Genomic DNA, 60015 nt, shown 5'->3' with positions numbered 1-60015 from the left:
CACAATTTACATCAATGTTTGCTTTACTATAAATTTCTCACTACAATGTTGTTACATAAAGATAAGAAGTGGCATGATTTTCCATGAGAACAAATGACACAGAATTTAACAACTATAGGTGACCATATAGCCTCAGTCATAATGAGCAAAACCTTTTCCGTATATAGTCAGATATGATCAGATATATAAAAGGCCCTATTATGCCCTTTATAGAATAAGGGTGATCTATGAAAACAAAAGAATGTGTTTAATGAAATCGTATTCTATAGTGAAGATAGATCTAATTCTACATCTAAAGTTGGAATTTTATAAGTGGTCAATTTACACTGAATTTAGTAAATGTAACCTATATTCCACACCAAATGAATATGACAGTTACATTTGTACTTCTGATTGTTCGATGGTTTCACAAATAAGTGTACATCATGAAAACTACCGTCCAACAGAAGATCATTAGAAAGTAATACTAAGAAGATAGTCGGAAGAAATCAAAGGATAATTCAAACTCTAAAACAAACTGAAAATAAAAAACGAAAAGCGACCAAGCTCCACCAATTTTTTGGGTTCAATGTAATTAGGATGCTAGCTTACTCATACATTTTTGATAATAGTCATAAAGATAATTGCAATTCTTAAATTTATTAGAAAGAAAAAGAAACTACGTAAATGACATATCAAAATGTGCTGCTCTCATTATTATCTGAGTCATTCCAGTCGAAGTCCAATAAGTCAAATAAAGGGTATATATATCAAAGCAAGAGTCAAAACTGGTCGACATGTAGGCGCTTAGTCAGCATAGCCAAAGCGGATCTGTGATTGAAATTTTTGATAAAAATCATAAAATATATTTATTGATATTTACACAAATTAAAATCTGTTATTGTATTCAATAAAAGATATCCTTGTAGCGCATTGCACGGAAGCGATAAAAATCAATTTTCAAATACATGATGTAAACTTTTGAGAAAGACCTTAATCACTTTGATCACCCTAGCAAGGAGTCTTTAATTATTTTTGATACACATGAAAGTCTTCCCTTTGGTCCTTTTCGTCGCCATGCTTTTCATGGTTTTGATACGGATGGTTGGTAGTTAGTGTTACTCCGCCTCTGGCAGGTACACGATCGTTAATTGGTTGGGCGGTGTCATCTGATGTGTACCTGGCCAAAATAATTGAGACATCACGATAAACATAGTAATTTGTAAGCCGTCAAGGTGATGATGTATCAATAAGGAGCTGAAAAAAAGTCATAAATATTGTAAATAAAATATGACATGCACATTAAATTTCATGAATTAAATGCCGACAAAAGAAGTAAATTTCAAATAAAAGACGTTCAAATGTACTATGTGTGAAAACCAATAAAACGAAGTATAAAGAATTCACAACTGTTTACAAAAAAAATATCAAATTGTACGTAGTATTTGTGAATAACGATATTGTATCTATAAGTGCAATTAATGTACAAACAATCTGCATTTTGTGGTTGTGTGCAGTCTCTTTAAAAACCTTAGATCAAACTGTATTGGGACTATTATGATAATATTATAATAGTCCCAGCTAGAATAATAGTCCCAGAACCGTAAACAAAAAAATATTTTAAAAACACATGACAAAATATGGTCTTAAACTCAACAACTCAGGAGTAGGTTCATGTAAAAAAGTTTAATGGAGTAATGCTATCAATGGTTGCTTTCTTCACATAACACCAAAAGACACTAAATGATAATAGAGCATTAATTTCAAAAGCAAAAGCGACAAAAATTTTGTGCAAGGAATCAGCATTTCTAACCGGTGTCCCGATCACACAGTATGTAGATACATTGGACATTTCTATATTCCAGGTTATGACAAACTTGAAAGGTTTTGAAAGCTCAACGAATTAAGTAATTCTTCTTACATGACATATTTGTTGATTTACTATTAGCATATAACAATATTTTATTTTATGACAAAATATTTATCAATATTTATTATTTGTGAAATTTGCAATAATAATCTGTCATTTCCTATCTAGTCGCCAACAAAATACACATAATTACTATAATCAAATTACTTTAGCGCGCTGACAAGATTCTTCTGCTTTCTTTGTGTCAATTATAGACAGAAGATGGCACAATTTTGTATCACCACTTCTCCCAAACCAGTAATTATGCACCATGGAATCCTTATAGTTTTCAAAATTGAATTATCCGGTTTAGTAAAAACAAGAGAGGTCATCATCTTGACGAGAAATCGACATTTGACGGTGTGATAATGACAAGCCTGGTCCGTCTTCTTATTCACTTATCGTATTGTCACTTCGGATTTCTCGGGTCTTAATGGAGTCTTCACACCGATCTCTTAACTTTAAATAATTCAAAAGGACAGTCAAGGAAGTGTTACAAAAACGTTCACAAGATTTACAGATTTTACAGAAACCTATGATTTATATCGATATAAAAGCTGATCTACAAAATCTTGTGGTAGCTTACAAGACTCTTCAGAATTTAACTTTAGGGCTATTTCTGTATGCTAGTATATGTGTACATGTATAAACATTTAACAGATATATACATTTTGTTATCAATAGATTGTTAATTGAGTGGTTGAGGTAGCAAGTAACTGTTTTGTAAGAAACATATAACAGTAAAAAAGTATTCAGATCACTGGACCAATGAGTCTTTAAGCTAATGAAAATGTTTTCGTTATTCAGTAAAGAAGTACATCTAGTACTCTCTCACAATACTATATATGTACACTTTTGGACCTGTAACCACTTTGAACGCTTTGAATCATGTCAAACTTTTAGTATGTGTGTTCCTTTAGATTTACGAAGATAGGCTCATCTGACGCAAACACATTATATAGGCTCATCTGACGTAAACACATTATAAAGTGTTATTTTCATTTTTGATGTATAAATAAATACAACAAAACGACCCAATTCAAAGGACCTCTGCAGGTTGATGTAGGGTTTTAGATCTCTTCTGGTCAATTTAGGGTCTTCTAGAATGGTAAATACTTAATTATCTTAGATTGTGACCATTGTCTAGGAGAAACACTGTTAATGCAATGTTGGTTTTACTCCAATCACTTAAAAGTTTTAATTTAAGAAAAGTCTCGAACGGCAAAGTTACATTTCAAATGAGATAAAATCAATTATGTATTGGGAATACTAGTTTGATTAAGTCACAGGATGTCCTAAACAGAGTAAATGAAGCCAAGTTCCTTAGATTTAATCACCTTTCTCGGAGCAACGCATTCTATTACTCTAAACCATCAAATTAAACGAACAGACCTGGTCGTGCTGTCACCAACTAAATGACTCGGAAAAAACTTTCACTTGTAATCAAACATATTTTTCCGATGTTGGATGTTCAACCACAACGTATTTTCTTTAGAAAGTTAATAAAACAATGTTCTAAAGTTAGAGCTAAGGTGAAACGATGTGTTTAACAGCGAATAAACACCACTCAGTCATAAAAATTGGGAGATGATGCGTACTAGATTGGAGCCCCCGAGGCAGAAATCATCCTGCACAAATTAAATTTTGACAATCGTTTTAATCTTTTAACGGTCTTGCAAAGTCTCGCGTGGCTATTGAAATAAGGACATTTTCCTGAGACATATGTCTAAACATTTGGGTTATTATACAAATTCTGATGTTTTCATTTCATCTGAATCTCTTAATGTGATGCTGATAGTCCCAATCCACTTGACTGTGATCTGATTTGGTACTTAAGAAAGGACATTAAGCGTTCTTTAATTTGTGTTAAACAAAAAACCCACGTATTTATCATCTTTAAAAAATGTTTCATTTTCAAACTTTTAATTGATGCAGATCATTAAGTTTTGATTAAGACCCTGATCGCATGAGAACATTTCTATAAACCAAGCAGATATAATCTGTCTGTTCGCCTTATGCTGAGGTGTTAATCGTAAATAGTCGTTTTCAATTCAAACGCATTTTATATCCGATTTTAATATTGATAAAAGATTAAAATGATTTTAAAAATTAGCCAATTACTTCAGTTTTAATCATTTAACATTACTTTAAGGTATCTATATCTTTATAGTATCAAACATACCGCAATGAGTCACCATAAGAGTATGAAAAGGTTAATGCAAAATCAAAGGCAAAACATAACGGCAAACTCGAATACTAAGTAAATGACTCTGGTCTTTTATTTGTACATACCAACTCACAAATATTAAATCTATGTATTTTGAGACACTTTTTAAAAAATCCCGTCCCTCCAGTTAATCATGAACGAACATAAAGGGGGTGAAATGAAGTTTTGTCAACTTTTTATTACGCAGAAATTTTAGACTACAGTGTTCTTCAAAGTTATACAAGTAAGTGTTTTGCTGATTTTTTGCATTTATACAGTGCGATGAGACCTTAATGAGATTTAAAACCATTTTTAATAAAGCCAAAACAGACATCTTTAGGTCAATATAAGTATCAAAGTTTATACTTTTTATCATCCTCAATATCACCAATAAAAGACTGTCAAAGATCTGCAATCAAAATCAAATTTCCCTAATAAATTAAATGCACCAAGATATGTGTTCTTTTACTATTTTGTCTTGATAGACTGCTTATTGTTGAAATTTGTTACGACGACCTGCAGTTGTTAACATCTTTGCCCTTTGGTCGTTATATACAGTTGTTCATTGGAGATGCCAAGTCTTATTATTATTTTGATTTTATTTCAAACAGATAGGAGAGCTGTTTCGTTTTCACCGCAAGTTTCATGTAAATTTCTGTAGTTCATCAACTGAACTCGACTTTGGTAACTAAATCAAAAGCATTATACATTGCTATTATTTTCTCTCTCTCTCTTCTTTCAATTTTATAACTAAATGTTTTATAGCAATTGCTGTAGATTGTTTTTCCTTTAGATATTTATGGCGCCGGTGTATAAAAATCTATTTGGAACCACAATAATGACCACTTTAAGATTGTATATGTCGCATGCATGATTTTACTATCAATAAGTAAAGTACTCTTAGCTCGCTTTCATTAACTGCATGATATACGGTATTATTCAGATTGAGTACATGGAAAATGGACTATGTTTTGTTATCTGAAAGGAACTTATTGCTTTTGCTGGATTGAGTATTCTGAATGAATTTGAGGAGTACCCACCAACGTTCTTAACTCCGCCGCAAATATTAGTTTTTCGCCTGTTGCTGATACTATATATTTTATATTTGTTAATTAAGGTGTTGAAGATTGCTCTGCAGTCGCATCTGCAGTCATTTGTTCTGATGAACGACTGTTGAGAGCTTGTCCTATAGTTTGAGCGCTTGTCCATGTCTGAAGAAATAACCTTGACATCTATACTTATATTTCTGTATTTATGTGAGACAAATCTTTTATCTACCAAAGGTTCTAAAAGACAAAGAAAAAATAGCTTGTCAAATTTCATTTAATCACTAAGTTTCAATGTTTTACTTTAATCGTACTTCATCTTATATATCTCCATGTATGAACTTATAAAATTGATGCAGAGACAGGAAGATCTGCCTTATATCTTTTGAAATTATGTGCTTGTGCACTGCTATGCTCTATGACAAACGCTATGATTTCGGTTTTCATATTGTCAACTTTCTGGTCTTTAGTAGTAACATCTATTTTACCCCCTGTCAATGGCTTGTTCGCATTACGATGGTTTCACTATACAAGAGGTATAATTTTAGCTAAAAAAAACTACTCGACCGAAATGCGAAATGTGACCGAAACACTTCTCTCATATTATCTTAACCAATAACGCTCAAATCCACATTTTTTCCATCGTAATAACTTTGTAAATGATATCTTAAATTAATTTCACGAAATGTTTTTATGCATTGTAGCTTTCAATCTATTTATCTTAATACACTACTCCTTTCTGTCAAACAGCTGATTTTATTTTTAATTTTTATTGGTAAAACCTTTAGTATATTATACTGGTTTTATCAGAATTGTTTGTCATTTATTTTTGATAGATTGCATCATTTTATATAAATTTGTTACCCAATATTTTGATGTGGTGACCGTGTTTAAATAATGGTTTCCACATTCAGTTTACTTCTAAAAATCTTATGTTGTCTCTTTCACTTCAAAGTTCTAGATTTTGCTTTGTCACACTTTTACAAGTTTTAACCTTTCACATACAGACAAACTAAAATACGTTCTATTTCTATTAAGCAAAGTATCTATTTTATTGTTGTGTTCCTCAAACCTTGGTTTATATATTTTCAGCTTTATTAAGTATCAAGTATGTTTTCTAAATTGACTGTTTGTGGTTTTAACTGACAAACATAATTAAGATGTTCTCATAAAATAACGTCTTCTTTAGAAATAATCTAATTTCGAGAGCTTTATTAAATTTAAATATTGTCATAAATTTAACAAATGGGTACATTAATCTTAATGATCAATATGAGAAATGATGAGGTATTGCTGATATGAAACAGATGACAATATCGGAGACACATGCGCTCTGGTACAACTTCATTTTATCATTTCACAAAAAAAACTTATACATTATCACAGAATACAAAATGAAATATAATTTTCGTGCAAAGTGAATTAAAAACATTTGCTCATCGTAAAAGTACCATTAAATTAAGAATTGAAATGTTTACAATCAGTTGTGTAAAATTTGTGATATCCATCTCCTTTTAGAGCCAATTATTTTGTGTTTCCAAAACACCTTTTTATTTTAGCGTCATATGATGTATCCTGGAACAGGATCGATAACCTACATTTTTTATTGTTGATTTCTAAAGCAAATGTTTCAAATCCTAATTATTTTGATATTGAAAATATTTTAAGTTTTGATTATTTTTATAGATAATGTTGACTTCATTTGGGGAAGTCTCTTTCAAAAATGTCTAATCAGAAATAATGTATAAGTATATACATAATAACCAAATAAAACATTACGTATAATATTTGTCATGTTTTCACAATAACAAGCCACACTGAACTTTCATTAAAGAGGACATAACGGAGAGATCGTAAAACAAACAAACTGATTTTAGATATGTCTGCATGTCCAAACCAAGAGAATTAGATGATCAGTGGTTGTCTTTTTCTTTTTTCTTCCGATGCTATATACTGTTCCAAATTTAAGTTATTTTACTTTTGAATTAGTTTACCTCTTTTTCATATTCTTTCTCCCTTGGCTTTTTGGTTAAACCCAACCCTTAATGCTGGCAGTTTTTTGCTAATTGCATGGTAAAGAAGAAATGTGCGTTTTACGCTTTAGATATTGCCATGTCTGTCATATTTGTTTTTCATAAACTGGATTGTTAAAAAAATATGTCTTTAGTTTTCTCAATTGAAACGTTTTATATTTTTCATGTCGGGCCTTTTATAGCCGACTATACGGTATGGGGTTTTCTCATTGTTGAAAGCCGTACGGTTGCCTATAATTGTTTAAACCCACTTCATTTTAAGTTTCGCGTAGAGTTGCCTCATTCGCAATTATACCACATCTCCTTGTTTTATTAGGACACTTCTTAAAACTTATTCACATCTATTTTGATAATGAATACAATATGCTTCAGAGTCTGCATACTAGTATACTAATTATTGTTTGGTCAGACAATTCCTAGAGATATTTCCTTATTTTATTATGAACCGAACTCACTGATTAATTTTATAAAAAAGATAAATGTTTTAACCTGAGCGACGGTCAACCAGTTAAGTCAAACAGCTTTTGATGACAGCATTACACCATTCGACATATAAAGCGGAAATTATTTTGTGGAAATAGATGTAAAGACCTAACAGGAACAGGATTGGGATCTTAGACACATGAGTAAATGCTACGTTGATCTTAGACACATGAGTAAATGCTACGTTGATCTTAGACACACGAGTAAATGCTACGTTGATCTTAGACACATGAGTAAATGCTACGTTCTATGTTTGTTTGTTTATTTGCTCTGTCCTTTCTTTGTAATAAGAAGTAATAACAAATGTGTATTACTAACTTTTCTAGTGATGCCTTATGAAATATAAAGGTATTACTTGGTAAATTTTTGTGATTGTTCAGTTATTTTACTACCCATTTTGTTGATAGATACTGTAGATTCTTATTCCATAATTTCTATTCATTTATGCTGTACTGATGATTCTCTTTTCAACGTGTTGGTATGAGTATATACATGTGTATTTATATGTTTATTTCAGAAATAACCTTATTCTTTTATTTGAAAGTTGATTTCGTCTGTCATTTGAGAGCATTTTATTTTTATAATCATAATACATAAACATATAGTATGAAATTCAAAACAGTGTAGCTGTGGCCATTGATTGACACATTAAAATCATTCATTGACTGGGACAATTTAGGTGAACGTTTGTATGTAACGACCAATGCTCACTATGTACTTTTTAAAGACACTTAAACTATGGGTTCACCAAAGGTTCTCAACACCTAAATAAAGTAATTCGAAAAATTAATCAGAAATAACACGATATTTTGGTTTATATCAATTATATAAATCAAAACACAAAGGTTATTCCTGATTAATTTTTCGAATTATTTTATAATTAAAGGCGTTAAGAAACCTTTGTTGACCCCACAGTTTAAATGTCTATCGTAGGTACGTCATGAACAGTGGTTGTTACAGACAAACGTTCACGTAAATTGTCCCAGTCAATGGATGATTTTGATGGGTCAATCAATGGCCACAGCTACACTGTTTTGAATTTCATACTATTCCATTTTTGTTGTCCATATTCTAGTATAATAATCTTATTTTACGTCTAATTTTACGTAAATCTTACAACCATATTTTGATACATTTCATCAACATGTTTTAACAGATCATATCTCTTTCCATTACTGGAAAAGATCGTTTCGATACGTGTATTTAATGGATAGAATCTTACATCTCTATTTGGATGCGTGCAGTATTGTAGGGTATAACGCCATCATCTATAAAGTTTTACTACCAAAGCATGTTAAAGTAAAGTTTGATAAGTTTGCTTGAAAGTTTGTTGAGATGTATGTTAATTCATTTCAATTAACATTTACAAATTGATTATTAATTCTATCCAATGCAATCCTAGTATAACCTTCATAACCAGACAAACTCCTCCTAATCTTTGTTTGCAAAAAGTCATATTATTTACAAACTTTTCTCTTGTACTAGAGATCTAATTTTGCATCAATGCTGTTTTTAGAATCTGATTCAGAAACAGAAAGAAGGTAGTGTTTTCAGGGCGCACCATACGTGTGAGGAGTACCCTATTTAAACGACAAAGTATGGGAGACAAAACTAATAAAGCATTTCTAAAACGATCACAAAACATCAAATGTTTCGAAATAGTACTGTTAGAAATGTCTATGGTCAGCTGTAGTTGCAATCCTTTTTGTACAATTAGATACTAGGTATCATTTACCACAAGTTCAGTAATGAAATTTGGTATCATAAAATACAGCGAGTATACTGAAGTACTTTTTGCTCTTAAAATTCGTAATAAATTTGGCTTTTCAATTTAATGATTCGAGCGCCACTGAAGTTAGGGGTTGTGTACAAAGGTTCGAATAGCATGCTAAATTATAAGCCTGGTTTTCTCGATTATTTCTGTAGATGAGGTGCGTCGGGACAGACAGTCTACTTAGTATCAGAAGAAAGATACATGCAGTGATGATAATTTGAAGGTACGACACCTTGCAAAAATGGCAACTCAAAACTCCTTCAAATAACATTTTTATTTCGATATTGAACTTATTTAGTTTTCCTAGTCATATGTATTTCAAAATTCAAAGTAGCACCACTTTATAAAATAATCTTTGAGCAAATTTTATATTTTGTAAAAGAAGAATCGAGAAGCGTCATTATACATGTTTATTAGCGAACTTAACATTTAAAAGATGTTTTAATTTTAATCCAGCACAACAATAAATGAACCAACTGTTTGCAAATCTCTCCCAGAGTTAGGTAGTAACTCTAGCTCTGCATATAATTAGAAGACCTTCTTCGTTAGGTTTATATATAAGAGTTGAAATACAATAAAGAAAGCTTAGTGTGAATGGTGTGGGGGTGATGTCTAGTTGCATGGAGATGATGTATTTTATGTAGTTTATTTTTGTTCTTCAAAATATTGTGTGTGCGTTGGTGTTAGCGGAGATTTCATTGGAAGACTAAAACCAAAGTGTAGAACAATATTGTCCTTTGCGATGAATCCTGGGCTTTATAACATAAAATGTACTTTTTTTATTTGATTTTATTTCTTTGCAATCTTTTCTTTTTTGCCTTTCATTACAACCACTTAATTTATAATTTATTTGCTTGATAATGTTTTTAAGAATGTACGGTAGACAGCAATGAGAAAGTAATTACATTTAATATTAATCTATCATTTGTATATGGATTTTCCATTAAATAAGAGTCAAAATATTCATAGCTATTTATTATTATAAAAACATATAATAAACTGTACCAATGTCATTTGCATAGATATATTATTTCATGCTGAAGCTTTATGGATCCACGATTATCACTTCTGATAGTTATGCAGAAAGCAAAATGTCATTGATGCGATCTTCAGTTTTTTTTATCTGTAAATATAAAACATATACACGTAAGAACATCAATAAATCATGAATATATAACTGGTATAAACAGTTTTTTTCTATACTTTAATCATTTCCCATTTAATCTTAATCAGTGAAATAACACGGTTCACAAAGAAAAGTTCAATAAAATCAGTACATAAAAAGCACTTAACTCTTGATACCGGTATAACAGGCAAAACAACTATAGCAGGACATATGGAATAGTATCGTATAAAAAAGATCGTGCAGTTACATTATACCAATATCAAGCTTACAAGGATTTTGAAATTTTAAAAGTATCTGTAGATTTTTGCATAATATATGAAGATGTCGAGTATACGGTAAAAGAACATGTTTTATCAAACTACGAATGTTGGAAATTCCCAAGCCATCGAAAACTGCTATAAGCACAACAAGCCAGACAAAGTTGTGACTAAAAAAAAAGGGAATACTCTTTTGTCATTTCAAACGTCTTCCAGTCGTCGTATTTTTGATATATGTCAAACAAGTTAACTGTACTATGTATGTTGACTATTTGCCTACCGTTGGATATCAGATGTCTAAATTTGTACGACTGTTCTTTAAAAGTTTCATTTTTGTCATTTTAGATCTATTTTACCACCAAAGCATTATAACTAAATCCCTGAAACTCACCTTCCTATAGTACCAATTACTTCCACCATTTTGCCATATAATCATAACCAACAAGAAGTATCAATCTAAAAACGTAAAACAAAATTGCATTTTTGTGTGTCCATCTTTACTGACCTATTTTCTCTCTCTTTTTTTTTTTTAAATTAAAGCATGTTTTGAGTATGCTTTTCAAATCTCACTTATATATTTTACTTCATGAAAATTGATACATGTATAACTAAGGGCTAAAAATGTTAAAAATGAAAAAAAATATAAAATAAGAGAGATGAGACTAAACACAGTTAGATCCTAGCTTGTTAGTATAAAATAAAACCTACCGAAGTTCCCTCCTACAGCTCTGTCTTTGAATCCATCCTACCGCCCAGTAGGTACATTCAAGGCACACAAACTCATTGACTTAATGGACTAGACGACATTCTGGATTCGATGCTATATTCCCGGCCATATGGACTGGACGACATTCTGGACTCGTGGTTATAGTCAGAATCAGAAAACTGAGTATTACTGTCATAATCAGGATGGTTCCACACATATCCGTCACTGTATCCGGTTCCATTAGGATGAAATGAGGAGGAATTGTCAGATTCCATATTGTCAAAAGAATTCATCTGAAAACCGGAAACAGCATAACAATCAACAGCTGATGGCATATGCCGTTCAATATTTATCAATAATAACTAATGCATACCTGTATTTGTATTGTTTTAATGTGCAAAATACTAGTAATAAGAGCATATTTTGTACTGAGGTGAATTTCGATTCAATAATGAACAAGTAACATTTATTCAATAACGATTGCATTCAATATCATATGTTTCTGTTAATGCAGGGTATTGCAAATCACAATTGCCTTTGATTTAAACCTTTGCGTTGATTGAAAGTTTCCTTAATATCATTCTATATATTGTGATTGTCTGTCCTATTGATAAAACCATTTTGATATTCATTAGTGAAATTATATCCACATTTAACAAAAATTGAAAATGAACTTAAGCTTCTAGCTGATTTTTCAGTTATTTAATGAGGTCTTTTAGTTCTAAGAATTACATATTAGCAAAATTATATGTATCTAAACAATATGCCTCGATTTGGTAAGAACACATATTACACTTACGAGTTGTTGAAGAGGAGCCTCATCCATCTGATTTTTGATTCTGTAGGTATTGAATGGTTGCCATTTCTGTTGATAACTCTGCACTTCTATTGGGTTCATTGGTATATGATTTTCATGTTTGACCGGACTTGACGCCACCATTGGTATTCCTTGTAATGGTCCACAAAATCTGGCATTCTAAAAACAGAACGAATCAACTGTCAATCTACAAGCGATGTAAATCAGATGTAGATTCTCGAAAATTAAAGATGTCAATATAATTAAAAAAAAAAATGTTATATAACATTCCCCCTTTCTTTACTGTACAATTACCTTTTTCTAAATTGAAAGATATTTGAAACCTTCCCATTTCAAATGGTTCTTCTATGAAAATGGCATAAAAAACAAATAAAACTTTTTTTAAGAAGGTCGAAAAAAAGTTCTACATGTACTTTGTTTAAAGGAACCAGACTTTACCAAAGACACCAATTTTGACATTATCGAAAGACTGGACGTTTTACTCGACAACATAAATGTATAGGAAAAAGGAGATGTGGTTTGATAACCACTGTTATAAGTACCGCTATCCATAAAGACCAAAGGCTAAATAAATATTCAGTTTTATAGTTTTCCGTGTCAATAGAGTGTTGGTATGCCAATCAATATTAGAGTGCACAACAGAAAAGAAATAAAAACATTCAGCAAACTGTTTTATTAACTCTTATTAACTTGACTTTCACCATAGTTGCGAGTACATACAAATACATCCCTGTGATGGCGGTATTTGTTTTGCTCATTGTTGGAGGCCGTACGGTGACCTAATAGTTGTAACTTCTATGTGATTTCTCTAGTGAAGAGTTGAATCATGCTATATTTTCATATTTTTATATTCATATCACATATGCTTCAAAACTCAAGAGGGTCTATGTTTATCTTTTTTTCGACTAAAATGAGGTCTACGATTCATGGTCAAGGTTAAACTGTTTCAACAGGTTTATAAAGAAGAACAACTGAAATAATTCATTTGCAAGTTTTATGAACCGAATCGTGATATTGACCCAGTGAAGACTTGTCTACTCTGCCATGTGGAGCCCTCATATCCACTTTTTTTCAGAACCCATTATTAACAGTTTTGTCATTAACCAAGAGCTACATATGCAAATTATATGACTTCAGATCTACAGCACCCTTTCGACACATCTGAACTCATTTCCTTACTATTCACTTCAAGCCCATATTTGTTTATCAGTGCTTAAACTTTTTTTTGGTTTGTGTATCTCTGTTCTTTTTATTTGCTTAATATTATATAACTGTCAGTGTGTGCAATTCTAACATGAGTGTGTGCACATCTAATTTGAATGTATGTTTGTTTTGTTGAAATTCAATCACATTATCCACGTGTGGGTCCTATAGATCAATAATTTTCTTAACCAAACCAAACAAAATTTTGTACCTTTTCTTGTTGTTGCTGCTGTTGTTGTTGTTGTTGTTTGGACAGAATGCTTCGTTTGTTGTCCTTACAACGTTTGTTTTGGAACCAAACTCTGATCACACGAGGACTCAAATTTGTCATTTCAACAAGTTGTTCCTTCATTAAAGCATCTGGCCGTGGGTTGGCATTATACCAGGTGCATAAAGTGTGAAGCTGTTTTTCATTGAGTACAGTTCGTCCACGTGTTGGCTTTTGATCTGATTTTCGTCGAGATTCACCATTTTTACTTTTCTCTTTATTTCCTGTGAATTATATAAATCCATGAGTTATCAGTGTATATTTATTACCTTATTATTACCGATAAAACTTACCCATTTATGTAATAAAACTCAGACAAAGCTTCGTTTTCTCAGACTTCTAGCGTTTTCTATATTTTATTACTTAATTATTCAAAATAGTCACTTCTTCCTTCAAGTGTATCTTACCAACTTTAACATGCTTAATCTAGAAAAGTTTTTTCTCTCACAGTCAAAAATATAAATAACAAAAAATGGGTAGAAATTTATTCTACTTTAGTAAATTTTAATCCACATTTTCAAAAGTAAATTAAGATTATACACATTATATTTGTAACAATGAATTAATAGAAATTAAGATGCATTTTAATGCAGATTGTTATTTTATAGCTTTTCATCAATCGAACTAAATGTCCTTGGAGATGTCACCTTTGATCATTTTTATAGGATTCCACTATTTAATTGTTTTAATTATTTACAAAAATTGTTACATTCACCCATAAACACTCATTAAAAACAAAATATGCATGAAACAGAATTTTAGATTTGATTTTATTTATCATATTAATAGCTATGTTCCACTTAAATCTGTAATTTTATAAAAACTGTCGGCGTTTACTGGAGTGAAAACAAATAAGCATTATTGATTATCATTTTCATTGATTTCTGTTTCGAATTCTGTACAGTGATATCAACAACTCTAACATTTAAACAGGAGGAGATAAACATCAAAAACTCATTATTGGGATTTTACCATTGATTTTAATTGTCATTTTGCTAGCGTTAAAAAGACAAATTACTTCTCATATTTGTTGAATTATAAATATTAAAAAAAAACAAATAAAACTGATAGTTTCATCATGATTTATACAAAATTCCCCATGGTTCCCGATTCTAAATAGAATATTATGTTTGTTAATATAACAACAAATTCTCAATTTTAATATAAATGGAAAATAAAGTTTAAAAAAGTCTAAAATATAAATTTCATGTGAAGTAAGAAATCTGTTGCATAATATTTATACCGAATTTACTTTGATGCATCGAAGACGGAAATATAAAAAATATATTTCTCATTAACTTTCCTTGTAACCGAATATATCATTAAAACGAAAGTATAAAAAGTTTTACAGCAAAGTACAAAAAATTAAAACTTTAATATTTGTAACTAATTAAACGGTTAAAAAATCATGTAACAAATTTCAAATTATTTGAACTAATGATCATAAATAACGCGTTTTTATACAATATACAACGGTGAAGCAATGAACGTCAAAATATTACTGGCGTTCAAGTCTATAAATGTCCCTGTCATGTTCGTACAGTAATCTGACATTCATATTTGTCGCGTTTAAATTGTTTTACTTGTTGTTATTTAAATATTTAGATAATTATGCACTTTTTCCCAAGTCTATTTGATTTACTTGTACCTTTATTTTTATGAACACCGTTTTCTCTTTTTTCCTTCACATTTTCACTGGTTTTCACTGTGTGTTCCTCCGCTTCTAATTTGATATCTTCCACTTCTAACGCCGTATTCATATCAATATCACTAACTTCATGGTCTTCTTTGCAAAACAATTCGTTGTCTTTGAGGGCAAACTCATCCCCAGGAATAAGCTGTCGACGACAAGCAACACAGTGAAAACAGTCTATATGATACAGATTATCCTTGGCTCTCATAACGAAGTCATTTCTACTACAAGCTTTGTTGCATTTAGAACATTTGGCACCAAATAACCTAAATATAAATTTTGTTTATGTTATTGTTTATTTAATGCTTTACACAATAATTTCCTCAAAGACATAGTCTTAAGATATAGCTTCATGAATATGTAGTTTGTTCAATGCTTTATCATACATTATTATAGTTAAATGAAAAGTATATTAAATTTATTCTCAAACATTATTTTATTTATACATTTTAAGCATCATTTATACTATAATTGATAATAATAAAATAAACCAATAAAATTCATAATTCCGGGACTATAAAATTAAATGGTTTTAATTGAAATAAAATCTTGGGTATTTTTTATTCAGTCATTATTTCTACACCAAATATTAAATATTTATAAAATTACTTGCCTTGCGTAGTCTTTACGACAGTATGTCTTCCCATCTCTCACAAAACACGTACAAGTTTCATCCAAATACTGACTACAATCCACACATTTTAGACAAGATGCATGCCACTCTAAATCCGGTGCCACTTTCAAGATAAACTGGTCATGAATTTGGGAGCCGCAACCAACACAGATTGAAATTTTCCTATTTGCTAAAATGTAAAAATGAAAAATAAATATTTTTATTTTTTGTTTAGCGCATTTCAGTATATATTTCATCTTACTTGTATGTATCCAATATTATAAAAAAATTGGTATATCAAACTTACTGTTGCCGATAGATTGTGGCTGTTGTGCTGCTGCATCCGCTGTCATTTTGAATACTTAAAATGAAAAGTATTTTAATTACTTGTTTTGTAAATAAATAGACAAAACAACCTTTAAAACGAGAAAATAACGCCTTATCTATGATATATCGGTTTGAATGATTACCACAAGAAATCCTACTTTGTCATCTCTGTTTTGATTGGCTCCTGTACTAGTTGCAATCAGTATACACAACTGGTCTATTTGACAAGGGGCGTATCAGTATTTCTGTTGATGTAAAGGAGAAGCGTAGCTTTTAATGAAGACTAAGAAAGACAACCTCGTTTAAACTTTATAACTATTTCGGTTACTTTCTTGTCTCATTATATCTTTCTATGCTAAGTTACCATTTGTCTATGAATGCTTAGTTTTGTATGCAACTGAAGTATCATATTATTAAATATTCTAAAGAATAAAAAAATAAAATGAAAAAAATGCTCTATAAATATTTAGAGCGATCCAAGCGGTTTATGGGATTTACCTTCATAAGAAACGCACAAATAAAAAAATAAAGTCAATGACGTATGAATACAAAAATTAATAAAAGGGACTAAAAAGAATAAAAGAGTTCGGTAGCTTATTGCATCAAAGATCATTGAAACCTTCTCATAACAAATGTTTCTTCTATAAAAATGGTATAAATGCAGAAAACCCTTTTTTCAAAGGTAGAAAGAAAGTTCTACTTTGTTTAAAGGAACCAGACTTTACCAAAGACTCCAATTTAGACATTATTGAAAGACTGGACGTTTTACTCGACAACATAAATGTATAGGAATAGGAGATGTGGTTTGATAACTACTGTTATAAGTACCGCGATCCATAAAGACCAAAGGCTAAATATATATTCAGTTTTATAGTTTTCCGTGTCAATAGAGTGTTGGTATGCCAATCAATATTAGAGTGCACAACAGAAAAGAAATAAAAACATTCAGCAAACTGTTTTATTAACTCTTATTAACTTGACTTTCACCATAGTTGCCAGTACATACAAATACATCACTGTGATGGCGGTATTTGTTTTACTCATTGTTGGAGGCCGTACGGTGACCTAATAGTTGTAACTTCTATTTGATTTCTCTAGTGGAGAGTTGAATCTATAAATATTTAGAGCGATCCAAGCGGTTTATGGGATTTACCTTCATAAGAAACTCACAAATAAAAAAAAATAAAGTAAATGACGTATGAATACAAAAATTAATAAAAGGGACTAAAAAGAATAAAAGAGTTCGGTAGCTTATTGCATCAAAGTCAATGTTACACGAAGGAGTGTGATCCTTAGCGCCTGAATTTTTTTTAAATTCGTGTAAGGAAGATTTACACTTATAAAAGAAGTCAAAGAACACTTTCTTAATTGTGTTAATTGCTATAACTTCATGGCAAGTGTGTTGTGCATAATCTAACAACCCACAGAGTGCAATGTTCCATATATTGAAACATCTCGATAAAGAGCTTTATAACTCTCATTTCCCCATTTTAAAATTAAAATACAACAAAAGGTACATTTTGTTGATTATGCATAGGAAATATATCAAATGATTAATTTCAGCTTGCTATATGCTATTCTGTTATGGGAATGTTGTATTTCAAAGTTTTATGTTTTGACCAGTGGATGTGAAGTAAACACCAATGAATGATCAATCTGATAATTGTGCATATTTTTTTCGTCTGAAAAACAGGGCTATATAGTGAACAAAGGGGTTGAATCAAGAATGCCTTTTCAAATACAGTAAATTATGAAGATGGAATCTGTGAGGGTGTATTGTTATTTATAAAGATTTTTTAAAAAGGTTTTAGTAGTATTCTAACTGAGTTCGGAAATTTGTTGTATATGCGTAAGAACATATACAAATATTTAATAACGACTTCAAATTGATCCACAAAAAACTCCGACTGCAACAAATACCGTCTCCTCCAAAAACAAAATAGACGGTAGACCATATATTTTCATAAATGCATATAGCAATACATATCTAGTCATGTTTTAAAACTCGCTGTTTGTGATATCCTGTTTCAGAATATGTTCGTTGATATTCTGCGGCTTATATGTTTTAATACTATTGTCTTATTTATGTGTGCGTTTATCTGTGCTGAGTGTTCTTCCGTTTGTTTGTGCTGTATTGCTGTCACATTGTGTTTGCATTTAGCGATATTTTTACCATTGCCATATAAGCGGGAGGCGTGGCTAGCCATAAAACCAGGTTCAGCCAATAATTTTTCTTAAAACGTTCTATACAAAGCCAGGAATATGATAGTTGTTATCAAATAGTTCGTTTTCCAATCGATTTATGAATTTCGAACAGCGGTATACTACTGTTGCCTTTATCTATGTATGTTGGCGTTTTTTTTAGCACTTTAGTGTTTCTGTTGTTCCGTTGTTTTTCTATTATAGTTGATACGTTTCCCTCGGTTTTTGTTCGTAACCCGAATACGTTTTCTCTCAATCGATTTATGACTTTTTAACAGCGCGGTATACAGTACTGCTGTTGCCTTTATTTACTTTATCATTAAAATCTGTTGTAAAGTAAAAAGTAAAATCATAAAATAATACTGAACTCCGAGGAAAATTCAAAAACGAAAGTCTCTAATTAAATGGCAAAACCAAAAGCTCAAACACACCAAATGAATAGACAACAATCTATTTTAAAACCAGTTTTTGGCATGATATGGGTTATGTTCTTCTCATATATTTTATGATGGTATGATATTAAACCCCTATCGGGAGGGACTGTGCTTGATTTTCATATGATGAAGACATAATCTTTCAATCAGTTTAATTGAAGTCTGAAGCTGACATTTCAGTAACTGCTTGTAGTCCTTTAATTATTTATGTATCATTGTCATTTTGTTATGTTCTTTTGTTACCTATTCTTACACCTGACTCGGACGTCTTTTGAACTGAGTTTTACTGTGCGTATTGATGTGTGTTTATTTTTTTCTACATTAGCTAAATGTAGGTGAAGGGTTGAGATACCAAAAACATGTTTTATCCCGACGCATTCTTGCGCCTGTCCCAAGTCAGGAGTCTCTAGCCTTTGTTCATTCTTGCGCCTGTCCCAAGTCAGGAGTCTCTAGCCTTTGTTGGTCTTGTATGATTTTCAATTTTAGTTCCTTTATATATTTCGGAGTTTAGTATGACGTTGATTTTCACTAAACTAGTGCATATTTTGTTAAGCGGCCAGCTGAATCACGCCTCCGGGTGCGGGATTTCCCTGTTTTGAAGACCAATTGGTGGCAATTGGATGTTTTCTGCTCTTTGGTGGGGTTGATGTCTTTTCTATTTCCATTCTCAATTTTATTTTATAATAGGTAAAAATGTCAAAAAAGTCTTTCCTATTTCCATACTCAATTTTATTTTATAATAGGTAAAAATGTCAAAAATCTGGGTACAGCATTCAACATTGTGTTTTAATCTTAATCACTATAAAAAAAAATATAGCAAAGAAGCACAAAACGGCATATAGACATTGTACATTTGCAAAAATGAAAGACAAGAATACAAAATTTTACAATAGCACAAAAAAAAAAAACCACAATGACGGGATGTATAAGTACAGAGCATCGTCATATGTATCAAAGAAACACCAAAAGGCATATAAACAAAGAACATTAGCAAAAATGAAAGATAAAAATCAAAATATTTTCATAAAACAATAACACAATGACGGGATGTATAAGTACTTCACTTGTAGTATACTAAAAAACACTATATACAAAAATGTCAGTATGGACCATAGTCATCTTTTTGTAAATGCCTAATTGTACGACAAACACATCACAGTCTCAACGAGACACAAATACCAAGATTTGCGTTCAGAAACATTTTTAATTACAAACATAGCACCAAACACATGACCATACAGGTTGCAGTCTTGTAATTGACTGCTCCATAGGCTTACATGTTAAACAGCTGATCTTTGAAAATAAAAAAACATTTCATATTCATATCATATATGTACACGAAGAATAAATAGTAACGTAATTCTGAAGTCAAAACATTTTTTTTCTAATTTCTGTTTGCTGTTTTTACTAGGCCGCACCACTTCCAGTAAACATGATATCCTTCCACTTTCCTGGATTGATGTTCCCAAAAAGATGCAAGATTTTTTTTAAATATATACATATATGTTTCAATACAGCATAAATAAAGGCAACAGTAGTATACCGCTGTTCAAACTCATAAATCATAAACCTATAATCAAACAGAAAAAAATGAGTCAAGAAAAAAATTCAGAAAAAAATGGACAATTTTGTTTCGGAACACATATTCCAAGGCCCAATTGTAATCTTCTTACGTGTCATCTCATTGTCGCGATTACCTGGTCAACTGATAACTTCAGTACGCTATTCAATAATATTCTCTAAGCTGCTATGAATATCATTCTATATGTCCTTCTTAAAGAGTAAGTTGCGATTACAGCGTCGGCTCATGAATTTCACAATTTCTTTTCAGTAAACACATCTTCTTTAATACTATCATATACAGAGCGACTGCTTTACTTTGAGACACTATTATTATTTGTTGACAATACTGACTATAGGTGCACACAATGTATTGTCTTCTTGCACCCGGGCTAGATCCTCTTGGAGTTCATTCGATTCTCTCATTTTTTGTGTGTTGCTAGGATTTTTTGTGTCTTCTAAATCAGCTTGAAATTTGAACATCCGTAGACTACTGTTGTTCATATTTAAATCATGGTCAACAAGATTTACATTAAGATAATTGGAAATGTAAAATTAAGTTTCTTATAAAATAAAACAAACTTATTTTTGGTTAAAAAAATAAAGATATAGTTAGGGTCATATAAAGGGAGTTTCTTGAAATTTCAATGTTATCGAAACAATTCAACCAATGCATGTATATATTCTGAACTAAGTCCATCTTCGCTAGCCAAGGGTTACGATCCACTCCCGCTCTTGGCTAGCGAAGATGAACTAAGTCTTGCATGCACGTTAATATTTATTATATATATCTATAAGGTATTATATACAGATACTGTTTCGTTCAGTGGTTGTTTGGTTTTATTTTAATTTCTTAATATGCATTGCACGTGCGAACCGGGTTGCAGTATGTTTGTGAAATACATTTGTAATTATTGACTATAAAAGAGAACAAATCATTGTTCCACTTGCAAGAAAGAGTTGGAAATAAGTTATAAGAAACTTAATTTTACATTTCCGATTAGCTTAATGTAAATCTTGTTGACCATGATTTACACTGTAAAAATAGTGCTTAGAATTTAAACGTGTTGCAAGACTTATGTGTTTAGGAAAGTGTTTAATTTCTAAGCATTAAAAACTAAACATGTTTTGGCTCTCAGCACTTCGCACTAAACATGTTTTGGCTCTCAGCACTTTGCAATAAACATGTTGTTGTGCTAAACATGTTTAGCTACATCGTCAAGTATATGAAGCTAAACGTGTTTAAATTCTAAGCACTTTCAATATTTAGACACTTTCCTAAACACGTTTAGGATTACAACACATTTAGGCCGAAGACGGCATGCATACCACGTGCTAATTTTTGAGCGGGAAGAAGAAACAAAGAACCCGAAGTCAAAGGCCACGCTGTTTACTTCTGGCCATAACTGACCGTAACTTAACTGTTTCAGAAAGGTAAGGAGTTATAATTATACTGATTTTTATTTTGTACTGCCAATTTTAAATGATTATTGACAGTTATAAGTATTATTTACAAGTACACTACCGTATAGTCAATGCAGGAGAAGAAAAAGGGGGAACCATCCCACGAAACAAGTGCTTGTAAGAGCTTTTAGTGTTCAAACTATCTTGTGTAAAGATAAGAGTTGTTTAATGTTCTATCATGCAAGCTAGCACTTATTATTATATATATATATATATATGTTCTTGGAAAGGAGTTTGTGAGGACAATTTTCATTTGGTACTCCTCGGCAGATTATAATGGAACATGAAGGGAAGCAGAATCTGCCGAGTGCATCATTCGCAAAACCAGTGTCATATCGAGTTCATTGTTTTAGTAAGCACTTCCTATAAATGCACAATCAACATTTGCTCAAAATAAATAAAAAGATACTTGTTTTTCTTCAATAGTTATAAGCGGTTGTGCTTTCTTATATTTTTATTGATATGTATTGTTTTATTCTAGATGAGAGAAGTGCAGAGGAAATCATGTGTCTTGACATGCTAAAAGAGGAGATAATGCACAGTAGCAACTATATTGCTAGGTAAGAATCCGAAGTGTATTTGATTTTAAAAATGTCAATTTATATTTGATCAAATGAATGATATTTAGCATGAAAAGAAGTTTTATATTAAAAATATCAATTGACTCATCAGTACATTTATGCTTTTATACCACGGTTCTAATGTTGTTATCTTGATCTTAAATCATGCATTTACTTTATGGTGTTGTAGTTCGTATACTTATATTGTTAGATTAATTCTACTTAGTTGCTTATCAATATTTTTTCTATCTTTCAGGCCAGTGACCAGCAGTTGGGTACTAAGAAAGGAGAAGCTCTTATTGACTTGTAAAATGAAAACTGGACATTTTCAAATTGTTTTGATTGGTCAATATTATGTATATGTACGTTGATATGAATTTATGATTTTATAAGTTTATATTTGATTGTGTTCAATGATTAACTGGAAATAAACAATTACATAAATTCCTTTGTTTCATATGTTGTAATTTTGTTTTTAATCCTAGAATTAGTATAATAATAATTTCATTTCAAAAGTTCTAGACTGTTTAATGAATATTTGAAATGAAGAAAAAATGAAATAGTCGAATGTCGACAATTGAATTAAAGAAAATACTCATTCAGATTGAAAAGGTATGCGTTTGGCTCCTTTTGTGATGGTTTGAAAACATGTAGTATTGAGAGCTATCATACGTTTTACAGTCTAGCCACTCCGGAATATTAGTTTATTTAGGGTCTAATGAAGTAACGGCTTATCGCACTAAAACGATAAACATGTTTCTTCACGACCCTTTATTGTCTAAACATGTTTACATTCAAAACACTTCACAGCTAAACGTGTTTCCTGACAAAACACTTCAGAGCTAAACATGTTTCCAGATACAACACTTTACAACTAAACTAAACAGTCTAAGCACTTTTTAGCAAAACATGTTTCTAGTCTAAACACTTTACATCTAAACATGTTTACAGTCTAAGCACGTTATAGCTTGACACGTTTAGGCTGTTAATTAGCACATTAAATATTAAACATGTTTAGATTTAAAACATGTCAAAAATCGGTTTCATAAATGTGTTTAGGAAAGTGTTTAGGCTCTAAACACAATTTTTAGAGTGTATATGTGAACAACAGTAGTCTACGGATGTTCAAATTTCAAACCGATTTAGAAGACCCAAAAAGCAACACACAAAAAAATGAGAGAATCGAATGAACTCCAGATTTGTTGACAAAGATTACCGGATCGTTATATTGATAAACAAGGAATATCATCGATATAATCTTTTTGTATAAATTCAACATAAGAAAATGCCTGTACCAAGTAATATAAGGAATATGACAGTTGTTATCCATTCGTTTGATGTGTTTGAACTTTTGATTTTGCCATTTGATAACAGACTTTCCATTTTGAAATTTTCTCTGAGTTAAGCATAAAAACATAGCCGTTTTTGACACAACCTTTTTCAACTTTTGATCTTCAGTGCTGTACAACTTTGTTCTTTTTTTCACTTTCCTTCTTTTATATCTGGGCGTCACTGGTGAGTCTTGTGTGGACGAGGCGCGTTTTTGGCGTATTGAATTTTAAACCTGATGCTTTTTGTTATCTATTAATCATGTGTTTCTTTGTCTTATACGTTCTCCTATTTGTTTGTATTGTAGTCCTGTAATATTATGTTGTCATTTCAATGTTATATTTAATATTACCATTAAAGTGCGAGGTTTGGCATGCCACAAAACCAGGTTCAACCCACCATTTTTTCCTTTAAAAATGTCCTGTACCAAGTCAGGAATATGGCCATTGTTATATTATTGTTCGTTTCTGTGTGTGTTACATTTTAACGTTGCGTCGTTTGTTTTCTCTTATTTTTAAGTGTAAATTCACATTGCGGTAAGACGTGTCACGGTACTTGTCTATCCCAAATTCATGTATTTGGTTTTGATGTTATATTTGTTATTCTCGTGGGATTTTGTCTGATGTTTGGTCCGTTTCTGTGTGTGTTACATTTTAGTGTTGTGTCGTTGTTCTCCTCTTATATTTAATGCGTTTCCCTCGGTTTTAGTTTGTTACCCCGATTTAGTTTTTTGTCCATGGATTTATGAGTTTTGAACAGCGGTATACTACTGTTGCCTTTATTTAGAAAAAAGAATTCGAAAATATATACGCAACAGAGAAACAATCGTATTACCTATTATATTTGTTTATTTTGTTCACACATCGGTGTCAATATAATGGAATTTGATACGACTGTCGTACAAGTGAGAGGTTTAGCTAGCTATAAAACCAGGTTTGTTGACAAAGATTACCGGATCGTTATATTGATAAACAAGAAATATCATCGATATAATCATTTTGTATAAATTCAACATAAGAAAATGCCTGTACCAAGTAAGGAATATAACAGTTGTTATCAATTCGTTTGATGTGTTTGAACTTTTGATTTTGCTTTTTGATTAGGGAATTCCCGTTTGAATTTTCCTCGGAATTCAGTATTTTTGTGATTTTACTTTTTTATATCATTTCATTATAAAAATTTACAATATCATTTCATTAGGCTTGTCAAATATATCTTTTTTTCAATATGTCTTTCTATAATAATTTGTCTTGCATCACACCTATCTGTCTATTTCTAACTCTGTAATTTTTGTGCATTGTTCTAAAATATAAATTTTTATATATATAGCTTTTGAGGAACTTGAGTGAATGTCTGTTGTAATATCAATGAATCAAAATATTTAAACATTTTATGTTTAACTCAATTTGATGGAATTCGACATAAGATTGCCATTATTATCATTCAACTGTTGATATCGGTTACAATATTTCGATATAATGATGAAATGTCCAGTTTTTAGCTTTTGGAATTCTGCTTTTATCATAATATCGAAACTGAAGAAAAAAACCCTCATGAATATTCAGGTTGTGAAAAAGCAAACACTTCAGCATTGTCTCTATTTGATTAAAATAAACATAATGATACATAAATTAATCCGACAAGGACGACGCCGTCAGATATATGAGCTACATGCCAATTCTCGAGAGAATAATGACAATAATCCTAACTTTAATGCACTACATTTTATTTGATGCCAATGAAATATTAAATGTATCAAACTGCTTTGGAAGACTTAAATTCAAATCATTTGTTCATCAAATATGAAAAGAAGATCATGTTAATAAATTAATGGTACCGCCGGTGCTAAACTCTCATTGTTTACCAAGGTCATTTAACACCCAGTAGTAGTTAAAGGTCAAACCAGATGTAATGTGGGCTATTATCAATTTATTTACTCCATATCCAGGTATACGCTTTCGACAAACAAGAAGTACAACATCGAAGAAATTGAAAACCTGTGATTTGGTATACCCAGATGAATCTTGATGCTATACATTTCAAGAAACTATTACTAATAATAATTTTATTTGCAAAATACACCCATATGGGTCAAGCAAACACAAATACAACATTTAATACAGACAGTGAAGAATTACAAATATAAACATAAAAAAAACATAGTTATAAATGGTAATTAATGTAACCTTTGATGGACATGGACCTCATTTTCGCAATTCTAAAGATTGCTTTATAAAGTCACCAATTTCTGTCAAAAGCTCAGATTTATGATTTAAAAGTTGTTTTAGCTTTAAAAGTGGTTGATAATTTGTAAAATCAGGATTTATATTATTAATCTTTAAAAATAAGCAATCTCTTAAAGTTGAGTTTAGTTTGCAATATAGAAAAAAATGGTATTCATCATCAATTTTATTACAAAGTTTACATAACCTTTGATCTCTGGGTACATTTTTATATCTTCCCATTTCAACTTCTAGGTTATGGTCACTAACCCTTAATTTAGAAATTAATTGTCTGGTTTTAAAATTTGATTCTTTTAATAAATAATTTTCAATTTTTATCTCAGTTTTTATTTGACTATATAGAAATAATTTCGAACTGTCTGTTATAGAAGAAAGTTTATTCAAGACTTTTTTTGTATAAAATTCATGTGATATCTGTTTAAACTTCATCTTTAAGGAATATTTAATTTTATTGTATGGTTTATCATAAGTTTCAAAATCTTCAGCATTTAATCCAGTCTCTTTAAAAATATTTAGAGCAAATGTATACCAACTATGAAAACCATCATTATGCAGGGACTTATTTAATTCATAGGCTTCTTTTAACAGAGGATTAATATCATGGGTATGAAATCTACAGAAATATAGCATAACTTGTGGTTTAATAAATGAAGCCATAGAAAATCTGCCCAGTTCTGTTTTGGCTGAAATATTACATGCAGTTTTCCTAAGTCCTAGGACAGATTTACAGTATTTATTATGAATCATTTCATAGCAAAATTTATCTTCTAACGACAAACTATCACAAACAGAACCATGTTGTTCTGAACGTTTCAAAGATTTAAACATGGATAAATAATCTTCCATAAACCATACCTCACTATTATATAATAAAACAGGTCTTATTAAGACATCAAAAAGTTTGCATGATAAATTAACAGGGATGGATTGAAAGTTAGAAAATCTACTTTTTAAAGCAAATAGGACCTTCAATCCCTTTTTTGATAGTTCTTGGATAGCATTTTTAAAATTACCTTTATAGTTAATAATATTTCCTAAAAAATTGTATTCTTTAGTCTCATTTAATTGGATGTTTTTATAGCATACCACAGGGGTGGGAGAAAATTTATTCTGAAACGTCATAACTTTAGTTTTTTTAGTATTAACTGTTAATTGCCAGTCATAGCAGTACTTCTCTAGTTTATTTATAGCATTCTGCAGTCCTATATGTGAACTTGACATTATTACCAAATCGTCTGCAAAACTTAAGCTGGACAATTCAGATTTTTGAAGGACTAAAGGTTTACAAGTATTGTCAAAAATCTGATGTATATCATTAATAAAACAATTAAAAATAGTAGGGCTTAAACTATCCCCTTGCTTAACACCTCTTTCCAATATGAAGGATTTAGAAATTTTATTATCAATTTTAATAGAAGATTCTGTTAAGTTATACATATCACTTATTACCTCATAAAATTTTTTCCCTAGCCCATTTTTTATGAGTTTGTATCGAAACCCATTATGCCACAAAGTGTCAAATGCTCTGCGTAAATCAACAAAGCAGGCAAATATCTTTTCTTTCTTTTTATTTACATATTTTGAAATTAAAGATTTTAGTATAAACAAACTATCTGTGGTTCTATGATTGACTCTAAATCCAAACTGTTGATTTGCAAAAATGTTTTCATAATGTAATGTTAGTCTATTATTTAATGCAGAGCTAAAGAGTTTTGCAATACAATTTTGGAGAGATATACCCCTATAATTATTAAGATCAGTACAGTCTCCAGATTTAAAAATTAATATTGTGTATGACTTTCTCCATTGAATCGGATATTTACCTGTTTCTAAAATTAAATTAAAAAGTTTAGTTATGGATTTACATGTAACATAACTGCTATATTTAATGACTTCATTTGCAATTCTATCTGGTCCTGCACTTTTCCCCATTTTTAATTTGTTTATACACTTTTTAACTTCTGTTATAGTGAAAGGTGCATCTGTCAATACATTTTCCTTTAATATATTTTTATAATCTTTAACATATGCATCTATTTTATCCATAAAAGGTACATTTATATGTTCAGGTTTCCACTGGGACTGAAAATGTTGACTTAAATTTCCCATATTAATAAGTTTACTTAAGTTTGAAGAACTACTATCATCATTTTTAAGTGAATTTAAATGCTGCCAGTATTGTTTTGGATCAGTTTCTTTCCAATTTAAAAGTTTATCATAAATATTTTTCTTAAATAGATATTTCTTCCTTTTTATCATCTTTTTAAGATTCTTACATTGATAAAAAAAAATTATGACGTAGCTGCATGTACACATGCTCTACAAACATGAATCAAATGTGTTTAGGATGTGTGGCATGTTATAGAAGGGCGAAAGATATCAGATGGACATTCAAACTCATTAGTCGAAAATAAACTTACTTAAAGTTGCCGGAAAATATACAGCAAAATGATCCCAAATGCCTTTCGTCCTTACAATTAAAAGAAAATCCAATACACATGCTCTACAAACATGAATCAAATGTGTTTAGGATGTGTGGCATGTTATAGAAGGGCGAAAGATATCAGATGGACATTCAAACTCATTAGTCGAAAATAAACTGAGAACGCCATGTATGGTTAAAAAAGAAAAAAAGACACAGATAAACGTTACATACTAATCTTGGTATCAGATATAAAGACATTATAACTAGCAGTTACTGAGAATAATGAGAAAACAATGTCTTATATTATGAATTAGTAAGATAGACATACACGAAAAGTCAATCAGCTGGAAATAAACTGATCATAGATACCAGGATTACGCCAGCGCGCGTTTTGTCTACAAAAGACTCATCAATGACACTCGAATCTAAAAATATTTATAAGGCAAATTAAAGTACGAAGTTGAAGAGCATTGAGTACCAAAATTCCTAAACGTTTTTCAAATACAGCTAAGGTAATCTATTCATAAGGTAGAAAAGCCTTAGTTTGCTGATAAAACTGATCTGAAGTGTCCGACAGTATTAGAATAGCATACCAATTTGAAGTTTAGTATCAAATATTAAGAAGTTCGTACTCGAAGTAGCTGAAAACAATGTGACATGATTTTACTACAGACAGAGGTTACACAGTTTATGACGAGATTTGAAACAAACGTTTAATTTACTTTCGAGATAATCCAATCCTTCCATTAGTATCTCGGCATTGTGTTATAAAGTCAATTTGTATGTGATCATTTGAAACTTTTACATAAAATACAGAGAATATAACAAGACAACATACGAGTCATAACAATTACAACCAAATGGATATGGTATACAAACAATGGGAAAGGTATTTAAACTTAACGCAGTAAGTTGTTGTTTAGTATAATTTATACTTTGCACCACAGACCATTTTATTGACTGTTTAGTTACATGCAATGACGACCTGACAAGACATTTAATTAAGACAAATAAATAAACCCCGACCTAACTGTTTATTTAGATGTACAACAAAATAAATTACAATTTATGTTCCCTTTCTTTTTATAATTGAATGAATCTAATTTCTAGGGGACAAATGTCAACACAAATGGAAATATGTTGACATTGTGAAATAAGTCTTGTTTAGAAATCAGAATTACGGAAATTAATTTTCTATTCGCTGCTCCAGTTCACGACATTTTGTTTAGTTTGCCGAAAGAAAGTTACAAATTATCGAAGATTCTCAATCTGATTCCAATGCTTTATTGCAATTTTATATTCACGGATGGTTAAGGTATAAAAGTTATTAAGTCAAGTCACGCATGGGAAATTGAAACTACAGAAGAAGACACGGGTGAAGGAAACAGAAAGTTACAATGGCTAATTGTGGAATGATGGTAGGAGTTGTCATAGAAAAGGAACAAATTAATTACATTGATTGCTTTCTTAGTATTGATGGTTGTAGCAAAAAAAAATCATGCGGGTTAGAGTTAGGAATACTTGAGCTAGATAACAGGCAGTCAAATAAGTAAATGGGGTTCGTGTTGCTCAGTCTTTAGTTTTCTATATTTTGCGTCTTGTGAACTATTATTTTTCTGTTTCTCTTTTTCTTTTTAGCCATGATGTTGTCAGTTTATTTTCGATCTATGTGTTTGAAAGTTCCTCTGGTATCTTTCGTCCCTCTTTTCCCTTAAACAATATATTTTTCTTATTAAATTGATTTTTTTCCTTTACTGTGGGTGTTTTTAAGGGCGTGTTTTTATTCCCATCTATATACCTCTGGAAGTTGGATTTAGAGAGGCACACATTTCTGTAGCTGATCGCTAATACTACTAGGTCGATATGACTACAAATGAACTTTAAATTCACGACGGTAACATTAATCTACTCATTGCGATATTATAATTATTTTGTATTAATCTCAAACCGATTACTTATATAAAAGAATACTATTTACAAATGTTGCGGAAATATGTGTAGATCACAGAAATTAATTTCTAAATATTTTAATTTACTTCCAGAAAACCATAAGATAATAAAAATAATAATTCTACCCGCATATTCCGTTTAAATGAAATGCTTGCATTTCATGAACTCATTCTCTCCTCTTTCTTTTCTTTTAAATTCCCTCTTGGTAACCGATAATATACAGTACTCTCTTTCATTGATTGGTAACATTTGTTTTTGACAGTTCTTATGGATTTCCCTTATTTGAAAATGGCTAGACGTTAGGTAATTATGATATACTTTTTTGTATACTCGTTGCTAGAACAAGATATTTATGATTCTTGGCATATATTTATATTTATATTTCGAACACTGTTATTTGGAGCTGACTTGCTTTAATTATTGTGTGCTATTCTCGATATCGACATTCGTTACGCTAAAACTTTTGCTAAATGTTTTACGCTTTCCTTATTTGTTCTTTACATTCAATCACGTGCAGATGTCTCTTTTTACAGCTTCAGATCTCCCATGCATATGCGCGTGAGACAGGTTAATAAAAAATTTGAATTACACGTGAGCAAACTGTTACGATCGTTAACGTCAATAAAAATATCTTCATTAACTTCATAATTTGTAAGGGTAAAATAAAACAGAGGAAATAAAGTGACTACTTTGAGAATGTTTCCTTTGAAAATTACCTTCTCTCTTTTTTGCATGCGATTTACCAATAAAAATTGACAATTTATCGATCTCTATGCGGAAGACAGGAAATTGGTCTCGGTCATGGCGAATTCATGAAATATCATGGAAGGAATATAGCGGTTCCGATTTCTGTTTCATAGGAACTTTGAAAGATTAAACATTTTTTAACACTCGGATAAATGCATATGGATTGAATATGGAACCTGGACCGTAATTGCTGATATGGCCATTTATCATAGTTGTAGTAAAAGAAACGGTAATACTGGTAGTAAAAAGGAAAAGCAATTGTAATGGTTGTTCTGCATTTCTTGTTGTTTTAATCTAGTTGCTCTTTCGTGATATTCCTTCTGGATTAAGACATAAACACTCCTTGTTCATCTTCAATGTCATAAACACAAGTTTGAATCTACTAACTGTACTCAACGTCTTTTTAATCATCACTTATTTGTCTGAACAAAATATACTATAAGTAGATAACTAGTATTTTGAGTTTCGATTCTCCCTTTAATAACTTCCGTTTGTTTTGAGTAAATCGAGATAAGATGGATGGAACATTGTTTATTGTTTTTTTGTTTGTTTTAGATACCTGTATTTACTGGAAAAAAACATACAAATTTGTGTATGTTGTAAAAATGTATCACCGTACTCCATGTAATCCTTACAACAAAATAATTATATGTACCTGTGCACGTAATTTTTTAACGCCTTTTTGGTCAAGGTTATATTTGTCTTTCTGATATTGTTTTACATCTCCCTTTTTTTTAGCATTGCATTTATTTTGTGTCATATATCAATTTATGCGTTCAGTGTATGTTTACTTGTTTTTGTAAGTATGTGCTTTTGGTGTGTTTTTGATTCAGTTAAGCCATTTCAACTGATATTTTATAGTGCGTCTTTCTACATCGTAATGTTTCACCACTACTTTGGGTAGGGATGAGGGTTGATGCCTGTCAAAACGAATAAACCTACTGCTTTTATTTGCACCGTTCCACATTTAGGAACCCGTTTTCCGTGGTTGCCGTTTGTGAATGTGGTTCATAAGTGTTTCTCGGTTCTCTTTTTTTATAATAAAGAACAGCCGGTTGGTTTTCCCTGTTTGAATGGCTCTACGCCAGTTCTTTTTTTGGACCTTTCAAGCGATGTGAGCCAAGGCTCAGCGTTGTAGGCCGTTCTTTGACCTATAATTGTATACTTTTTACTAAATGTGACTTGGATGGAGAGTTGTCTCATTGGCACTCATATCATGTCTACTTATATATATCAACTTGATAACTAAGTCTGACTATTGACATAATAAATGAAGTTGCTTGAGCACTAGTGATCAGAGTCAGATCAATGAACTTGGATCCCAGAGTAGGTTTGAGCAATATATTAACAAACAGTAAATCTATTTGATACCATTACCATCACAATTTTAATACACTATGTGATACATACATGTTGATAAATTAAAATGTTTAAAAATTTAACGGTGCATCATTTAATTAAGAATGAGTGAATAAGCACTGTTATATATTTGTGATATTGTTGTTGATGCTTTGTTCTGCATTCACATGTAAGTTCAATCATTTTTTAAAAATTAAAATCAATTTTCTAATAATTGTCAATAAAATTCAATCTTTAATTATGAAATCTAAACATGAATTTAATAAAAACATAATCAATATAAAAACAGTTAAAATAAATCATGTATTTTCGATAAATCTAGAAAAGGTATATTCTCATTAGCTTGATTATTAAGCAAATGTGATATGGTTTACATGTAAAATTAAATTATATTCTAAGATAAATTCCACATACATACGAGGCTAAACATTGTGTACGTAAGACGCGAGTTTCGTCTACAAAAGACTCATCAGTGACGCCCGAATTACAAAAGTTAAAAAGGCCAATTTAAATTAGGTCTAGTCCCTAGTGTTGACAGTGGGTTACTTGCCATTAATTTTTATACCCCTTCTAAATTAATTTCTCCATGTTTAATGCCTCAAATTGCAAGAAGGGGGATGAAAATTACACTGTATAAAAATTGGGGTTCAGAATTTTAAAGGAAAGTAGTCCAGCTGAAAAAGGTTGAAAATTAGCACTCGGAAGCTGTCAAAAGATTTCAAGACGCCCTAAACATAAACTTGTCCATATTTTGAGTTAGAGCCGATGACGTTTTCTATAATTTTGATATAATTTGTCCCAAAAGTAGTACAACACACTGTAAAAATTCCATTGAGAAGGCGCTGGTGGGATTTTTCAATTTTCATTTATCTTTTAAAAGAAATGCACTACGAAATGTTATAGTATGTAATTTAAGTTTTAATTGTTTCCATCATGACTTGATGGAGATGATAGAAAAACACAATGACATTCCATGAGTTGAAGCTTTAAAAAATTGTGTATAAAATATCATTGAAAACTAACCATTTATCATTGATATGCTCATAATTAAAAAAAAAACTGTGAACAAAACTTTGAGTTTTTGAAATACTAAGGCTTTTCTACCTCAGGTAAAGATTACCTTAGCTGTATTTGGCAAAACTTTTAGGAATTTGTGGTCCTCAATGCTTTTCAACTTCTTTAATATTTTTGTATTCGAGCATCACTGATGAGTCTTGTGTGGACGAAACGCACGTCTGGCGTAAATATAAATTTCAATCCTGGTATCTATGATGAGTTTATTTGCATACGTTTTTACCTACTTTTTAAATCATTAAAACGACAATGAGACGAAAATCTTAATCATTTACAAAACGTGTTTTATTATACCAAATTGTGTTTTTATACAGAAAAGATAATACTATGTGAAAACCAGAGTCCGAAAAAATATTAAAGTTGATTGTAATCAAGTAGTAATTTCAATATCAGGTTTTTGATTCCTATTCAAATATTCTTTATAATAATCCAACCACACCTGAAATAAAATAAGTTATAGACTAAATAATATTCCTTGGTTTGATGAATAGCTGCATTATTATAAATATGAAAATATTTTCTTCATAAGCCCTCCAAGAAAGAGTGGAAATACAATTTCTTTAGAAGTTCAAGTTCATCTGTTCCGATCAGTCTCTTTATTTCTGGGACGGCTGATTCCTGGAATACAGTCTTTGTTCCTTTCAAACGAGACAAAGCCAGATCATATCTGAAATAAAATAATAAAAGATGACAAGAAGATATTTCTTTTCTTTGTGAAATAGAGAAGAAAGATACCAAAGGAACATTCGAAAATAAATTGACAGCGCTATGGCAAAACACGAAAAAAGGGAAAATGAAAAACAAAAGTAAAACAAAACGCAACATAAATAAACAGAGACTTAGCTCACAACGATAAACTAGCTATATAAAGGGCCGCAAAATGTCTCTGAATAGTCGTGTAAAACAATGCAATCAGGAAAACCAACGGTATAATCTAGATAAAAAAACAAGAAACTTATGAACCACATCAACAGACAACCACTGGACATAATTCCGACTTAGGTCAGGTGCATACAAATGCAGCGGGTTTAAACGTTTTAAGAGGCACAAACCTTCACATAAAGCTGAGACAGTGATTACATCATAAAAAGACCCTATGAAATACCAATTGAAATGGCTTAACTGAATTCTTCTTTTGGTTTGAGTGTAAAAAATAGAAGAAACTCTTCTTTCAATTATGAAAACCAAAACCAAACATATATATGATCTATAGATTGATGATCTTGTTTGCTGCAAGAATATGCCATAACAGTTTCATTGTGTAGCACACCGCTGATATCTTGCTTTATCAATATGCAGAAGCAGCAGAACACAAATAAAGGTAAACGTACGAGGCAACTATTATCTTGAATATTATTTTGAAAGGAAAAATGAGATTTTTTCGTTGTTACATGGGGAAACATCTGTCTATAAAGTGCTAGTAAATATGTTTTGCCAATGAGTCAGTATGATTATGCTTGTGGTGAATCCAGTTCTGTTAAGACATTTACACGTACTACCATTGAGTAACTATTCCAATAATTCTTAGAGAATAAACACGACTAACTAATGCAAACACCAGTTTTTTCTGATTGGTTCAAATCAAAATGACCATTACAGTTAAACATAGGGCGACTTTTGTAAGACAGTCATGATTATATTTTTACATATCCAAAATAAATTACATTAGACAGTTGAAATATTATTTGTGTATGTCCTTGTCTCATGTAACTTACCTTTGGCTTGTAAGATGTTCTTTGATTTCACTAAAACTTTTCATTAAATGGTTTGCATCATTTGGATCTAACCCTAAAAGCAAATAACAGAAAATTGTTAATTGAAAATAATAAGTACTAAAACAATAATTGCTTTTTTTTTACATAATCTTCAATTAATTGGGTGAATATTCTTTGTTAAAAGTTGATAGTCGATAAGGACCTCAGTGTTGCCTCAATTACTAATAATTACTATACCTGTAATACTTCAATATTGCATTCAGCGAAGCTTACCGCCAGATAACATATCTGTCTGACTGCCTTCTAATGCCTCTGGATTTTCTAACATTAATCTCATTTCATCCTCTGCCACTATCCAAGGTAAACTTAAATCTTCGTTAACTGATAATGTCTCCAAAGCTTGATCTAACTCGCCTGAAAATGTAAATAAAGGCACCAGTAGTATACCGCTGTTCAATAGTCATAAATCGATTGAGCGAAATAAAATCCGGGTTTGAACTAAAATTGAGGAAAACACATCAACTATAAGAGGAAAACAACGGAAACACTGAACTGCAGCAAAAAAAACCCCAAACGTCTACATACATAGAAACAGACTATTTAATAACAACTGCCATATCCATGACATGTTACATGATATTTTAAATAAAATGGTGGATTGAACCCCGTTTTATGGTTAGCCAAAACTTCCGCTTATATATAGCAATGTTAACATTTCATTTTACAAACATTATTAAAAAAAAATGGTTAATCTAGATCCATACTCCCATCTTAAGTTTATGTTTATCAAATATATACTCTCCTTCTTTAAAATATAAAAGATATATTACTTTTATCTTGTATTTGTTTATCAACATATAATCATGCTAGCTATATAAATAGGGGGTCTCGCCCTTGACAGTTGAACATTATTCTATGGAAAATAAACATTTTTGCATTATCCATGCTTGGTTTTGTTACTTGATAGACTAGCATTGTTTCATGAGATATAACCATAGTGTTTGTCTATCTGGTGATTTTCAATAAGATATAAACTTACAGGTTATATTAGATAATTTTTCTCCTCTGTCATTTCGTGGATGTTCTTTACGAAATAAACTTACAGGTGACAGTGAAAAAGATTCTCTTCGCTTTATCTGTATTCTGTTATATATAAACTTACAATCTATAATGAATGGTTCAATTCTTTGTCATTGTTTTACTGTCCATGAGATATGAACGTTTTGTATACATGACATTGTTCTCTCACTTGTCAGTGTTGGGCTGTTCTATAACATAACAGACTAAAACTAAAGCTTATCAACTTTGTCAGTTTGTTACTGTTCTTTGTGATTTTAATTCTCAGGCTATAATGAATGGTTTTCCCTACTGTCATGTATGACTATACTCTATGAAGTTGGGTTTTATGTCAGCTTTATAAGATATAACTGAGATATAAACTTAATGGCTATATTTTGTCTATTGTATACTCTCTGCATGTTTTCCATTTTCGATGATATATAAACTTACTTGATATTATAGAAGCTTGATTCCCTGCTTCAGAAGTGTCTGATCGCTCTCCCCATTCAGGTTCATAGTCTGAAAGGAATATTTTCTGTATGATATTGTCTAATTTTAATAAAAAAAAATCACTATTAATTTCATCCGCTATATAAATGTGTGACAATAAGATGTTTTTCCTATCATGGAACTTTCCTTTACATCTTAATTTCAAGATTTTAATACTGTTATTTTCGTGTTATTTAACATCCATTATTTACTTTTATTTAACAAAGTTGAAGCTTCATCTTGTATAAGACACTTATTATCAATGGTTTAAATTTAAGCAAGTAGTTGCAAATGATGAGACGTAATAAACCATTGATAGTTCTACGTTAACAATGTACTTGGTTATACCTTTTCTGTGTCTTGAAGGTTTTTCTGAAAAAATAAAAAGCAGATGAATGTAGCATCTGATTATAAAAAAGAAGTTGTGATATGATTGCCAATGAGATAACTCTCCACAAGAGACAAAAATGACACAGAAATTAACAACTAGGTCACCGTACGGCCTTCAACAATGAACAAAGCCCATACCGCATAGTCAGCTATAAAAGGTCCCGAAATGACAATGTAAAACAATCCAAACGAGAAAACTAACGGCATTATTTATACACAAAACAAATTAACTAAAAACAAATATGTAACACGTAAAAAAAGACAACCACTGAATTACAGGCTCCTGACTTGGGACAGGTTTAGTTTAGTTTAAACATATTTTATTGTTCAAAATGACAAAAGAATCAGACACAAGTTTTACAACTTAGCAACGTCTTCTCCTGTTGGGACAGGTTCATACATAGTTTGGAATGGTATAGAAACGAGAATAGACATTGAAAAACAATTCAATAAAGTAGTATGCATGGTATCAATAGAAAAACAAAAGATATTGGGAATATATCCATGACACAAAATAAAGTCCATTTTTGAACAGGGATATAATGTGAAATATGAATCTAATCCGAAAAGAAACATTGCTAGATTATACGAGTGTAATTTTCAATCATATGACCTCAGACGTCATTTTTACACATTGTACCATCGTTTTATAAAATTTTAAAATAAGAAAATGATTTGTTGCAATTTAAGATGAATATATATTATAATAATAATTTCAGTTTACAGTGTGCTCATCAAAGAAATAACAATACACTTTTCAAAGAAGAAGCATTTTATGTCATAACAAATATTATTTATTGTGTTACAATCCAATAAATTTCTGTTAACTAAAATTATAAGTAACAAAAAAGAAATTGAGGAAATATTTCAAAACGTTCCATTTTGACAAGTCTTTCATATTCCTTTTTTCCTTTTCCTTGATTTCCATATTAAATGATAAAGTTTCAATAAATCTGACTATAACCTGTATGTTGTAGTCATAACTATTTGTTTATTCTTTTAGTTATAAAACTCACGCTAACTGAATTTACAAAGAAATGGGTTACAATCCTTGAAATTCTATAGCCTTGTGATTTCATATTATAGTTTATCTAAACTTCTGTGATACGAGATGAAGAACAGCAATCAAGCACTGTCAATTTGGTTTGAGTTTTAAGGGTGTATTACTATCATGTCATTGGTGAAAAGATGATTTGTTATAATATATACCCTCCAATTTGATTGTTAAGGGTGAATTTAAGGATCAGTATCAAATTTTAACAATGACGAGCAGTTACGAAGTGTTTTAAATAAATACCTTGTCTTTTCTGAAGTTCCTGGCTAACATTTTCATCATGATTAACTGTAAATTTAAAATGATATTTTTATATATCTACAAAAAAATAATAAAACAGAGAAACAGAATTCCAATGTAAATTCAGAAAGGGGAAGTCTACAAACACTGTCATAATCAAACGTTAGACAATATTAACCAATGAACCAAATGGGAAACCACTTTCCAGAGTTGACATTTTCCGTGTAAAAAGGGTAACCTCATACTTGTATGGATTTTTTTTTATAGTTCCGTTATATTGACGATATGAATGAACATACCACACAGACATAAGAGGTTAATGTGAAATCAGCCAAGACCGTATAAACAATTACAATTTATGTCATTTAAAAAATATCACAGCTATTTTATTCTCATTTTTATTTACTCTTGCAATAACAGTGACAGCTTTCATTGTTTTATCCTGAAAAGTAAAACCCCCTTTTAAAGATCAGTACTCTAAGTGAGGTGTAAAATCTTTCACTGTTAGAATTATGAATTTTTATATAAAAAAATGAAAATATATGAATAAAAATAGTGGTTGTTAAAATTAACAATTACTCTCGAAATATCATGGGTGATTATACAAATACAGTGCAAAATACTCTTGACATATTGTTACAGCTAGTAAGTGAATCATTATAAAACCAAACAGATGGTCCAAGGACACAGTTATCGTCCTTTACGAATATAGTCCCTAGTGTAAACAGTGTATAACTTGCATGTTTTATTTGATACACTTTCCTAATTTATTTCTTGATATTAAATGCATGAAATATTAAGTAGGAGGATGTAATTACATGTCAAAAAAATTTGGGTGCTGAATCTTTATGTTAAGTAGTGATTTGGTCCAGTTCAAAACTGAAAAAGGTCAAATTTTATCACGTCTGAAGCTGTCAAACTGAATTTTACACCCCCTTAACACAGAATAGTCAATATTTTGAGTTTGAGCTGGTAGAAGTTTCTATAATTTTGATATTATTTGTCTCACTGGTAGTACACTACACTGTAAAAATCTTTTTGAGAAAGAGCAGGTGCGATTTTTTTAATTTGAATTTATTGTCTAAAGGAAATGCACTATGAAATAACTGTGTTCTCGGGCCAGATTTGGGAAAATTGCCAATGATACATGTACAACTCTTTACGTGCGACCAAATGACACAGAAATTATCAACATAAGTTAACTTTACGGCTTTCAAAAATGAGTATAACCGATACTGCATAGTCATCTATAAAACAATTCAAACGAAAACACAATTACAAACGACCTGATTTGTATAAATATTGATCGAAAAATAAATATGATATACAGCAACAAACGACAACTGAATTACAGGCTCCTGACTTGCGACAGATACATACAGAATGTGGCGGTTTAAAATAGTCTGATGGCGAAAACCCTTCCCTAACCTGGTATAGTGGTGTTACATTACACCATAAGAACTACCTATAAAAATATAAGGTAGAATTATTTGTGTATTGATTTGTACAAAATTTCAAAATGGTTTTACAATTCAACCATAAATACAGGTAAAACTTAACCCTTACGGAGCACCTGAGATCACTCCCAGTTTTTGCTGGGGTTTGTGTTGCTTAGTCTTTAATTTTTAATGGTGTCTTCTGTAGTATTATTCGTGTGTTTGTCTTTTTCATTTTAAGCCATGGCGTTGTCAGTTTATTTTCTATCGATGAGTTTGACTGTCCCTCTGATATATTTCGCCCCTTTTTAACAGAAAACATACAAACCAGGTTTTACAATATTTTTTTTCCATTCGGACATATAAAGACAATTTTGCCAATAAAGTATGTGTCCATTTTCAATACAATAGGGCAAATATGCTATCTAGTAAATCTTCTAAAGACTATCTAAAACTGACGTACTCTATATAACCAGAATGGTTTCTTACATACAAAATTTCACGGTCTTATAATTAACATCCTTTCCTGATCCTATTATATATTGCTACGTTAACATAACCTGAGTAACTTACTTTGTTCTAAATCTGTAAGATATTTGGCAATCTTTGAATGATCTGAAGTAAAAAGAGAGTATCATGAAAAATGTTTATAAAAACTGTACTTTTGCCATTCATTTCCTCCAGATATAATTCAGTACTGCTTTTAACATCATTTATTTATAATAATCAGTCGTGAGAAATGATTTGTAGTGGAAAAATGTTGTCTCAAAAACAGCTTTCAATCTTTTTCTAGCATTTTTACTTGGAAGTACTATTCAAACATGGTAACCATAAGAGTAAAGTTGTGGGTGCAATCAACAGCCAGTTCAAACATAAGAATTTAAATTTGGTATTTCAGATATTCCATCAGGCACACCTCATTAAGGACCAAATTATAATCGGCCTCTGTGTGTTGATCTAGTACACAGCAGTGTGTAGTAATGTGTTCTTGCGTTGCTATAGCTTGAGTATATACCAATATATTTCACAGTAGCAGTAGTAGTCCTTGTAATGCTTCATTTCTCTCCAACACACTCTAATTGTTAAAACCAAATCAATTGGCTGTCTTTTAATTTCATAGAGATTTGACATGTCAGCTATCATTTTCGGCATATCAAACTTTAAAATAATGGCAATGATATCTTGTGCAAGTATTGTAATGTGAAGCATTGCTTCTCAGTAAGAACTACGACAGAAAAAAAGGTATAAATAACAGAGCTTTACATCAAGTAATACATGACGTTTGTACTTACCTTCAAAGATATGCTTTGGTTTTGGTTTGATCATTTTGATAGCTTCAGTAAAACTGCTGTAGCCAACCTTAACGAAAAAATATATTTTAATAGAGATTAACATCATGGGTTGTTTATTAAATACAATATAAAAATATATTCCTTGAACAGAAGATTATTTGGAGAACTTTTTTCTTGACAAAAAGAAAGAAAGTTAAAGTTGATAAGGCTCTTATTGATGTTGTAATTATTATCTCCTTAAAACTGGTTTATTAATCGTATGCTAACAAATTAATTTTCCTTTCTCTTTAGGTGCTTATTTCCTATTGCTGTACACAAATAAAATAAAGGGTGACATTTAATCACGACATATTTTTGTGGATTTACTCCATCAGAAAATGCAAAGCAGTGCGTTGATTGAAGAGAAAATCATCTTTCGAAAATTTAGCGGACCCCACAACGAGTTGGTAAACCGTATGAAATATCTGTTTCACAGATGACGATGAATATGTTCCATTTGTGCAGAATCCCATCCTCTTTTCCTACAATGTGACTAACCGAATTAGACATATCCAAGGTGTGTACTCACAAGAGCAACAAGACACAAATATATCATGGGGATCAGGATTTGGTTACCCTTTCAGAGCACCTGCGATCAGTGTTACGACGTCCATAGTTTTTTTTATATGTTTGTGTTATATATTGTTGTTTTGGGGATATATGAGTTTGAACATCTCTTTGCCATCTTGTGCCTCTTTTTGAGTAACACAATATTGGATATTCCTATAGAGATGCAAGCCACAAAATAAATATCAGCAGCTGTAAATTATAAAACTGAAATTTTAATCATTGCTTAAAAATAGACTACATTCATAACTGGACCATTGACAACTGGTCGTTTTATTACTCAGTCCTGAATCATTCACAACTGTACTATTAAATCCAAAAATATTGTAATGAATTTTTCAATTAAATACTTACAGCATTTTGTATCACAAATTTCATCTTAACACTTTCCAATACGATATTATTGGAATAGTGTTGTACAAGGGCCCGTTCTATACTATGGTCTGTTCCTTCTTTGTAAAACATTAAAAAAAAGTCTGGCAGTCTTTTATTGAAGTCTCGGAACAAAAACAATGCTTCCTCATCTAAAACGATAGAATAACTCGTCTTAGGGATTTCGTCTTCGGAACCAGTTACAGTGGACACCTGGATTTCAAGATCACCTGTCCATTTTGGACACAGATAGTCAATATATCCGCCTTTTAAATGCAAGTTCCGACGGCATACGTTCAAAACCTTCATAGTATCATCTAGTGATTCAAATAGTATCAAGAACCAGACAAAATCAGCTCCAATCATGGTAGATATCTGCACACCATACTTTGTATCACCATTTTCACCTCCAACTTTTCTAAACAAACAACTTCTCAATCGGGTAATCTCTGTCTGATGAATAATACAATTATCTCCATTGCCATCCATTGTAAACTGGCATGGTTCATTATTGGTAAACTTGCCTATCACATCCACTTTTATCAGGGAGTAATTATCTGAATTTTCTGCTGCCGCTTTGACCTTTATAAAAAATAATTACCATCAACCAATATGACTTCATTAATATAGAAAAAGAGCAAACACCCTTTGCATGTTGTATATATGTTTAAACTTTATACATTTTGATATTTAGAGAAAATATTTAATAAGAGAAGATACCTACGCTTTTATAATTTGGTAAACAGGAAGTTGCTATCAGCGATGAATTGAACAGCGTTTCACATGATAAAGAAATTTTACACGAAGCTCGATGACAAATTTTAAGAAACTGTAAATTGTAGTTGCGACAAAAATTTACCACAAAGTATTCGGTATACAGGAAGCCGAGAATCGAGTAGTTTGAACTGCATGCAAGACGATAAAGAATATCCTCATCAATACTCAGTCTGGTAATATGTCAGACAGCTCTACACAGCTACTTTTGCATAGATACTATTTCTGTACTAAAAATCTGTAGTACTGGAAATTTACTATTTTGTTATAAAAATTATTGTAATATTTAGGTACCTGTATTTTACATTACTTGATTTGTACTTGAAATTTAGGTACTACAGATTTTTGGTTACTACCGTTACATTTTCAGCATTTTGAAAGTTTTTTCTATTTCAAATCTCTTAAAATTATGATTTTCAAACATGGAATATTGTATTATTTCTGTACCAAAATATTTTGTACAAATCAAGTACTGTAAAATACAAGTACCTAAATATTACAATAATTTTAAAGTAAAGAAATAGTACTAAATATTAAAAGTAAATTTCCAGTACTACATATTTTAGTACAGAAATAATACATGTGCAAAAATAGCTGTGTAGTTTGTACTATTATATTTGAGATAAAATGCATTTTATTTGGACGTATACAATGATCACAAAAAACTGTTAATATAATTTGATAAATAAGTTCTTTCAAGGAGGCCCAGACTATAAGTTATTTGATTTGATATGAATCTAATCAGATCACCTACTGCTCCAAAGAGGGTAAGTAAAATCTGTAAGTGAGAAGTCAGTAGGTCAAGTTTACACCACAGTTTTGTAAAGGATAGTAATATTACCATGAAGAGATATGCACTAGAATTGCAAATACTATCAAAATAGCCAACACCGAAAGAATGCGACAGACGCCAAAGTGATCTTCAAACTCATAAGTCGTACTGCCGAAAAAAAAGAAGACAAACAACAGTGTTAAAAAACGCAACATCGAAAACTCAAGACAGAGCAACACGAGCCCCAACATAAAAGAGTTGTTCTTAGGTGCTCATGAATAGTAAGTAGATCCTCCCCACAAAACTGTCAATACTCCCAGAAATATAAATGCTATCAAATCTTCAACTCTACCATTCTTGAATATATTACCAAAGCTTCCAAAAACTGTTAATGTTTAGAATAAAAAAACAACCTACCATAACTTTCAATACTAAAATATCAGCTTTATTTAACAGTGTTTTATATTATGACAAAAAAAAACCCAACAATATGCATACAAATCAATTTTTCTATATGATATGATTCCTAAAAAACATGGCTGTAATTTATATATGTTGTTTTATTTCAACCTTTAGTTATAAATCTGATCTAAACTGATGCATGAAATAATAATTTAAGTCACATTGACAAACTATTTATAAAATCACTGTTCCTTCGTTATTTTCATTTCTGTATAGCAATTATAGTAGAAAATTTTACACATAGTTAGTCATGTCTGGATAAAAAACATATGTAACAGTTTATACCTCCTGACTATCTGTATTTGTTGCTTTGTATGCCCATTCCGGAAGTTGTACTAAACTCTCTGCCATTGTTGTAATGTTACTGAAAATACAAAAAAAATCATCATAAATATTACTTAAAATAATCTATAGTAGTCTACCTTTTTACCAACAGATTAACAAAAATCGTTTGACCCCCTCTCCCCTTTTACGGCAATGTATTTATCATTTTACCTGCAGTTATGAATGAATCGATAGTTATTGGTTGGTCCCTCAGGCACTTGTCTCAAAATATTTTTTTCTGAGACAAGTGCCTGTGAATCGTCTGTGGTTGGTCCATATTCGAATACTCCAATACTTTTTGAACCGAGTAAATTTTAAATATCAATATTCTTGTAACAACTATCTTTTATGATTCTATTGTTTAATGTTAATAATGTTGATCTAATATAGTGTGACATTTGTTTATCTAGTCTATATTTATAATAGAGTTATCTTTCTTTTAACAATTAACGTTACTCTGAAATTCAATCTGTGTCAGTTCATAAAAATTGTGTCACGTTATATCTTATTAATTTATCAATTATCACACTTAGAAGACATTTAAATAAATTTTAGATTAAACAAGTGGTATAATTTTAAATTCTCTTTTATAATTATTATCAGCAGTTTTTGACAAAGCCCTAGCTGTGGTTATGACGCACATTAAAACTGCTATATATATGATATATTCACACTAGAGGAAACTGAAAAACCCGAAGTAAACCATTTTAAAAACACATAGACCTAGATTGAAGCACATCCCAGTAAGGGAAGAGAGTAAAGGCTAAGTAATACGATCTAATTTCATTCTTGAAAACAAACTGAAAGTATCTAGAAATCTCTCAAATTAAAAATGTCTTTTTAAAATATTAACTTGCAATTACCAAAATGAACGAAAGAGTGGGCTCTTTTATTTTTTTATGAATTAATAAAGTGTTTCGCTGTGATATACAAACCTTCTTCTTGATTATTAGTTTCCTCTTTTAACATGGAAAATCCCTTTTGTTAAAAATACTAAGTTACTTTCGTTTTCGTTTCATTGATTTGACCAAATACCTTATATAAACAGACCAATAACGTACTCAATTTTTTCCCAGTATTGAGTTCGTTACATATGTATTATGATGTAGTATTCAATGAAAAGTAAGTAAATTAAGAACATTCTTTATAATATACTTTCGATTATAGACATTGGTCATAATATGTTCGAATTGTAGAAAAAATGTAACATGAAGATGCACTGACAACGCGTACAAGCCTGAGGCAAAATAGGAAAATCGATCAAAAGGCAAAAAAACAATACACAAATAATAAAAAAAAAAAAAAAAAAAAAAAAAACCCACTTTAGCCTGAGAAACACGAATCCAACCAAAGAGTTTTATAAGATTATGATGGTAAAGTTATTAAAAAGATAAACAGTTTGTCCTTGGATCTAATTTGTTCACTTTTGCTTAGTTTTTATTTCATTTGGTCAGGCTTACTTAGTTTGCAGGTTTATATATGTATGTTCCTCAGTAAATACAGGTATTCAGAACAAGTTAACAATAAACTATACTTTGAGTCTGAATTTGTTTCAAAGAATATCTATCTCTTATCTCCTGCGAGATTAACAAAGAGGTATAAGATATCAAAAAAATCATACATAATCAACACCAAGACGTTGGAAATTCATACCATGATAAATTGACGTTATATATGTAATAAAAATGACGATTTCTCGATTTTTTATGTTGTTTTTTGCCAAAATGTGGGGCGTCGCTTTGATTATAATTAAAACCAAATTCAGTCAACTGTATATAATTAAATGTTTCATGATGTTTTAAGGTGTATATATAGTTGCTAAAATTATACCCTATGGGTAGTGCTCCACTATTAATGGAGGAATATAAAAGAAACTGAACTGAACTGAACAGTGGCAACGGAATAGCACGATAGTGCTGAAAGAGGCGTTAAAATCTAAACAATCTATCAAAACGGCAATTAATAACCAGAAGGGGAATGCAAATAGTATAACAGAATCAAGAAAATAACGTGTGTAAGTATTATAGCATAATTTTATCCTAATCGTACGCTCAGGTTGTTTATAAAGCTCGTACATTTAGGTCTATATATATATAAAATACTGTTTTCTGGAAAACATGTTTCACCCAGCCCCAATATTATGTGAAAGTCCCAAGTCAAGAGCAGGTACCTTTGATAACTATCCCCGAGGGTATCACTAGCACAGTAGTCAGCACTTCGGTGATGACATAAATATCAATTATATGGTCATTTTTATAAATTTCCTGTTACAAAACTTTGAATATTACGAAAAACTAAGGATTTCTTATATCAGGAATAGATTACCTTAGCAGTATTTGGCACAACTTTTTGGAACTTTGGGTCCTCAATGCTCTTTGACTTTGTACTTATTTAGCTTTATAACTGTTTTAATCTGAGTGTCACTGATGTGTCTTATGTATATGAAAAGTGCATCTGGCGTATTGCATTATAATCCTGGTACCTTTAATAAGTAGTTATTAACTTGATATAATTGTATTCTGTCTGTCATGTTTGTGTTTCGTTTATTGTTTTTTCATAATTCAGGCGATTGGTTTTGTTTGAATTGTTTCAAATGTTGTCATGTCGAGCCATTTCATAGCAGACTTAACTTTATGTGTTTTAATCTTTGTCAAATGTAACAAAAAAATGCTTTAATTCACGTTAATTGGATTTTGTTAGTTAGCTCTGCTATTGAAAATAATGCCACATTTTCATATTTTATTTTCTTTTATTAAGTGCAAATGTGGTGCTTATTTAAAAAATTGCATGTTCAATCCGTTAAGGTAGATAGGGTGTCTTCCTCCATCTTGGATTTGGAAATACCAGAAAACAAGGTCTAGATCTTTAATAGAATGTGCAAATTTTTAGAGTAGTAGGTAATTCATGTGTAAGAACTTCCACTTCTACACAGAAAATGACATTTTTATCCTTTTTATGATTGTATTTTTACAAAAAAGCAGAAAATGTTTGTCTGAACATTTTTTTTTGCAACTTTGCCACATAAGGGGAGCAACTCAAATGCAAGGACAGGTAATTCAGATTAAGGTATTTTTACAATAGAATGTGTTAGGAAATTCTCTATTTTATGATGTAACAAGAAAACGGGTCCGATGACCCCTTTTTTTCTTTTTCTTCTATTAAAGCTATCTTTTCATATGTTATCTCAAAATTCTATGGTGTAGTTTACAATTTATTGCAGAAAATTGGGGTTTCCATGCATAATCTATACAAAATTTGTCAATTTTGAACACCGTGTAGCATGAATACTTTTTATAACTTTAAAAAAAAGCATACTATAAACTTTATTTTGGCAAATTATTAAAAAATTCTATGGATTTTAATTTAGACACCCCATCTACCTTAAGTTTATTTTGTCATCAGTCTAATTGCATTTACTAAATCGTTCACATCATGCTTCGTCTTAACAAACTAGAATTTTCACGTAAGTCTGAACGATCTTTCTTTGATTTCTTCGGCATGGATAATGCCAGTCTTTTCCAGAAAGTATCTACAGCCCCTTGATTGGTTTCTCCAGGCCACGTGATATAAGTTACGGATTGTACAATACATTTGAGGGTATCATCCATTAAACCTTGGCAGTTTTCAAATTTATCCAGAAATATTGGAATTATTTTATGTTTTGATTTAGTGTTGATCATTTCAGCATGAGCCACTTCGTATTCAAAAGTAGTATAGCCTCCTTGTAAATAGTCTCTGCTGATTATCATTATTGTTCTACGGCTGTTGGCAATGGCGTCAAGTATGTTAGAAGTGATGGCTGAAAAATATAAATCTAACCTTTATATTCAGTATAAGACGAAAAAATTTAAAATGTGACACGGTTTGCTGTGGTGGTGATATTAATAAGATGTAAAAATCGGATCGCTAGCTTTCATATTCAAAATTTCTTATAGAGATATTTTTCATGGGGTTTGGGTTGCTCAGTCTTTCATTTTCTGTGTGAAGTTTTTGGAAAGATTATTTATTATCTTATCATTTGTCGATTGCGTTATTTACCCATCTTTGATTTTAAAAAGTTTGACTGGTCACCTAGTATTTTCATAGTTTTCTTAACCAAAGATTCAAGCAGATGTTGATGGTGTTGTAAAGTCCCAGGTTTATTTAGATCTTTAAATATGTGGAAGACAAATGTCATCTAGATTTCAATAATTATTAGTTTCTGTGATTATAGTCTATAACGCATTGATGTTTATCCCATTTTCACCCTTTTAAATTCATAAAAGCTTATTAGTTGACCTTTTCCTGGTAAGAAGTCCTTATGATGAATACATAATTTAAATCCCAGTTGTTTTTCCAATTTAGGGTACAGGTTTTGATAAACAAATTGGTTATTTTCCTCTTTAAACGATACAAATGCATCCCACAATTTAGAATCTGAAAAAAAAGACACAAAAAGTCAATAAACTATAATTATGTAATTGTAAAAATAAAATAGATACAATTTATCCTGGATTTATTTCACAGCAGACCATTTTCAGAAAGTTTATTGGTCAAACTACTTAAATTGACAGCTTGCAGTTAAGGGTTTATGAACTTTTTTGGCGTATTTTCAGATAATTTTAATTAAAAAAAAAAAGCTTTTACTATGTCGATATGTATGCTTCGGTGCAATTTTACAAATTTACGTGAACTATTTAAAATTTTGCTTTAAAATTCCGATTAGCAGCAATGTGTACTATTTGGATGTAATGATGAAATGATTGTTAAAGGTTTTACGAATATTCAGAAGGTAGATGGATAGGTGGCTGTGTAACGACTAATGAATGGACCAATTTAAGTATAACGTTAAAGTTCCCAAATTGCATCTATTATGCAAGATAACAAACGAAATTTTATGGGATTTCATAGAGACTAAACTATTTGTATTTATATAATTTGTCATAATGCACGTCTTTAAAGATAGCTACATATACTCAATTCGAATTAAACGTACGTGTGAATGAGGCATAATATATTAACAAAACGTTTGCATTACATGCATGTTGCATGCGACAATGTACAATTTATAAAAGTTGGAAATTTAAAAATATTACTACCATTTCATAAAACAAAAATACATAGCAAACATGGGCTAATGTCAAATTGTTTTAAAAGGATGTTAAGAAATAAAACAAAACATCAGTTATTCATTTTTTCAGATATGTAGTTAAACATGGATGCAATTTTAGGTACTCCACATTGCAGTAATATAATCTTGATTGTTATATATGGAGGTCGGTTCGAATCCTTTTTTCTATGATTCAACATGGATTCAAAGTTACATTTGAGTAAGTATATAGTAAATCAGGATGCATCTATAAAATTAACACAGAATGGAAACTTGTGTCTGTTTCTTCAATGAACGCAGAACGAAAAAAAATGTCAAAATATGTGAAATTTGGGTACCTTCACGTAGTTGATATCAAGGGGCACATTTATACTTCGATCTTTTAACTCAAGTAACACAAACTTATGATATCATGTCTCCTGTTATACGATATACTCATATATTGCTGCTGATTGTTGTTAGGGCAAGAAACTTTAAAGAGAGTAGAAATGCTTATGCTAAACGAAACTGTTAATATCATTTATAATTAGAGGGTCGTTTTTTTTAAAATACTTCACACCTTTATTAGTCGCCTATGTCGTTATCTATTATTTGTTTTGAAATCTATTTTTTTTATATACTTGCCGTCATCTTCCACCTTCTGAAATCGATGTGCTATTTGCAGAAGAAATATTGGTTTCTTTTTCTTCAGGGTAAGAATCGTTATGATTACCAATACAAGAAGACAACACATAGAAACAAATATTTATGCAATCTTTTTACCAGTGGAACCTGTAAAGATAAGTATGTATCTACAGCATCTCACACAATTGTAAATTTAAGTATAGAAAATTACTGAGGGAATAAAATTGACCATCTTATCGCAGAAAAGGCATGTTTTAATATTTCAAATAATACTAGGATTTCAAATAATTATTTGAAATCCTAGTAGGTGCGCGTTGGCGTCATTTAAGATGAAACAGAGAAAAATAAAAGTAATAGAAACAAAACACACGAATGTGTATATTCAGTTACTCTTATTAAATCCTAACCCTACCTGTGTATATTCAGTTGCTCTTATTAAAGTCTAACCCTAACCCATCACATATTTCTTAACATATTTGGATAACATTGTCAAAGAAAGCTTACGCATGTAATTTACGAGCGTATGCTTAACACTAAAAACAAGTAAAATTGTGTTGATATACATTTACCTGGTTTGTCATTGTTGATAACTGTTAGATGTGTTGATGTAGTGCTGTTTCCAGTAACACCAGCTTTGTTTGTTGCCGAACATATGTATAGTCCATCATCGCTTAATTCTAACTTTTGTATTGTCATTGATGGGTTCTTTGGAGTGGTCTTGCTGTATTTTGTTTCATTAGGTTTAAGGAGTATATAGCTTCCGTTGGATTGATACAGAAAATACCAACCTACATGATTGACAGGACTAGTTTTAGATGTAACAGCACAACCTAGATTCACAGAACCTCCTATCTCTCCAACATAGCTTGTCTTAGATACCTCTACAGTTAAATCTCCTACAAAGGAATAAAATAAACACGAAGATTTTTATCACTTATATATTCCCTAGGGTATCACCAGCCAAGTAGTCAGCACTTTGGTGTTGACATGAATATCAATTATATGGTCATTTTTTTATAAATTTATAAATTTTTGAATTAATAATTATTGCATTTTGATCAAGAAGTAGTAAAGTGTGCCAATAAAACCCCTCTTGCATTTTGAATGGTGTCCGACGACAAAAACGAAAAAAAAAAATTTCGTTGCTTTCATGATGCTACTACGTCCTCATTACGCTTCTACAACGATCCCGCTACGATAATACCACGTTCTCACCGCGCTTATTCTGCGACCTCACTATGCTTATCAAGATCTTTCTACGCTCTTCACGTTCTCAATACGAACATGCCACGAGTTATTCGATTGCAACACGATCTTACTTCGATTATAACACGTTCTTACCACGATTATACTACGTTCATACCGCGATCTTACTACGTTCTCAGCAATAACGTCAACATTGTGTTCCATATCAATACAGTTCAATTCCTTCTATTTCTGATTAATACGTAGATTTCTCGGAAAAAATACAGTCATGCCACCAAAATCCATTAGAACACGTGGGCGTGGTGGTAGGGGTTGATGTAGAGACAGAGGGAGCAAAATAACGAATCCAAATCAAGCAGAGATGTCTGACCGACCAATCCAACCAAAATTGCAACCTATTGCTGGTCCATAAAGCTCAAATGACGATATTTTAATGAACGATAGCAGAGATGACTCAGATGTGTCAATAGATATAGGAAGATGTGATAGACAACTCTCCATCCAAGTAACACTTTATAAAAGTAAAACATTATAGGCCAAGGTACGGCCTTCAACACGTAGCATTGGCTCACACCGAAAAGCACGCTATAAAGGGCCCAACAAAATTACTAGTGTAAAACCATTTAAACGGGAAAAACCAACGGTCTAATCTACATAAAAACGAGAAGCATGATTGAGCCGTTAGAGCAAATGGATAATTACGTTCAGACTAACAAAATCTAGGGAGCTTTTTTATATAGTTTATGTGAAAATGACAATAAGAATGATGGTCGTAGTGTGAACGTAGCCAGGTCGTAAGAAGAGCGTGATGAGGAAGACAAGGGCGTGCTAGAATCGTACTATGGACGTGAACAGCGTAGTATAGTCGTAGTGGAAGCGTAGTTGGGTCGCGGTGAGAACGTGATGGTCGTAGTGAGGTCGCGATAACGTCGCTGTGAGATCGTAGCGCAATATCTCCGAATTAAATCACGCTTTTGCTACGCTCTCGCTACGATTGTACAGAGACCTTTGCGATCTTACTACGATCTTAGTGCGCTCTCACTACGCTTCTTCTACGACCTGATTTCGCCACGACCGCACCACGATTGTTTTGAACATGTTCAAAGTTGGTCACGCTCTTCACGATCTTGAAGACCTCACCACGACCGTGATACGACCTTACTACGATCATCAAAATTTTAATTTATTTCACAGATCGTAGTGCGATCGTGGACTAGTGGGACTGCGATATTGCTAACGATCTGTCAAAAAAATCTTTTAAAAAATATTCCGGCCAAAATGTGGACGTTAATTCCAATGCGCCGAATATAGAAAATGTTGCGCTCTCTGCACGTAGAGAACCCTTGCAAACTTTATGAGGGGTCCGTAGGTGACCTGTTGCAATGCATTTAAGTGGCAGTCAATATTACCTCAGTCTTCATCCCGAACGGCCTCTATTAAGCTGGGGTCACACATTCACGATTTTTACTGCCGTCCTTGACAGGACCATTCCCGATTAAAATTTGTCAAAAGTCTGATCAAAATCCTGTAAATCGTGGATGGATATTCAAACTTTATTTAAAATTTGTAAAACAAATAAATTAATCACGACAACAATCAGATATTGTTCAGGAATCGTCGATATTCAACCGTTTCCAAGCGAATTTATCCCGATAATCCCGTTCTCAATCCGCTTCTAATCCAATTTGTATATTTCGCCTGGTAAAATTCGCCCGAGTCTGTCACGACTACGTCCCGATTCTACCGAATGTAATCCGACAGAGATCAGACAGTGAACCGACGCTGACGGATGTTATCCGTTCGAAAACTGTCGGCCTGACTCGGGATGATCAGGTACTGTCGGAACGTAATCCTATCACGGTCCGCTCTATCGCATTGCAAACGGCTTTGTCCGGTCTCAGTCGTATTGTATTTTGTAAAAGAAGAGGGACGAAAGATACCAAAGGGACAGTCAAACTCATAAATCTAAAACAAACTGACAACGCCATGGCTAAAAATGAAAAAGACAAACAGAAAAACAATAGTACACATGACACAACATAGAAAACTAAAAAATAAACAACACGAACCCCACCAAAAACAAGGGGTGATCTCAGGTGCTCCGGAAGGGTAAGCAGATCCTGCTCCACATGTGGCACGCGTCGTGTTGCTTATGTGATTACAAATCCGGTAAATGGTCTAATTCGGTAGGTCACATTCATGAAAGGGAAGGGGATTGTAGTTACGACGTAAGGAACATATCCGATATCATTTGTGAAACGGTTATTCCATAACGGTCAACCAACTCGTGATGGCGTCCGTAAAATTTACGAAGGGATGATTTCAACTTCACCATTTGGAACTCTTGGTTTAATAGCTTCCTTGTGAGCAGTAACCCTCTATCAAGAAAATCAAGATAGGAAATGCAAGCACGGGAATATCGTATCAATTGGGAGATATATACCCCGTATGCAGGTGCTGCTGGAATGTTGCTACTTAGAAATGGAAAGTTCACAATTGGAAAGCTGAAATCATCTCTTTTGTCGTAAAGTTTTGTTTTCAACCGACCCTCATTGTCAATTTCTAGATGTAAGTCAAGATATGAAGCCGACTTAACTGTATCTGTAGTATCCTTTATCTCCAATTCGATGGGATAGATGCGTTCCACATAGTCACCAAATTTGAATTGTTTAGTGAAAGAACGTCATCTATATAGCGGAAAGTAGAATTAAATGTAATTGTCGGTACTCAAACGTGGGTATCATTGACGAATTTCGTATTAATAACGGAACTGTTCCGGAACGGTTTCGGCAAAAACGGTTCGCAATCGACAAGATCTGGATGCAATCTGGACTCAATCGGCAGAAAAACAGCAATGAAAAATTTCTCCAGATCATTACCGTTCCGCAGGACACCATCCAGAATACACAGAATATTGTTAGGATTTTGATCCGATACAGCAGAATCTGTCACGACATAGGCACGATTGTAATCCGACTAGACAAAATCGGCTGAGTTTCCCCGAATGTTACGGGACGCAGCTAACTGTCGGGGTGCTTCGCCGAACTATTCGGACCCTTCCCGACCCGTAGGAATCTGTTACGAACTTAAACGACTGCGTTCAGACAATGATAGGACATTCCAGATAATTGAGGATAGTAATCCGACTTTTTCACTTTTCGTGTCGTATCGATGTCTGATCTCAAACAGGAGCAACAATCGTCAATGTGTGAACCCCGCATTACAGGAACTACTTCTGGTATTTATTTCTATTTTGTTCTCGTCCTGAGCACGTATGAACTGCAACTGGACGTTAAGCGACCAATAATCAATGAATCAAAAACTAAAATTAATACGATCATGCAACAAACTTGATTCTCAGTCGCTCAGGTGGCAAGCATTCCTTATCTTCTTATTTTCTTACTGCTACTCATACTTTACGGTACAAATGTCCGTTAAGTCATTGATGCCATACACGGTCCATAAATCATCATTTAAAATTGAGAAAGGAAATTATATCATTGTATGAATTCTCATACTAGAATGAACGTTCATTTTATTCATACCTATTACTTTCAATCTGAATTTGTCGACTGAACCTTTGAGTTCGCACTTGTATAGGCCTTGATCTTTAACCTTTAGTCTTTCAATTTTAAGGTTGAATCTCCCAAGATCAAAATCCCCTACCACTGACAATCTCGGTCTCAAGTCATCCGGAATTTTGGGTTTATTTAATTGATTTTTCCAGGAATAATCAGCTTCATGTGGTGGGGGATTTTTGGCAGGGCCGTACCATGTTATGGTTCCATCTAATGTGCAGTTTAATATGATTGCTGAGTCAACATGCCCTATCACAGTGTGTATTGCTGTTGAAAAGCCTAGAAGTAAATAACAGATATTTTATTTCAAAATTAGATTTGATATTTAGATATTCAAATCGACTAAATAAAATATATAAAAAGGCATCTCAAAAACAGCATACAGCCAAAACAAACATATTTCTTATAATGTTAGTTACAATATTGCTACCTGATTGTGTTGTATTACATTATGAGTGTTAGGGCTGTAATTTAACTCTGAAGCAATTGATGTGCATGTTCATCTCATGTTCTCTCTTTAAAAAAAAATGTGAAAGACTGTGCTTACCATAAATGTAAGAACAAATTAATATCCAGTTATTAATATTCTGATATTGAAAGTTCATGTCTGTTTAAGAAAATGCTACTTATTTCTTATGATATTCACTTTTTTTTCTTCTTTTAACGCCCCCATTCATTGATGACTCTAATTTTTACATCCTGGATACATTGTCAAGAGCATTTGCACATTTCTATTTATATGCATAGACGGCGTGCATAAAGCTGAGTCCACAAACGTAACGTCTTCAAACTAATAAAATCATTTACGACGTCGATATTTTCCCCAATAAAATGTAAGCGTAACAAACACACTAGTAACTTAGTTTATAACAAGATTTTGAACATAAACGTTCAACATATTTCATTTTTTTTTTCGAACAACAAAGCACAGCAAATGCACATTTGAAATCTAAAAAAATATATGCTAAGAGCAGTGTAATGGAAATAAAAAGCGACTATTCCGTGGGCCCTACACAGAAAATAGCGTTAAAACGTCATTTCTTTAAACTGTAACATACTAGCTGGATATTTAATAAAAATCAGGTGTTCAGCCTAGACTATCGAATCATTCATATTTTGCAGATTTTTTTTAACCTATTGATATGCACATTTAAAGCATATTTTTGGATAATAATAATATAATTTGGAAATTAGTATGGCTTTCATTATCACTGAACTAGTATATATTTGTTTAGGGGCCAGCTGAAGGACGCCTCCTGGTGCGGGAATTTTTCGCTACATTGAAGACCTGTTGGTGACCTTCTGCTGTTGTTTTTTTTCTATGGTCGGGTTGTTGTCTCTTTGGCACATTTCCCATTTTCATTCTCAATTTTACATTTGAAATATCAAGTTATTTTGTAATAAAAAATAGAAATTACATATATTTTTTCTTGGCGATTCTTCCATTTTCGAATATTAATCCTTCCAAATTACTACTTCTTACACATAGCGAACTACGTTCCAAACTCATTCACCATTGCTATTTTTTATTTTTTTGGGGGTAAATTTCGTATAACGTCATTGTCGGACTCCGAAAAATTGTATCATACGAAAATGCGTGTAAATATGTTGAATTTGTATAAATTTTATGTCAAAAAATCTATTTTATGCTTATCTAATGTTACAAGTTCCACATATTTTTTCCGTTTTCTCTACGTTCGTTTAATACTTTATATATTGAATTTTGATAACCTTACTAATAATGTGGATTTTAATGGCTAACACATATTTTTTTATCATTCAAAAACCATTCATATTTTAAGATATTTTAAACAAGGTTGAATAACACACTTTTTAAAAGCACATTTAACAGTTGCCGTCAACTTTGTGCACGCTGTCATAGTGTTAAAAGAAAAATGACATAACATTTGAATTAGTAAATGTCATTGAATTTATTCGACCCAGCTTGCACTGATTATTATTTGCAACAAGTTTCCAAGCAATTGTTCATAAAAATTTAATGAACTGAATTGCTAATGATATTACATTGCTAACAGTTCATATTTCTCTGAACATTTCAAATTTTGTTGATGAATTTTGATCGGATCTCACTGATCGCCATCGAACACAAAATAACGGATACCACAGATACAATTATATGTACTTTTTTTGTCTTGAATTTGTCAGTCGTATGAGTGAAGTGCGGTTGGGCACTAAATATTTATGTCTAGGTTGATGACAGATCTATCATTGCAACAAAAGGCTGTACCGATCTCATACACCATATATAATCTTTTCTATGGAGCTTTTTTTCATGAGAATGTTTCACACATTCGTCAAATAATCTTGGTGCTGAAAGTGAAAAGAGAGAGAGAGCGGGTAGTTATATAGTCTACAAATAGTTATCAAAGGTACCAGGATTATATTTTAGTACGCCAGACGCGCGTTTCGTCTACATAAGACTCATCAGTGACGCTCAGATCAAAATAGTTATAAAGTCAAACAAGTACAAAATTGAAGAGCATTGAGGACCCAAAAATCCAAAACAGTTGTGCTAAATACGGCTAAGGTTATCTATTCCTGGGATAAGAAAATCCTTAGTTTTTTCGAACAATTTAAGGTTTTGTCAACAAGAAATTTATTCAAATGTCCATATAATTGATAATCATGTCAACACCCAAGAGCTGACTACTGGGCTGGTGATACCCTCGGGGATGAATTGTGCAGCAGCAGTGACATCGATAGTGGTGTAAAAAAAATATTATTTTAAACACCAGACGCGCGTGTCTACATAAGACTCATCAGGACGCTCAAATCAAAATAGTTATAAAGCCAAATAAGTACAAAGTTGAAGAGCATTGGGGAACTAAAATTCCAAAAAATACTTATTGATTTAATGTTTCTTCATTGGAATTAACATCCAATACACATATCATTTAGCACATATTTTACGTAGCAGATATATGTCTAAATAATCCTAGAGTACAAGTGATATTGTCATAAGGTAATAAAATGTAGTCACACAATGACCTCTTGAAGAAAAGTGTATGATATCTTATAAGGTTTTTTTCTTCTTTAAATGCAATACGTCATGTCTTTGGTTGTAATTTGTAGTGAACAAAACAACTTTAACATCAGACACATTGTTTCATACCACGGAAATTTGCATCTTCGTATTTTAATATATTATGAATAGTGCAAACTCAAGTTGTTTACGAAAACATATATCAGCAAACACAAAATTTCCAACCACGCTCCATGTGTTAAAGAGATTACATAAGGAGGATCTAGCTAGAAACTCCAACAACCCTTCCGATCAACAAATGCAATAGAAAGAAGACAATGCTAATATACACTTATGAATGTTTTCTTTATAGTACTATTCCAAATACACGTTGAAAGTTCAAATACAACGTCACATAGAACACAAATTGGTATGTTCTTTCTCGTTTTAGTTTAAGAACAATCTTGATTTATGAAGAACCGCAAGTATAAAAAAACGAAGATGATAAAACCGCCAATTATTGACTTTTTGATCGATAACAATTTTGTTCAGTTTGATGGATTAATATTTAGAAAAAACGTCGTTTTCCTAATCGGTACTAAGTTTGCAATCATTCTTTCTGATTTTTTTTTATATGAATACGAGGCAGAATTCTTCTAAAATATTCTTGAACATGAAAAGAATAAAAGCCAATTTTTGAAGTTCTTTCGTTTTATTTTGAACTTTTAGAAACATGTATACTGATGATTTTCGGTCACTCAATAGCCAACATTTCAGTAAGCATTTGCATCTCATTTCTCTCATTGAATTTGAAGGGATAATACTGAACCTACAAAGTCTGCTTCATATCTTGATCTATTCCTCGATATTGATATTGACATATATGGACGACTTTAAACGTGAATTTATGACAAACATGACGATATAAAATCGGTAGAATAATATTTGCACTATGAATTCAATGAGAATTCACTCAAAATAGTATGATTATAAGATGTGGCATGACTGCTATTAACATTTGTATAGTCTGGTTTGCCATACGAAAGTTTCATCTTCATAAGACTCGCAATGAGAGTTCGAATCAAACCAGTTGTAGAGCCAAATCAAATATTACGAAGTTGAAGATCATTAATAACCGAATATTCCGAAAAATTATAAACCATACCAAACGAACACGACAAAAATATCTAAGCATTTCAATGTCCCGCATTGGCCCTTCAATTACAATCAAAGTCCATAATATTCAGACGTAAAAGGGTATCAGTTGCAAATTGTGAAACAAGTAACATCTGGATTGAGTCATCAGCATACAAGTAATATCTGGATTGAGTCATCAGCATACAAGTAATATTTATCTATGAAGATAGAGCAATATTATTCTAAAAGACTCCTGACTGAAAGTAAACCGTCAAGTATACTGTTGGTATTAACCATATTTGTTAGTACTCTACAGTACCTATTAAATGACCCGAGACACTAACAGTTGACATCATTTTGCTGAATTTAAGACCGTACGATGACCTGTTATTATTAATTTCTACGTGATTTAGTGTCTGTTGGAGAGTTATATACATGACAATCACGTCACATCTTCTAATTTTATACACTAGCTATTCTAACCCGGTGTAACCGAAATTTGTTTTTTTCTCAATCGATTTATGAGTTTCGAACAGCAGTATACTACTGTTGCCTTTATCTATAAAAAAAGTTATCTCTTTTTTTACAATGTAAGTGGTTACCAAACTGAAAAGATATTGCAGCTT

At 31.5% G+C, this 60015-nt stretch overlaps 3 protein-coding genes and 1 long non-coding RNA gene across 9 annotated transcripts; 1 reads left to right on the top strand and 3 right to left on the bottom strand.

Annotated features, from left to right (window-relative positions):
- Positions 1–11204: 11204 nt before the first annotated feature.
- Positions 11205–16601, bottom strand: LOC139518808 (insulin gene enhancer protein ISL-2B-like). The gene is made up of 7 exons (XM_071310390.1): positions 16421–16601; positions 16114–16303; positions 15456–15766; positions 13751–14031; positions 12319–12495; positions 11522–11812; positions 11205–11269 (listed from the first exon to the last, which is right to left on the bottom strand). The coding sequence occupies exons 1-6, from the start codon at positions 16464–16466 to the stop codon at positions 11594–11596; spliced, it is 1224 nt and encodes a 407-aa protein (XP_071166491.1). The 5' UTR covers positions 16467–16601; the 3' UTR covers positions 11205–11269; positions 11522–11593.
- A 5110-nt stretch (positions 16602–21711) lies between these two features.
- LOC139518807 (uncharacterized) lies at positions 21712–23160 on the top strand. Its single transcript, XR_011663460.1, has 3 exons — positions 21712–22070; positions 22582–22660; positions 22917–23160. It is a non-coding gene; the product is annotated as an uncharacterized lncRNA (long non-coding RNA).
- Positions 23161–32916: 9756 nt separating this feature from the next.
- Positions 32917–55515, bottom strand: LOC139518805 (uncharacterized). 5 transcript variants are annotated; one of them, XM_071310386.1, is made up of 13 exons: positions 55210–55515; positions 45834–45914; positions 44459–44812; positions 43810–44371; positions 42423–43408; positions 41463–41529; positions 40744–40785; positions 38738–38782; positions 37399–37422; positions 37012–37080; positions 35776–35916; positions 35503–35575; positions 32917–34454 (listed from the first exon to the last, which is right to left on the bottom strand). In XM_071310386.1, the coding sequence occupies exons 5-13, from the start codon at positions 42927–42929 to the stop codon at positions 34310–34312; spliced, it is 1113 nt and encodes a 370-aa protein (XP_071166487.1). In that variant the 5' UTR covers positions 42930–43408; positions 43810–44371; positions 44459–44812; positions 45834–45914; positions 55210–55515; the 3' UTR covers positions 32917–34309. The 5 variants fall into 5 exon arrangements, with proteins under 5 accessions (XP_071166487.1, XP_071166483.1, XP_071166486.1 ...); XM_071310382.1 differs by lacking the exon at positions 43810–44371 and having other exon boundaries at positions 42423–43022; positions 44734–44812; positions 45708–45914; XM_071310385.1 differs by lacking the exon at positions 43810–44371 and having other exon boundaries at positions 42423–43022; positions 44734–44812; positions 45808–45914.
- Positions 47510–55982, bottom strand: LOC139518806 (toll-like receptor 13). 2 transcript variants are annotated; one of them, XM_071310388.1, is made up of 6 exons: positions 55817–55982; positions 55237–55548; positions 51055–51381; positions 50486–50632; positions 49051–49188; positions 48154–48571 (listed from the first exon to the last, which is right to left on the bottom strand). In XM_071310388.1, the coding sequence occupies exons 1-4, from the start codon at positions 55872–55874 to the stop codon at positions 50607–50609; spliced, it is 723 nt and encodes a 240-aa protein (XP_071166489.1). In that variant the 5' UTR covers positions 55875–55982; the 3' UTR covers positions 48154–48571; positions 49051–49188; positions 50486–50606. The 2 variants fall into 2 exon arrangements, with proteins under 2 accessions (XP_071166490.1, XP_071166489.1); XM_071310389.1 differs by lacking the exon at positions 51055–51381 and having other exon boundaries at positions 47510–48571; positions 55817–55960.
- Positions 55983–60015: the final 4033 nt, after the last annotated feature.

The sequence above is a fragment of the Mytilus edulis genome, chromosome 4 (assembly GCF_963676685.1).
Source record: "Mytilus edulis chromosome 4, xbMytEdul2.2, whole genome shotgun sequence".
Classification (NCBI taxonomy): domain Eukaryota; kingdom Metazoa; phylum Mollusca; class Bivalvia; order Mytilida; family Mytilidae; genus Mytilus; species Mytilus edulis.
This window is presented reverse-complemented; position numbering and strand designations above follow the sequence as displayed.

Excerpts from the sequence above, each read along its gene's own strand:
- LOC139518808 (XM_071310390.1), bottom strand. The coding sequence starts at position 16,466 with ATGACAGCGGATGCAGCAGCACAACAGCCACAATCTATCGGCAACA. Across the intron at positions 14,032-15,455 it reads CGGTGTTCATAAAAATAAAG|GAAATAAAGAGAAAAGTAAA; the intron begins GTACAAGTAAAT and ends TATAATTCACAG. Across the intron at positions 12,496-13,750 it reads AGCAGCAACAACAAGAAAAG|AATGCCAGATTTTGTGGACC; the intron begins GTACAAAATTTT and ends TTCTGTTTTTAG.
- LOC139518805 (XM_071310382.1), bottom strand. The coding sequence starts at position 44,799 with ATGGCAGAGAGTTTAGTACAACTTCCGGAATGGGCATACAAAGCAACA. Across the intron at positions 37,081-37,398 it reads ACCTTCAAGACACAGAAAAG|ACTATGAACCTGAATGGGGA; the intron begins GTATAACCAAGT and ends TATTCCTTTCAG. Across the intron at positions 35,576-35,775 it reads GACAGATATGTTATCTGGCG|GGTTAGATCCAAATGATGCA; the intron begins GTAAGCTTCGCT and ends ATTTGCTTTTAG.
- LOC139518806 (XM_071310388.1), bottom strand. The coding sequence starts at position 55,874 with ATGAACTTTCAATATCAGAATATTAATAACTGGATATTAATTTGTTCT. Across the intron at positions 51,382-55,236 it reads ATTCAGATTGAAAGTAATAG|GAGATTTAACTGTAGAGGTA; the intron begins GTATGAATAAAA and ends ATTCCTTTGTAG. Across the intron at positions 50,633-51,054 it reads TATCAACAATGACAAACCAG|GTTCCACTGGTAAAAAGATT; the intron begins GTAAATGTATAT and ends TTATCTTTACAG.